Raw genomic sequence first — 70,575 nt, forward strand, 5'->3', positions numbered from 1 at the left:
CACTTTTCTCACATAGTTGATTTTGTGGTATCCATAAAGAGTGTTAGTTAGTGATGGACCTTATTCATAAGCTCCTGAACCTTGTAGCTCCCCCACTCACTTTCTTCTCCCTCTGCCTTTTCTTGCCACCCTATTGGACTTTCAAGCTCATCCTTTTCACCATCAATTCCATCTTCTCTGAAAATGTCGCTGGTAAAGTTGTTCACATCACTGGGGCTTCCTCTGGTATAGGCGAGGTAATTAGTAATAAATTGATTGATTAATGAACTAAAACCAGCTTAAATCAATTATTTAATTAATAGTCCTTGTGAGACTAAACTTGAATTTTAATCATTTTTTTGCAGCATTTGGCGTATGAGTATGCTAAGAGAGGTGCTAAATTAGCACTTTCTGCAAGGAGGGAGACTGAACTAAGGGAAGTTGCTGAAAGAGCGCGTGGTCTTGGATCTCCTGATGTTATTATAATGCGTGCAGATGTTTCTAAAGTTGAAGACTGTAATCGATTAGTGGATGAAACTTTGAACTATTTTGGAAGATGTATGTGTGTGACTTCACAAATTAAACTACCTCAAACCAATTCATTCATTATATAAACATCTTATTAATTGACACATTAAGATGACACTGACTATGTTAATTTCTCTGTGATGCAGTGGACCATCTGGTGAACAATGCAGCAATCAGCACTTCCAACTTGTTTGAAGAATTACCTGACATAACCAATTTGAGACCTATCATGGTACTAATTTGCCATAATAGGATTGGTTTCAATCATGGCTAAGTAGATTAGTAGATAATCAATTTATGAGTTAATTGTAAATTTAAGACCAACCACTTGAGCTTGTTGGTAACTAGGACTAATTTTTGGTTTTCAATCTGTTTTTTATATTCTCTCAGGACACAAACTTTTGGGGACCAGTTTACACAACCCGTTTTGCTTTACCTCATCTCAAAAAATCCAGAGGCAAAATTGTGGTTATGTCATCTGCTGATTCTTGGATGCCTGCACCCAGAAGAAACGTGTATTGTGTAAGTCACTTATGATATATACCATTCTGAAACTCCTAAGCTACTCAAAATTTGCTTGATTATGGCTTCAGAATCAATTCTGAAACTCAGGAACTAGTCAAATTTGTTATGGCTTCAGTACAAGGACAAATCTATCTCTGTTTTCTATTGAAATTCAATTTGATTATATTGAATTTAACACTGCACAGGCAAGCAAAGCAGCATTGGTGACTCTTTTTGAAACATTGAGGGTGGAAGTTGGGTCTGACATAGGTATCACAATCGTGACACCCGGTTACATAGAGTCTGAATTGACCAAAGGCAAGTTCTTAACTGCAGAAGGCAAGATGGAAGTGGACCAAGATTTGAGAGATGTAAGCAAATTTAATCTTCAGAGCTCATCAATCTAAGTTTTTTTTTTTAAATTAAATGATCGCACACATGTTAACAATATGAATCAATCTCCCCATATTAACTATGGTTTTGGCTGTGATGAATGATATGATGATGATTAATTGTGTAGGTTGAAGTGAGTGCAACGCCAGTTGGGTCAGTAAGTGGTTGTGCTAAAGCAATAGTGAATAGCACATTGAGAGGAGATAGGTACCTGACTGTGCCTTCATGGTTCAGAATGAGTTATGTGGTCAAAGTGTTGTGCCCGGAGTTGCTGGAGTGGAGCTTCAGAATGATGTATTTGAGTGGATCAAATGCTCCAGCAAAAGAAGCCCCTAGCAAAAAGATTTTGGATGTCTCTGGAGTCAAGAGGTTTCTCTATCCATCTTCAATTCAATCACCTGAAGTCAAGAATGAATGAATGACTATTGATGATTCACATCAGAACTTTGAAGTTGAACCATGAAAATGTCTGTATACATGATGTGGTGCTTTCTTTTTTGGTTGAAGTGTATATATATATATGTTTGTGTATAAATAATGTATATTGCACTAGCTATTAAAAGGCTTTGTACCCCTGCAGTGCACAGGCGCATGCTTGCAACTTATAAACATAGGTTAATTGTTCGAAAATTAGCTGTGATTTTCTAGTCTCGTAGCTATTTCAAGCAATTTGACAGCAGTGTTAAGTGGTTGAACCTGGACAGTCCCCTTATTAAGAATGCTTTTTAATAAGCCTTAAGAAAGTGTGGAGTGAGTTTCAACTTATACCAGCCAAGCACTCTTCTTAGTTTGTCAAAAATCACAACCATTTATACCATCTTTCACATGAGTCGATAAAGTTGATGATTGTGAATTCTTATCACTTTAATTGAAGAGGGATCAACAGAAAATTTGATGGCATAAGCTGCAGCTAGTGTTCGGGTATAATGTAATGTTTATACAGGACTACCACCCTATCTTTTGCGGCCAATTCACAAGTTTTGAGAGCATATCTGCATATGAATCAGTATATGGTCTTAAATATATCTCTGTTTAACCAGTTGAGCATACAATCCATATACATGTCAACAATCAAATTGTAGAACACCTTACCTTAAATTAATAAAACAGTTTTTTAGATTTTTAATGAGTAAAAATTTCTAGCACATTTATCTTAAATATTAGTTCACCTAGAATTATGATGATTTAACTTACTTTAAAGAGAGTCATTTAGACAACTCTATCATTTAAATATCAGTTTTATTAAGAGTCAGGGGCGTATCTAGGGAGGGGTCATCACCCCCCAAGAATTTTGAAATTTTCACCGACTGTAGGTATTTTTTATATAGAAAATATTATAATATTTTGTGAAACTCATCAAGTTGAAGTTCCTGACATGAAAGCCCCTTATTTTATGGGTAATTGTTGTCATAAGAAACAAGATGGAGATATGAAACATAGTTATAGAATATATGTATTCTATTATGCAATTGATTTGCAGCTAATAGAAGATTTAATGCAGAGGTAGTTGAACTTCTCATACTTAGTTCAGCTTAAGATCCTCATAAGGAAAATTTTAAATCATTTGTCGTTCCAACTGAGATATTATCATTCAGATGTTTCTCGAGATCCTAATTTAGGAAAAAAATTCAGTTTATCCGAGTCGTACTGGAAGTTAGTTGATACATTGATACGTCTTGTTTTGACACTCCCTGTTTCAACAGCATCTACAAAGCGGTCTTTTTCGGGAATGAAAGTTGTTAAGACTTCATATTTGCAACAAAATCGAAGATGATCTTCTCATAAATTTATTGGTTGTATATATCGAGAGAGAAATTGCTGAAAAAATCTTCATTGATACAATAATAGATAAATTTAGTACTACGAAAGAACGAAGAGTTGTATTTAAATGAAAAAGAAAAAGAAAAGCCACCTAAGCTCATTAAATGAAGTGGCAATGCCACATGAGCTTCCCGGAGCTCCGGCGTTGACCCAACCGGCCGGAAGGACCAAAGTCAATCATTTTGTCAAAAACTGGGGACCAATCACCTTTACTCTGGCGAGGGACTAAAGCCATATTTATGACAAAGGTTAGGGACCAAAAACTGGATTAAGCCATTAAATAATTTGTTATTATTTAAGGTTTATATAATATTCAATGAAATTTTTTTTAGTCTTATATTTCGCCCCCCAACAAGAAAATCTTGGATACGCCTCTGTTAAGAGTTGTTTTATTACATAAGGTAGTTGTTTTATTACATAAGGTAAATATTGGGTAAAAACCAAAGGTTCAACATAACATAATTGGTAGAAAGTGACCTTATAGATCACTAGGATAATAACCCGTTTCCGTGCAATGCACGGACGAGCGATTCTACGATTTAACATAATTAATTATGTAATTTATTAAGATGAACAAATTAATTTACATACCAATAATTTGTAATCTTTTCAATTATATGCCGCAGTTGTCTAAATGATTCATGAAAAAATTTGGGTTAAATAACACATGGTCGTCCTAGGTGAACCAATCACATTTAAAATAAGTGGAATTAAATTTTTCATATTTTATTTATTAATAAATAATTTTATTGGTTCATTGGGATGAAGGTTAAGTAACCCTCATGATAAAATCAACAAAATTTATTATCAACTTTACTAATACATAGGTGACAATAAACCAAGTATTTTTACAAAGAGCCCTGCCATAAAACCACATCAAAGTTGAACTGATGAAACTATCTTAATTTGAAATCCATTCCCTTCCTCCAACCCCAGAAACTAATAAAAATGAATAGCCAATAACCTATCAGGTCACTACTTTCATCTGACATAATGTGAAACAATCAACTTGCATCTTGAGCCCGTGCCAAGCTAACACCATTGTGAAATCATACTTCTAGATCTATTAATCCACTTCCGAAGTCTTTCAGACAAAGCATAAACAGTTCACCACCTGAAAATTTCATCTGTGTAAGCAAGGTAGTTGTGACCAAGAAAAACTATAAATGTCTCCCTTTCTCAAACTAAGCATATACAGTGAACTGCATCCAAGAACCAAAATATAACTCATCGAATCAAGATATCTATAAAATCATAAAAGGAAACAAACTAAAGTAAGGGTTTGGACTTTGGGGCATTCATCTTGAGAAGATGGCATAATTCGAGCTAGTCCATGGACCTGAAGGCAGCAAAACTCTAGAAGAGAGGGGTATAGTGTATCAACAATAGAGAAAATTGATATTCTCCTTTGTAGTGTTGTTAATAGATGTCTCCATGTCTTTGGCCAATTAGGAATCTACCTTAGCTATGAAAAACTACATGATAAATAAAAAGATAGAGAACAACTTACAGCCATATTTGAAATCACTTGCATCAAGTGATTTATTCAAATGAAAATCTTTGCAACAAAGAGGACCAAAAAATCTTATTTAAGAAGATGATTATTTCAGAAGGATTATGGGAAAGGAAAGAAAGTAGAAAAATAAGCAAAAGTCTTGATTTACTTCATTTTATGTAGAACTTAAGGCTACAAAACATAAAATGCACTCATAGAAGTAGCTCTTAAGTAGAAAATCTAATGATGGAGGGGAAAACGAATATGTTATTCATTATTAAACTTCATCCTAGCTTTTAGCTTTAGGAAAAACAAAGCTGGCTTAAAAATATGCTAGACTTCCAATCCACAGTAAAAGATGCAGGACTTTGGTTGATGGATTCTCAATTATAGGTTTTCTACAGAATAGGAATATTTAATTCATATAAGCAATTAAAAACAATAAGATTGAAGACATTAGTGGACTATGTTTGTTTATCATTCAACTAATTATGCATTAAATTTTCTTTGCACATGATAAACTGCAAGTTAGTTTATATTTTCTCATTTAGTATTATATATCTAATACTTAGATCATAAACTGACCTCTATAGTTCCATTAACTTAAAAGGATCAAGAACATCATGTAATCATCATGAGCTTTATTGTTGTTCCACCAAAAGTATAGGAATCAACTTTCCAGATTTCTGCTTTTTCTTTATCAATCACAATTTCGATAAGTTAGATCAAGATATGAAATAATTAATTGCATGGATAATGAAACCAATATAATACAAACCTTTCGAGGAATGAGGTATGATCATTGAGTTCTCCAATGAACTATTAAAATCAATGGACTATCACTGGGCAACCAGTTACCAAACACAACTACTGAGTTTATAGAAAGTAAAAAACCATATACATATTGAGATGTTCTTTTCACATACAAATCCAAAAATTCTGGCTTCACGCATATAAATTTCTCTCCTACTCTTTCACTTGTATTTAAGAAAGGCATAATCATTTAATCGATAACAAAATCAGATAGCTACTTGGGTAAAAAATAGTCAAAGTTAGATTCCACAACCTTTGAACCGTCAAAGTCACTCGGAGGGCAAAAGAAAATAGAAATTGCAAGTTGGGGAAATCATCCCTGCAAGCGAGAAACAGCCAGAAAAACACATTAAAGATCACATGACTCTAACTTCTAATCTTGACCATACATGAAATCTGCATTGATGGTGAAATCTGCAATTGAAGGATTGATGGTGAAAACAAAGCTTGAAAGCATTTAAGAAAATGAAAAAAAAAAAACTCTATGAAGAAAACTATAGAAAGAGAGAAATTAAAAAGCTATACATCCGTTCTTCCAGTTGTTTCAATCAGTAAAAGCCAAAATCCTCACTGCAGTGAGCTCAGCCCTTGTTGAAAGGAACAACAGTAAAGTCAGCAAATACAACTCTACTTATTCTACTGAGGCATCCTATTAATTAAACTACTTTTTGTCATACTTATCTCATATTTCAATTGCTTTGGTATAGCCCTTGAAATTGGTAAAATAATTTGGTAGATAATAATAAGTAGAGAAGAAAAATAACACTTAAAGCTGTAAAAATTTACTGATATAGAATACAGGAAAGCACATAAAAAAGCAAAATATATTGCAAATGCACTTGGCAAGAAGTCCTACGCTCAACATTCTAATAGATAATTGTCTATCCCTCATGAGAAGTACTTAATTCATGTCCGTGAAATTAGGATTCTTTTTACTAATAACAGGCTGAAATACTCCAGTTATCATGTTCCTTAATCACAACTTACAAACCTTCTATAACTTTCTTATCACCATGTTCACTCACTCACACTGTTAAATACAACATTTTCCACAAACAATAAGAAGTTGCAAAAACAATTAGTAGAGCAGTTGTAGTTATCTCAAATACCAGTAGTGGAGTAGTAGTAGTTATCTCAAATACCATTAGTGGAGCAGTTGTAGTTGGGGCCTGGATTTCCATTAATGGTATATGCATCTGCTTTAGGAGGAGCTCCTCCACTTGCTAGAGTGGCATGCTCAATTTGTCGCAGATCTTGCAGCCAATACTCCCTGCCTAAATTGAATTCAACCAGCCTTATATGGAGAACATACATCTATGTAACACTGAAATCTAAACCAAAGGAGGGCCACCTTATAAGTTACCTAGAATGATTATGTGCTCTTGTTCAAGACTCTTAAATCGATAAGTTACCATGATCTTTGGATAAACAATCATGGCACCATAAACCGTTCCTCTTAGCCAAGAAACATGAGCATGCCCGAAGAAGGTGTCTTTCTGCTTCACCATTAAAACGTTATAGGTGAAAATTTGGCCAGCTTGAATGTGACACTTTGTAATAAGAGATGGTCCATCATACCAGCATGATAGCCTTTGCTTGACACCATGCCTAAAATTTAAAATTCAAGATTGTTAGCTGTAATAATCATATTTTAGTTAGTAAACTGGATTGAAACCTTATGTAAGATATAGTAATAGGGATTAACAGTGGATTGTAACATTGAAAGGTGTCTTATTGGTGACTTTAACTATGGTTCTATCATCTTCTTGGGCGTAAATAGCTGGCCCTGGTCAGATCAGGTCCATAAAATATGATAGGCATTGCCAACTAATAAATTTGAGTGGATATGATTTTTGTATTCTGTGTAAGCTGATACATAAAGTTTATATTTTTTTAGAATGGAGGTTCATATTTTTACATGAATGTGAGCAACAGGTTCGTAACAAACCTATTTGAAGTTGCCACAAAATAAGATATTAAAACTTATATAAAAAACTAACTCTATCTCTTAACTCTCTAATATAAAACATAATCTGATTAAGACTAACAGAATGAACAAAATCTTATCAAAGACTAACTCTATCTCATAAATCAACCAAAAACACAGAATATCTTATCTCTTTTTTTTAGAAAGAAATTATCAAACACCTCATTTGTGGAAATATAACACAAAATTGGTCACAATTAACAAACTCTACTAACTGCTAACAACTAATCATGACAGTTAACTAACAAATATAATATGTATCTGCAATTTCCTATTGAATGCTTGTTTCTCAGCAAGTTATTTCTCTTCAATAGTTCATTGCAGGAAGAAAATGGTCCTTGCCAACCTCTACCTCGGCCCTCTCCTTCCTCACCTTTTACTTTTCTAACATGCTTTATCACTACAAACATATTCAATGAGAAACAACAATAACAGCACATAAGTTAGATAGAAATAAGGCATAGGAATTTTAGAACCTTGAAGTTATGTTAGATGTGCAAATTGTCCATCTTTAAACTTCATACGTGATAGAGTTCTATGGTGTCACAGGAAAAAAACTTGTTCATCATGGAAAAAAACTTGATAATTTTCTTAATTTAAAAAAGGGAATAAGCCCAACATATCTATTCCCTCCAAAATCAACCTAAGAAACAACCGTTAATAAATAAGAAGCATATTAACCAACAATAACTCAAAGGACATCAACATCTTTGTAAAAACTGAAGAAAAAAGTCTTTATCTTCTCATTCAGCAACTCATTAACCACAATTTTACCCCTGACCCTCACAGCAAAACTGAAAAACAGTTACTAACCTTGTTAGTTAAACACAAAAAACAGAAACCAATCTCTGTCTTTATACATTGCCCTCAACCAATTCACTAACGAATTTACTAATATGGTTTTTCTTGATTGAAGCCTCAATTTTCACACCCTATAACAATAAAATCAATTTGAATTTAAATGAATGTAGGAACTGAAGAACACACAAGTATAGATATAAAACAAAAATAAGACAAAGATATAACCTGTGCATCAATTAGGACGAGATGAATAGCATATGGTCTTGAGGAATCACTTTCCATGTATCTCTAGCAAGGCATACGCTGCTGCGGAGGGGATTCACAGGTCCAGCCATAAAAGACATCAGTATGAGTATCACTATAACTGGAATCAACAACAAAAAGATGGGGAGTATTTATAGAGATTGAGAAGGGAAAATCCCATTACTCTATACCCTATAACCAGTAGGAGGTAATTTAAATCTTAATAGGGTAGCTATTTGAATGATCAATGGAGTATGTCATGTTATTGGAATTTGGAAACGTGAAGAAGAAGCTAACTTGTTGTTACACAATTGGCTCCACCATTTCCTGCAGTACAATGCTCGACTGACATGAACCGGCTCATGGATGACGAAATCTGCCTGCCATGATCTTGGCTTCTCACTCTGGCCCTCACCAAACACGAAAGAACGCACCCTTCCATCTTCATCTGAAATAATCTTTCTAAAACTCACCTAAACACTGACTAAAAATCAAAGAAGATGATGATATTCTCCGTCACCATGGTTGATCGGCGGTGCCAGGGAGATGAAGGTGGCGTGCAGAAGGAAATAAAAACCTAACCCACTTCATGAACAGTTCTCTGGGCTGTGTTGATGATGCGAGATGATGGAGATGGTTGAGAAAGGCTGAGCTGTGTTGCCGTGTTTGATGGGTTGGAAGCGAGATGACGGAATGAAAGAGAAGAAGGTTGATGATGCGAGACGATGGAGAAAGACTGAAAGACAGAGCTGTGTTGTCGTGTTGGATGGGTGTAGGTACTGGACTTGGGCTAGAGCCCATTAAAATAATGCAAGGCAAAAACGAAATCAGGATAAATAAAAAAAGAACCAGAAAAAGATGATCCAACGGTTGAGACTTGAGATTGAAATTGAAATCAATGGTCAAAATTAAAAGTTCTCTTAGGAATAGTGATTTTATGACTCTCTTTTAGATGTACTCCCTCCGTCCCTAATTATAAGCTAAAGTTGAGACTTATGTTTTGTCACTAAATATAAGCTAAAGTTGTAAAAGCTAATATTTCTTTCCATATTTATCCTTGCATTTATTGGTAGTAGAGCACTATTAGTAGTATAATGATTAAAAAGTGCTATCTTAAATAGGGGTAGACATGGAAAGTTGTACCTTTTTTTTGAAAACCAATGCATCAATTAAGACTTTCTTAATGAGCGTGATTTTTACAACTTTAGCTTATAATTAGGGACGGAGGGAGTAGTAGATATGTATGAAGAATAAATTTTCGATAAAAAATTAACCACTTAATGTAAAGTGGATATCATCTATCTCTTATTAAATGTGAGATAAGAACCTATCAATGCCTTTCATCCACCCAAGTCCCAACTACCTTCACTGACGGGCGCCCGTACCTCAAGCACTACCAATCTGTCATCATCAATTAATATATGGAATTTTGCACATTTATAATACTTAGCTTTGCCAAAAACTTCAAATTTTGCTCCATAGCTAGAAAGTGGTGGTGATTTCAGTTTTGTCAGCAAAAATGGTCGCAATTTACAAGATGCTGGACATTGCATTGCCCATATTATCACCGATCTTGATCTCCATCTTCATGCTACTTTTCTTGTCTTCAAGCTCATTATTCATGTAAAAAAAATGGTATGCCCTGAAAACTTAGCAATGAAAGTAGTTCTAATCACTGGAGCAGCCTCAGGGATTGGCGAGGTATATTTTCTATTTTTAACTTTTCTAACAAGTATATAATCTTGCTAATTAATATATAAACCTTATGCTATGTTATTTATTTTTAATTGAAAAGCAACTAGCTTATGAGTATGCTAGGCGAGGAGCAAAGTTATCTCTGGTTGACATTAGAGAGGAAAATCTTGAAGCAGTGGCTAATAAGGCCAAGTCTCTGGGTTCCCCTGATGTTACCATCATTTGTGCAGATGTATCCAAGGATCAAGATTGCAAGCGCTTTGTCGATCAAACGGTGAATCACTTTGGAAGATGTATATACAAGTGCTATATCTATATAATATAATATATACTAACATTTTTTATAATGCTACATTGTTACTTAATTTGTTGTTTCTAATTAAAGAAATGGATGGTACTATTGGTGTTGATATGCAGTGGATCATCTGGTAAATAATGCTGGAGTTGGTGGAACTGCTCCTGCGAGGGTGGAGAATAGCCATGATGTGATTTCTGAATGCATTCCAATTATGGTAAGTCAAGAATTTTGTGTCACATGTTTATTGATTACGGAAAATGTGCAAAACTGTATTAGCCTCGACCATTATTTTTACCTTTTTTGGTATATTACAAGTGTTATCCATCAGAAAGAATTTTGTAATTAGGAACATCAACACTATGGTAGACTAACTTTATGTATTTATTCACAGGACATAAATTTCTGGGGAGCAGTTTATGGCACTTTACATGCGATTCCACATCTCAAAAACAGCAAAGGCAAGATCGTAGTGATTGCTTCAGGTTGTGGCTGGTTCCCACTTCCAAGACTCAGCTACTATAATGTAACCTCACATTCTTTTCAGAATTGCAGAGATGGTGCATCTTAACAAAAGAATTTTTTTAATAAAATAATATTCATTTCTTCAATATAATTTCACTCAAAATTTCATCTTATAGTACTATTTTGATCAAAACCTTTTAAAAAATGTGTCTCTAGTTTTCAAGTAAAAATGGACTGTCTTAGCTGTTTTAAATAATGAATTGTATTTGAATTACCAGGCAAGCAAGGCTGCAGTGATAAATTTCTTTGAGACATTGAGAATTGAACTTGGTTGTTCTGTTGGCATAACAATCGCCACTCCTGGTTTTGTCAAAACAAACCTGGCATTGAGGGCCATGAAATATGAGGTAGGTTCTGCAAATTAACACATAGGAAAGTAAGATTACGGATCGGGATACTCTCATGTATAAATTTCACATGGTCCGGTCATGTTAAAATTATGTGTTTCTTCACGAGTATTAAATGTGGGATTTCTGAAAATATATGAAGAGAGATAGACATAATATTTCACCCGACATTATCATGTGGCATTAGATAATTATAAATTCATAATCCATAAAATTTCACCTCTTTTAAAACCTTAAACAATGCATTTAATTTGCTAACTTGGTTTAATGTTTGTTCAACATTCCTATATGCAGGCAAGTTTGAGAAGGATTCCAATGGGGTCAGCATTTGAATGTGCTGAAGCCATAGTGAAAAGTGCATGCAGGGGAGACATGTATGTGACAAACCCTTCATGGGTCAAAACTATGTTTCTTTGGAAAGTGCTTTATCCTGAGATAGTGGACTGGGCCAGCCACTTGTTATTTGGGCTTTCCTCTAACACATCTAGCAAGAAGGACAATGTGCATTTGCCAAGGGACCCAGAGATTAAGGCTGAATAAAATGTTTAATTTGTTATTTGTGGTGCTTGCTTTGTTCATTTGGATGCATTGGTTGTATACCAAAATAATGTGGTGAATTAGCATATTTGACCATGATTATCTGCAATATTTTACTCTAAAGCAAAATTTTGTATTGTGCCCTAGCCACATATGAAGCAGTGACATTTGATTGGACAGGGCAACAGATGACTTGTTTGGGATTTTTATGTTGTTTTGAGAAAATTAGAGCAGAGCATGTTTTGTAATACAGTGATTATTAGTTAATGCAAATTGTATTAGTTTCCAATAAAACATTTCAAGTTTTCTAACATTATTAGAGTTGAACCTACCAATAAAACCTAGCACAGTTTTTAACATTATTAGTTTCCATGCTCTACATTGATTAAAAAGCAAATCACAAGTGAGTTTAACATCATATTTTCACTCAAAACTTTAAAGTATTGATTGTATGAGTCGTTCCACTTATAAAGCGTTCAACACACTTTTTTTCCAATGTAAGAGTTGAATCTAGTGCTACCATAGTACCATGTGTCCAATTCAGAAGAGTGCTACGTGTTCCTTCCCCTCCATGCAGAATGCCAACGTTGCAGACCTTGACAACCTTGTTGGCTGTTGCCCGCCATTAAAGACATTGACTAACTCCTCTCTTTGTCTTATTATCTTTATCTGTCTCACTTTTCCTTTTTCTCACATAGAAGGCAGAGAGCTCTCACTCAACAACAGAAACCAACCATGGATTTCATTCATGGCATCTTGAACGTTCTAGTTCCCCCTATAGGCCTAACTTTTCTTCTCTGCATTTTACCATCTTATCTGTTATTCAAGATTATCTACTTCATTGTGAAATCAGTGTTTAGTGAGAACGTAGCAGGAAAAGTAATTCTGATCACTGGTGCTTCCTCTGGCATAGGCGAGGTAATTCTTTCTAGCAACAATTTTTAGTTCCAATTAACTCATTAATTTCTTTATTATAACTAATGGAATTGGTTTCTCTTTGTTTTTTCATTTGATTCACAAAGCATCTAGCATATGAGTATGGTAGAAGAGGGGCGTGTTTGGCTCTTGTTGCTAGAAGAGAGAATCGATTAAAGGAGGTTGCTTGCAAAGCCAAGTCTCTCGGATCCCCTGAAGTTATCACCATCCCTGCAGATGTTTCAATAGTACAAGACTGCAAAAGATTCGTTGATTTAACATTCAACCACTTTGGACGATGTGAGTTTATGAGTTATGTTTATGTACTGCTGAACTTTTCACTGTCATTCAATTTTATTTTATTTTTGCCATATCAGATTACATAAGTGTGTAACAGTTTATAAGAATTAAATCATGGCTATTGTTTGTATATGTGATTATGATTTTGAAGTTTAAGGGAATGCATTGTTAATCATGACTTGTTGATTGTGACATTTTCTTTGTAGTGGATCACCTGGTGAACAATGCAGGAATAGTTCCTGTCTGCTTGTTTGAAGACACTACTGATATCACTAATTTTGCTCCTGCAATGGTACTAATCTATCAACTTAAACTGTTCTCTGCTGCAGGTTAGGTACAGAAAAATGAGAGATAAGATAAATAGTGTGATAAAAATAATCTGATGAGAAAAGAAAAGAAAGAGAGAGGTAGATAGAAGTGGAGAGAATAGGGTAGGAAGTCTTATAATTCAAAGCATATGAATATACTAAAAGCATAAGAATATATCGGTAATCATCAAACCAGGAATGAGTGGGTGATTATGAATGTAAGTTTATGGTGGATAACTAATGCAACTGCAAATTATTTTCAAATGACAAATCTTTAATAACAGGACATTAACTTCTGGGGTTCTGCCTACTGCACTTATTTTTCAATCCCATACCTGAGACAATGCAAAGGTAAGATCATAGCTATAGCTTCCTCAGCTGGATGGCTTCCGGCGCCAAGAATGATGTTCTACAATGTAAGACACTAGACCTCATCAACAAGCTAATTAAGCTTCCTTTAAGGTGTCTTAATTTCTTGTATCACCAAGATAATCAGTTTGTGGCTTTGGAAATCTTCAGGCAAGCAAAGCAGCAGTGATCAGCTTATATGAGACTCTGAGAACCGAACTGGGAGGGGACATAGGAATTACTATAGTCACCCCGGGGTTGGTTGAGTCAGAAATGACCCAAGGGAAGTTCCTATCCAAGGAAGGACGAATGGTTCTTGACCAAGAAATGAGAGATGTAAGCTAGCTTATGCACTTGCTTTTCAAGCCATTAGATCAGTTTTTCTTTCATTAGCTACTCACAGAAGCTTCTCTTCCGAAATTTGATTCATTCTGGCTTCAGAATCAATTATAGAAGGTTTTCAAATGTTCACTCACTAATCTGTGTATGACTCTTTTTTTCTTGGAGAACAGGTTCAAGTTAGTTTGATGCCTATAAGATCAGTGACAGAAGCTGCCAGAGGAATTGTGAATAGTGCTTGCCGTGGAGACTCTTTCTTGGCAGAACCAGCATGGATTAAGACAACATTCTATTGGAAGGCATTTTGCCCTGAAGTGTTGGAGATTTTGAACCGATGGCTGCTAATCTCAGGGTCTTCAGAGAGGGATACAATTAGCAAGAAGCTCGTTGATCTATCAGGATTAAAGAAGTACATGTATCCTGAGTCAATCAGAAATCCCAAGCTGAAACCCAACAAACCAACAATAGTGTGTTTGAAAACTAGGTCATACCATGTTGTATAAAGTGTTTTTTTTTAAATAATATCTAATGACAAGCTACTACTGCAACAACAAAAATCTTGTATGAAGTGTTTCTGAATCAGAAACCTGGCCGTCCTAAAAGTGGCAATGTAATTGGTCAGAAAACAGTGTTCAAGATTCCTTAAAAATTTATTTAGTCTATCGTTCTGTTTCTTATTGGTGGCTTAAAATCTGGTCAAAGAAATTATTTTTGTTTTCCACAAGTGCATTTCAGAAATCAATTTACAATGGTATTAACTTGGATTGGGTAGGTATTACAAAAATGTAACATCAAAATCTACAAATCTGAGCAAAGCTAAAATCACCACCAAAATTTACATTTCAAATTAAATCGCCAAATAATTGTTATAGGCATTCTTGAAGTACAAGCAATCCTAGCAGAAGAAACAGATATCTCATCTTATAAATAACCCTCAAATGGTCACACAAATGACCATAAAAAATATGAAAGGCTGATAATTCATGATATACTGAAGTGCACAACCCAGACAACAATTATCACATGCTAATCCTGTAATGGTGGCATTTAAGGTCAATCAATCACGATGTTTCTTCCATTGAACTTGGATTAAAGGGAAGATCATTCCTTGTTTTGATGAACCTGAACACCAAAATGGCTTTCTTGACAGCCAAAGCTCAACTTGGAACCTTCACATCAGGCCATCTCATAGAGCAACATTTCTAAGCTCATCTTAGTTCTGCAAGGATCTTGTGGCAAGAGCTTTTGGTGAAGTGTGGACAATAGTTTTATTCTCAAATTGAATATACAACGGCTGCAATAGATACTGACATTCAATTATGTTTGGTTGGTGTAGCAATTTTGAGCCCAACTCTGTTAAGCCAAATTATGAAATTTTAGCCGTTCAGGTAACTGATAATTACGGGGATAAATAAATTGGATCCAAAGGAGAATGATTTTGAACTTGTGCAGGGTCAAGAGACTTCAGCCTTCTCATGAGTAACCATGCATCAGATTGAGGACAGCCTTGATTCATCTCTAGGGCAAGTGGAATGGGAGATTTCCTATTGAATTCTACTCGAATTATTCCCTAGAGAGAAAAAAAAAAACAAGATGTAAACTAAAAGAATGATGAAACAACTATTAATTTGTTGCCAACCACTCATAGTTAACAACTGCATTTGACTTGCAGTAGAAGAAATATTTTTATTACCTCAAAGTTTGCCAAAAAAGCTTGGAATTTACGCATTGTCTCCTTCATGTTTTGGACTGTTTTCATGTCAGTAGAAGAAAGAGCCGCAGTGACCTCCTGAGGAGAATAACCAATTCCTTTTTGTACAACCTAAAAAATTCTCCCGTTGATCAATATAGAATGGTAAAAAGATAAATCCAACATTATAAAACCTTCAATTCTAGGGAAAACTCACATCATGATCAATGATAATTTCAGAAATAAGGCTACCATCATCTACATATGCCTGAAGCTCATATGTCGTCCTTTTCTTATACTGGAATCCTTTTACACCGGTCAAAAAGCACTGCAAAAGAATTATGCATTTATATTTTATACTCATGAAAAGTATAAGATTGCAAAACTATCAAGATATCAGTAGCAGAATTATGACATGCTCGAAAGTAAGTTTTATTCAAGAACCGATATCCCTATAGACATAGCAATCAATGCCTTATTCTCAAATCTAAAACAATATGAAGCTTAATATGAAGAGGAGTGACAGCAATATGTGGATTCTGCTCCAGGAACTTTATAGTTAGCTATTCCAACCACTCATTTTGACTGAAGAGCCAATAAATGCAATTCGAATACAGATACTAATATATGCGCAAAGAGAGAGAGCAATAGATAGGTTTATCTTTTTACCTTAATTTTACCCTGAACCAGACGAGATTTCTCTTTCATTGCAGCCCATTTGGCTGATAAACTAGCTAAGTATGTAAAAGGAACTTCTCGATCACCAGACATCATGAGTGGATGGTCACTGGCAGCATCAACCATCAGGACATCGTCAGTGTTTGAAACAGCGGAGGATCCTCTTAGAGGAACATTGTCTGAAATTGTAATTACAGGAATTTTATCATGGTTTGTCACAACATTTTCAGCAATGGGGGAGCACTTAGTAGCCACAGAACTTTCCCATGTTACATGAACATTATCTTTGTCTGCGACTGCAACATTTGAATGCACGTGTGAAGATTGGTTGCCAACAGAACTTTCCCTGATGATATTACCAGGTTCTGGGGACAGTATGAGTGGATGGTCACTGGCATCACCCATCAGGATATCATCAGTTGTTGAAACAGTAGAGGAGGATCCTCTCAGAGGAGTACTATCAGTTATTGTGGTTACAGGAATTCTGTTTCTATACTTGTCAGTCTCAACATTTTCAGCAATAGGAGAGCACATAGTAGCCACAGAACTTTCTCTTGTTACATGAATAGTATCTCCATGTGTCGCAGCAACATTTGAGTGTGCATGAGAAGACTGGTTGCCAACAGAATTTTGCCTAGTGATATAAGGAGTATCTACATGCACCTCAGCCCTTGCAAAACTAGAAGGAAACTGGTTACCCATAGAATTATCACTGGACACAGGATAGGTACCCCTATGCACATCCATATTCCTGGCCTCAGCATTTGAAACCGTGTGAGGTATTGAATTGGAAGCAGCATTTTGTTCACCCATGGGCAGAGTATCTTCAGATGTTAAGCGGTGACCAGTGTGAGGCATGCTCAGGCCAGCACCTGTTGCTACATGAAGAACAGATGAGAACAAAATCAAGAAAACTAAGAGATTAGTTATGCCATAGGTATACAGCCCCATGAATGCAAACATGCATGTACTTTTATCTACAACATAAGGATGTACCTTGGTTGTTTGTGTGGACAGAATCGGTACTGTGCAACATCGGGGCAGTGTGCCCAGGATCATCAACTCTACTTGAAGGCCATGCAGCAAGAGTTGCTCTAGTAGACAAAGGAGGAAGCACTCCATTTTTGGTTCTGCGTGAGAAAATAATTAAGGCTATCCAATCAAGGTATATATATAGATACAGTAAACTTACAAATTATAATAGAAGAAGAGAGCAAGAAACATAGAAACAACAGGAAACTATGCACTAATTTAGCTTCCATATTAAGATATAGCTTTCCATTGCACATACAAGTCTGAATGATCCTATTGCAATAACTTGTACCTTGTCCCCCTAGGTGGCTTATTTAATTCCTTAACCAACCGCTGTCGTGCTGCATCCAGCTGCTCAACTAATCCCCCCAAAATTTTAATTTGAACGGTTTCAGGGTCCAGCATCAAAAGTCCACGACGTACCTTTACATTAGAGATAGAAACCTACAGGTATCAAATAGATACCTCAAATTCAAACTTACGAACAGGGAATATAAGCAAAGCAAATAAGTTGTAAATTTCATATAAATAGCATATGGGTGATAAACAAAGAGTAAGGCCACAAGAAAATTGCATAATTAAGAATGGATTTCCACGTAATTGATTGAGCATTTGATGCTAAAAGCATTAAATCCACTTGAAGTATTACATCTAAATCAGTACAGTTTATGAATTATTTAACTGCATCTCTGTTTAAATGAAATATATGCCAAGGCAATCAAGTGAGAGCAAGGTTAGAAGTAAATGTAGAAACTGACTGATTTCATAAGGCCACAATTTTAAGGTGTACTTTGGGAATGGTGTGTGCAATCCAAGGATTAAAAATACCTTTTTTTTTTTGCTAAATCACAGTCATAAACATCGATACTATACAATAACAGCAACACTTTCAAGGGTTATATGAATAAGTGTTCTACTGAAGTGCACCATGTATGTCAGCATGTGTATTCAAATTAATAGAAAGGAAAAGGATGCTCGAGCAACCAAAGAAACCTTTAAACCAGAAGGGGCACAAACGTCAAGAGCTTGAATAGGCCTGTATTCCATTCCAAAGACTCTCTGAACACCATCAGTCATTGACAACTTCAGGCACCTTTTAACTCCAGGATTGGCTTTCTGATATCTGCCTCGTAGAGGACAACTCATATTGAGTATTTCATCAACCTGTCAATGCAACCCCATGAATCCACAGTTATTTGAATATCCTGATGAAAATACATGGGTAGGATATTAACAGGTTCCACAAATGAAATTGATCGCAATAAGCTATCAGCACAGAATACATGCTATGTCAGCAACCATCTAAGCAAAAATGCTTGACCCGCATTCCATCATTCAAGTGCCCATCTGGTTTTAAGTTGAGTATCCTCAAAACCATGTTTTTAGCAGATCCAAGAGCATAATTTAGACCCTAGCAGTCGCAACCTAAGATGCTATATTTTTTTTCATAAGGCAAATGTTAGTTGTTAGTTGTTAGTAATGTTAGTAAGCTAGTCCCTCCTCAGGGTTCGAACCATGGACCCTTCACCCTTCATCCCACCCAACCCTTATGTTCCCTAGCTCTTACCACTTGAGCTAACCATCGGGGACAGCTAAGATGCTATATGCTCTTTCTGAGAAAGCATCAAAGGTAGGCTCAAATTCAATTGAAACTATGTTGTTACTAAAACACATTAACACTAAATTCCAATCCGGTTATCGCAGCAAACGTCGAGCCCAAACTATTGAAAATCCGAGAAGCGCAACAATAGAAATATACTATAAAAACATTCATGTGTAAATTTTTGGGGATAATTGATCAATGACATAGTACTAGAACTTCCAAAACTGAAGCTCAATTAGGCAAAACATCTAACCTGTGCTTAAATTGAACATTTTATCACAATAATGGGGCTACACTACATTTCTAAGATGCAGATAATCTGAACAATATAGCCAATTTACCTGCAATACATAGGGACCAGGGAGAACATCGAGATGCATGGAATCCACATTCGCAGGAAGCACGCCGCCACCACAGAAGTTCATATCAGCAAACAGAAACTGCTCGAAACAAAGCTTGGCATGTGCGGCCACATCGAGCCCTTCGAATCCCCTCACGGAGCCTTGGAGCGCGCGAAGACAATCAGCCAGCCACTCTCGCTTCAGGCCCAATCCAAGGCGGCGGAGAAAATAGCTGACGGGACAGCCGGGAGCGTGAGGTTGGGGAACCGGCGCAGGTGGTGGGGATGGCGGCGATGGGTCATCGGAGACGTCGACGAAGTCCTCATCGGAGATTATAACTGGTTCCGGGGGGGAATTGGTAGGGTTCGGAGCTTGATGAGTGGGTTTGTGTGGCTGAGGCGGAACATCGGCTTGCTCTTCGTCGGAGTCGAAGTCGAGCTGGAGACGGCGGATGTGCATTTTCGAAAATGTGATTGTGTGTGTTTCCCTCCTTCCTTCCCCTAGGGGACTAGCGGGAAGTATTTCATTATTAGGATTTTGATTTTGAACACCAATTTTAAAAAATTAAGTTTAGTGAGGAAACCTAGATAATAAGTAATAACTAAAATTTAGGGTTTAGAATTAAGATTATGATTGGTCTATATTTTGATTTGGATGGAAGGAAAACTATTATTTCCGCTCCTAACTATATCAACTTATTTTTATTTATAATTTATTTATCGCACTACCATCAATGATTACATATTATTTGTTTAATATATTTCCTTATATACTATCAATTATTGACTTTGTTAGAGATATCCATGTAGTAAATTTGTGAGAAGGACATTTCTATACCCATGTTGTAACATTTCTTTCAAGCTTCATGCTTGAACCTTGTTTCCTATTGCATAGAAGCAAGTTCATTCAAGTTTCTTTGTTCCTCAAACTTATAAAGATCAATTTCTTTTTCAACACACCGAGGGGATGAAGCAACTTGAGCATAATTCTGACTTGTCGTGAGGTCTTTCACTTTTGTAGCACCTTAAGTAAAAGTCAAACAATTGTTGTTCACATAAAAACTCAAAGGATAAAGCTTAACCATTCATATGTTTTACTCTGTGAGTACTCTCATAGACGGATCTATGTACAATAACACGAGGGCAATTACCCCCGCTAAATTTTTGAAATAGTATGAATTTTTTTAACAGCGTAATTTTATATGAATTTAGTATAAGTATTGCCCCCACCAAAGTTTTATCTTAATATTTGTTGTGTTGAAATTATTTACTGCTTCCCGTCTCCTTGTCATTTTCATTCATGTTTTTCAACACCACAAATTTATATTATGTATTTTGCCCCACTACTTAATTTTTTTGGATATGTCATTTAGCACCCTTGTATAATTGAGGGTTCCTTAAGTATATTAATATCTCTTGAAAGGGAATTGTAATCCTACTTTATCAGTGAATTTCAGTAGGTTGATTCAAGATAGCATGAAATCACCCGGCTAGCCCTTTTATTTTTTTGAAAGTCACCCAACTAGCCCTTCATTGTAGCTAATGATCATTGAAACATCACTTTGTCCAGCTGACTAGTTATAACATGAATTGTACACAAGCCCACAAGACTTATAGGCGCATTAACGACTTCACTTCATTAGCTATAAGTTATAGCTAATGAAGTGAAGTCGTTAATGTGTATGATGTAAGTGAGTAGGGTCGACTGACCAAACTAATAACCATCCATAATGGTAAAGGAATGGTTTATCCAATTATTACCATAAAGAAGTATTTCTTCTTAGAATCAATAATAAATCATTTTTGAATTTTCTTTATGTTCCTCTTTTTATGAATTGTGCAGATGAGCGATTTGCTTGCTAGCTTCATACCAAAGTCTCATCTTGATTTCATTCCTTGGCTTTATGCTAAGAATGTTAGATGGTGAAATTTGCTACAACCCACAGCAAAAATCAGAAGAAAAGCAAAACAAAAAAACAAAGGGAATGACCCAGCCGATCAAGCACAAGACAGGCCTCTATGGAACTTCAGCTAGAGGCAAAAAACATATGCTGCATAACCAGACCAGCAGCTTCATGACAGGGACAGAGAGGACAAAATAGCTAGATCAGTCACCGATCAGAGTCAAAAACCAACCAGAACAGCAGCAGCACAAAACAGCCAGCGAAACACAGACCAAGACAAGGGCCTTTAATAGGTAGCACAAACTGGTACATTTTGATTAGGTAGTAGCACTGAGTCAAGTCTAATTAATTAAGCTTATTATATAATTGCCGGGTTGAAAACAAGTTAAGAAAAAACATATATATATATATATATCATGAAGTTCAAAAGTCACAACTTACAAAGGGTATCTCTTAATCGTATATCTTTTCACCGATCCTATCACATATATATCTACAATTGATCATTAATATAATCAGTGCTCTCTCTCCATCTCCGCCAGTGTCTCACAGAACAAATCAACATCGCAAGGGAGCCATAGAGGGCCATCGTTTCTGTATCCATATTCATTCTCAGCAGCCTCTAAAAGCGTCCTGAACAAGGGGTGGTTGGCCATCTTTATCTTAATCACGAATCTTTGTCTCTCAGCTCCAACATACACACTAACACAACCATGTGGAACTTTCTTCTTCTTCTTCTTAAGATCGTTTTCCTTGTTTTTATTGTGATCTGATAATTTTTCGTAGCTGCCAGTAGTGTCTTCAGGGTGCAATCTCTCGTTGTTTCCCCGATACCCCCTCTTACACTTCTTCACAAACTCCATATTTACAGGGAGAGTTTATTACTAGGATCTCAAAGATATATGGATATGGATGGGGAAAGCAAAAGAGATTAAAGGGAGTATATTACTATGACCTCGATCAAAAAGCTTCCTTATATAGGCGACTTTCAGTCTCCCTCAGTCGCATCCTTCGCCTACCTCTTTGGTTTTACTATTCTATTCTTTGACTTTCCACACGTGCTGCTGGATTTTGGAAATTTTTAAAACCAAGTAGTATGATATTTATTTGGATTTAATGTGGAATTGGTCCCTATATTTGTCATTATGTCCAACTTTCGTCCATCACTGGGATTTTTTTTATTATTACCCCTATATTTAGGAAAATGCTGAGATTAGTCCTCATCGGAGGGAGGCTTGACCTTCGGTGATGTTGCTTAGTAGCAAAAAGAATTTGGTGTGACACGCTGTGTTTAATGAATTTCATGTGGCTTTTTCGTGTTTTAATTATTTAATTTATAAATGGAATCACTTAACAAATTAACCTAATCACTGTCTAATCGTTTAGTTAAAAACCTAACTCAATGAACACCTTCGAGTGATTTCTTTCGTGGATGTGGAGTGATTTGATTTCTTCTCCCTCTCTTTTTCTCTTCTCAATTATCCAAGGTTAGGGTTTGTTGGTGGTTGTGGGTTTTTAGGGTTTCTTCTTGTTGGGCTTTCAATGTTGAGAATAGAGCATAGTAAGAAGTTTGTTATGGTCAATTTGATTTCTGTTTTTTGTAAAACACATGTCGTCTGTTTTAAAAACGTGGGGCGACGACGACGGGGTGAGCAGGATTAAAAGTTGATGGGCTAGGGTTTGACAAAAAGATCGAGCGAAAGTGGTTAAGGTATGAAAAGTTTATACAAGTGGAACACTAACTGACAAGACGAATAATGGGTCAGATTGATTTCACATTAGCGTCAATTATTACCATCACTAATTTGGTCAACGACCGTACAGAAATTTGGTATATGAAATTACCTTCATCTCAAGCTGACACAAACTTTAAGTGGAGCACAATTGAATTTAACGCTTAGCGTAGGTTTGGCCGACGTGGTTATTTTATTAATTAATTGTATAATAAATTTTATTTTACAATAACTATGTTTTTTTTTTGTTACACTAACGTATTTTCACAACCGGGAGTCATGAGACTAATCTTCTCAAAACACTGAAATCACCTTAAGTGAATAGATATTTTTCAATAAATCATTCTCCATATACAACACTCAATGATCAAAGGAACTCACTTATTTACCAACTATGCTAGATGTTGTTATATCATAATTATTCAATGTTTTTTTTTAATTCAGATTATTCAATGTTAAATAATGATTAAAAACGTCAACAAAATATGATTGAATGAGATAATCCTCTCTTAGATTAAACAAAGACAACGTCCCCTTCGCGCTGTCATTCATGACGGGTAATTGGAAAGCCTACTTTCCGTCTTCAAGAGAAGAAAACACGTTGTTTTTTACTCAAAATTGGCCAATAATATTCATTTTGTCTATGGTTAAGTCAAGGTGGAATTTTCTTTTCTTTATATTCCTTTGTAATATGATGTAACATCACTTGATGAAACGTATACTGAGTCAAATGTTGAAAACATCGATCACTTTCAAACCACTGGAAATGGGTTTTTTTTAATCCGAGTCATCATTCTTTGTTAACTTATGTCACTTGTCACTAAATTAAACAAAAAAAAGCTTTGGCCTCTAATTGAATGATTAAATTAGCGTATGTTCATTAATTCAACTCAACTAAACATGAATATGTAGACCGCTGTTACCATATTCTAATTCATCTTACAATAAACTGTCTACATATAACTGATTTATTATGTGTACTACACTGAGGCAAGTGGCTATATCCTTTTTCTAGAACCTCTTCATCATTCCTATGTAATCCGAATTAGTTGAATCTAATGTTGCTTAATCATTACTTTCATTTTACAATTACCAGTGGAAATGCATTTAGGTTTGCTGGTTTGCACACGTGCCCATTTATTTTGAATAAGAATTAAGAGTTATGAAATGACCATGTGTTTTCTCAATATGAAAAGTTTGGTTGGCTTAGGGACTTTGTTTGTTGGAGGATTGCTAGTTTTTGTTTCTTGTTTTCTTTTCTTTTTTTAAATTCCAAACTACAAAAAAAAAATAAAAAAATTGGTGCAGTTGTTGAGACTTAAGAGTTTTTTTTTTTTTGAAAGTGACTTAAGAGTTAATTTTGCTCTTTAATATTTAATAAAATGTGATCGAATGATAGTAAAAAAAATATCGATCAAATTCAAAGATAATGAATAGAATATTGTCTTTAATGAGTGACTTTTTTTGTTGGAAAGTTACTAAACTACCACTATTGATTAGTATGTTTACTAAATCTTGGGCTTTGCCTTACTAGTGTCAAAAACTAGTTTTGGGCCGATAGCTATAATCAATTTTTCAAAATTAATTTTTGTGATGATATTGCATCGGAAAATGCTAGATTGTACAACCCTTTTTTAGCACTACATAAATTATCAGTTATAATTAATATTCAATCATGTACTTTTATCATTTTCTCCTCCATGATTTATGTAAAAAAAAATCACTGTGTGAAAACTAAGGTTGTGCATCTGTCGTGCTATATGGCGTCGTGTCATATAGCATTGTTGTATTGCACATGCACAAAAGCATAACATTTATCCTGATCCGCTTAAATGACTACTCAACCCCACATTGTCAATTTCTTATGGATGACCAAATGTGAAACTTTTACTCCTCTAACTACTTGGCGCAAAAAAATGCTAAGTCGTTAGATTGTAGTGTCACCTGCGTGATAGAATTGAAAATGGTGATACACCTCCATTACTCATCACTCCAATCACTATATATACAGGTTTGAACACATTGTAAGTTAACCATTACTCACCTCTACTCTCTTTTGGCTCTTTTAAACTTTGAGATTCTCTCTCTGATCTTAAGCTAACTGGAGCATGAAAGTGTCTTTTGTAAATACCACAATGTCGTAAATTCTTGTTGTTCCATTGTGCACCACCACATTACATCATAGTCACGTCCTCCTTGGATTTTGGAAGAACAATAGGTATCATATGTGGGAAACTTTGCAAATCAATTTCCATTACCATGGTGGAAACACTTCACAAATAGCTTCCTCATAAAGGCTCAATTATAATATGACAAGAAGTTGTGCATTTGGTATGTGAGATGATAAGGACAGACATTTCATTTTGTAATTCGTCGGCTAATTCGGGAATCTACCACATATGTAAATATGGAAGATAGCTTAGTTGAAACAATTCATCAAAAGGTCAAGCATTGTACAAGTCATGGATTGAAAAACCATGACCAAAGACACTCTCATAGGGATGGCAACGGAACCCGAACCTGATTTTACGGGCAAAATCCGTTGGGTTTGGGTTTGGTATTGGTGAAATCCGCACCCGAACCCGAACATTATATATAAAATTGCAAAGCTACTCTTACATATCATGTTAACAACCTAATTTGTTAACAATTTGATCATATTTGAACATTAAGGTATTATATTTTTTGGCAAAAAATACATAAAAGATTTTTTCACAATAAAATAATACAAGTTGCATTTTATTTTGCAAAAAAATCTATACATTGAGTTAGGTTATGACATGAATTTAAGGACTACAACCCGATGGGTTTGAGTTTAAGTTTATATGAGAGATTGGGTTCGGGTTTGGGATAGGCAAAACCTGAATCCGACCCGACCCATTGTCATCCCTACACTCTCACAAGGAATCACAATGAGAAAAAGTATGCAGCTTGCTATGAAAATGACCTAAACACTACTCCTTCGAGCTTTTATTATGAGCTAATGAATAACGACTTAGTTAATGTATCTCGCCCACCTCCTATTAAAAAGCAGTTAAAATATTGATTGGTCTTGATCATGTGAATTCCATGAAAGCCATGACCATAACACACACGAGTGCATTTGATTGAAAGGTACAACTTAAAAAATGATTTGAAATGGGAAGTTGAAAACGTTTGTGAAGAAAGGTCATGAAGTTAGAGGAGTTCGTTTCTACAAAAGCTACCAGAGGAGGTCTTGGAGCCTATGAGACGAAGATAATGATCAGAGTAGTAGGGGAAGATACTCTCTAAGGATTTTCAGGCGAGATGTTTCTCCCCGGTGTGAAAAGAAAGATGAAACCAAAAAATAAAGGAGGGATAAAATTTCTTCTACAACAGATAATGACGGGGAAGACTCTACTGAAAGAGCTTATCATGTTCAAGGTGATTCAATTTATACAGGGGTCATTAGAATAGGGAACTCTACGAATGCCCTCGATAAACGTTTGCAGGTCATGATGAAAATTGCTTGCAACTCATAATAAGATGAAAAGCCATATAATCATGTCAATGATTAAATCATCACATTTTGCAGTGAAGATTATGAAGGAATTTTGGTTGATCATGGTGATCCAATGGAGATCTCAGCCACTATAGAAGATCCATAAGTTTGACTTGTGTTTATGGATCGAGCATATCAACTAACATGGTGGTCTATTGTGCTTTAAATCTTTGAAATTCGTTGATGACGACTATGAGTTATGTTTGGTTGGATTCACATGACATAACTCCTATTGTGGGCTATGTTGAAACTATTAATGACTCTACACAAGGAGAATTTGAGCAAAACAATTGAATTTATATGAATATCTGCTATAACACTATTCTTTGTCTGCCAGCTTTGTATGACCTCGGAGCATTAATATAGACTCGTCACCTCATGATGAAATTCACATACAAAAAACAAAAGGTGAAGCTGTGCATCAGGGGCAACCAAGAAGCCGCGACAAGCTGCTACAATATTAGTATTAGGCTGACCAAATAAAGCTCTTTAAGGAGATCAAGGTACGAGCAGATTTTGAGAAAAATGAGTAATTATATAAGAAAATCAATCACAATACATGTTAGATAAATAAAAAATGTTAATAATGCAGTAAATATATATATATGTAAAGCTCACTTGAGCTATAAGTATTAAATGCATTGAATAATAAAGTTAAACAAATTAAATTTATATTCAACTTTTAATATAATGTAACTTTTGAAACATGTCAATCTTTTTGTTTTTTGACTTTACACATGCCAATATGATGTAACCTTTGAATTAAATTATGTAATAATTTTTTTATTAAATACATTAAATATAAAGATTGAAAACTGAAAGAAATTAACTAGAGACTATTTTTCTACTTATATTAAATAATAAAATTATTTCTTTATTTCAGGAAAAAATCATCAAGTATAAAAAAAAATACATTAAATCAAATGGCAGTACTATATATTAAATAGTAAAAATAGAAAATTCCTTAAATAAAAAAAACTCATGTTTTTGTTAATTGTATTAACTATTAATTGTAAATTTTAGTTACTTATAAGAAAATATTTTATTCAATATTAATTAAAAAATGTTAAAATATTAATTATCAATCATAAATTGAAGGGGAGAAAATTAATATAAAACTAAGTAATATTTTGATATACAAAAAAATAAAAATATTGAGAGTTAAAATTAATTATAATAAAATAATATTTATAAAAAATAATTAAGAAAAATTAGTCTTTAAATAAAAAGTGGCACTCTATAGGTATTTACCATTAACTATAATGTGTGTGTATTCATTGAAAAAAATTCTTCAAATATAATTTTTGATCTATTATACATTAGTAAAAATGATTGAGAAAGAATAACAAAGTAAAATAACTATGACCAAAGTTCAATAAATTTAAATTTAATAAATAATTATTTACACTAAAAAATCATTTCTTATTATAATTTTTTAAGTTAAAATTACTTCATTATGGATATAAAGTGTAAGAAAATATGTCACTATAACTTATTTATGATATTAAAAACTTATTACTTGAATATATTTCAAATTCACATAATGAATTTCTATATTTTTAAATAAATAAAATATTAAGACTACTTCAGGGCTAATTATTTAATATCAATTACTATAGAGAAATGCATGCGTGTTTAATAACAAAGTTATTTCTCTTGAACATATATAAGACTATTGCTTGGTTTGTGTGTTTTGGTGGGTTAAGGGGAAGTAGAATGATTGTCCATATGATTTGGAACAGTTTGCTAGAGGCTTTGAGCGTAATGAATGGCCACGAAAACAAAAGATGCCACGTACAATGTATTGGGAGTCACCGCCAGCCACTATTTTGAAGTGTAATGTGGATGGGGCGTCGAAAGGGAACCCAGTGGTGAGTGGTATTGCCAGGGTTTTGAGGGATCAAGAAGGGGAGGTTTCAGGTTACTTTGCAAAAGGAACTGAATAGTTGTGGGCTTTTGATGAAGGTTCAAGTAGTGTTACATGCTTTGTTATTTTTCTAGCAATTTAAATTTTCAAATGTGGTGGTTGAGAGTGATTCCTCCTTAGTGGTTGGGTGAATGTCTAGGGGAGATAAGGGGTCATGAAAATTGGAACATGTATTTAATCATATACATCATCAGATGTCTATAATCCAGTGTGTTGGTGTGGTGCATGTATTGCGTGAGGGAAACACTATGACAAACTTTTTGGCAAATCAAGGGCGTGGTAGGGAGCAACAGATATGGGTATGTTGTGACCCAATGTAATTATCTAAATGAGAAGGTTGTTCTCATTTTTATTGTGTTTCAATAAAGTTTTCTTTTTTTAAAAATCAATTATTAAATTTGAGTAATATTAATTATTTAGATCTAGAGAACTCTAATTCTATTCAATGAAATGTCTCACCTCCATTATTATTTAATTTATTATATTTTATAATTCAAAATATTTTAATATTTATATATTTATTAAAACTATAATAATCATATATAATTTTTTAAAAATTATAAATAAACCCGTGCAACGCACGGGTATAATTTCTAGTTAAATTAGTAGATCAACCTATTATTAAATTAGGAAACTTTAATAAAATAAGGTAACCAAATCACATTTATATTGATTTGGATAATCTCATATTATATAGTGATTTTTGTAATCATTCAAGTAAACACAGATGAGAGAGGAAGCTATTGCTTGAGAACGCGACGTCTCATCAAACTTTTAAATTTTTTTTGGTTACAAAATAAGATCAAACTTTTTAAATTGTGGTTGACAAATAAATATTGTTTATTATTGATTATATAAGCAAGTCAATCACAATAAATGCTAGATAAATAAAGAAATTCCAATAAATGCAAAATATTAAATTAGTAATTCAACTGTATTAGTAAATTAGGAAACTTTAACAAAATAAGGTAAAAAATCATATTTATATTAATTCAAATTATCTCAGATTTTGGGGTGATTCAAATAAATATTTAATTAAACAAATATTGTTAAGGAAGTTATTGCATAAAACCATTTACAATGGATTTAGTGTTGAGTGGGTAATGTAGTGGTGTTTAGGGGTGTGTTGAATTTGAGGAGAGACGAGAGAGGTGTTGAGTAAACTCAACATGTTGAGAGTGGGTCCGGAGCGGAGAGAGAAAGTGAGTGAGTGGGTGGATTGCTGCTGCCACGTGACGATTCCTAATTGGGTCGCTGGATTTTTATCTTCTTAATCTTTTGAACTCAATTATTTCATTGAAAAAACAAATTTCCGGAATTTTTTTTTAACCAAAATTCATGATTTGTTTTCCTCTATAAATAGAGACTTGGTTTGTTGGATTTGGACACAGAAAAAAAATTCAAGTTTTTCACTATCTTATTATCTTTCTCACCATCTTATTATCTTTCTATTAGCCTTTGTTTTGAAATGGATTCCAACAATTACCATAAAAAATATGAAATAGAAAAGTGGTGGGGTAGGGTGAGTGGTGGGGTAGGGTGTTGAATGAAAAATTATTGGAGTGGGTAAAAGTTTTTTTTTTTTGTCAAAAGAGTGGGTAAAAGTTGAATGAGTGTTGAATTGGAGAGAGAAGATGATGTGGAGTGTTGGGAAGAGAAAAAGTAGTGTTGAGTGTTGAAAACCATTGTATATGGTCTACGAACGTAATGACTCACCAACCTTTTCAATTGATTGACCGATTGATTGTTGATTGGTGATTAATTGATTTGAGTTATACTAAAAATTTATTTTTTCACAAAAAATTACTATGAATTTGGTGATTCTCACCTTCAAATTTATGGAATTTTTTATTTTTTTAGTTGATAAAATAAGAAATAGAGTGTAGTAAAGAGTTTGTCATGTTCGATTTGATTATTGTTTTGTAAAACAAATTTCAGTTTTTAAAAACCGAAGAAGAAAAAAACTCGTTTGATATGAACAATTTTAAAAACAATTTATAAAATCTGCTATTATCTTCAGATTTTCGAAAATTCCAAAAGAATTTTTAAGGATGTTTTCTGTTTTTATTTTAGTTTCCAAATCTACACTTTGAAAAACTAGATGATTCTTCACTTGCATGAGAACGCGACGCCTCGTCAAACTTTTTAAATTATTTTGGTTACATAGGAAAAATCAAACTTTTTAAATCGTGGTTGACAACTGTATATTATTGATTTTTTTTTGATAAGCAAAGAATATTATTGAAGTGAAGTACAAGGGGTACTTCAACTCAATACAAAAAAGAAAGAAAGAACTAAGGAAAATGCCTAAGGAAACGAGTACAGAAATTACAATCCACAGTTGAACCTCCAAAATGCTAAATTATCAAAACATCAATCCATAGTCAAAGCACTACTCCCCACCAACATAGAAGACAGCTCCCGCTAGGCCAGAAGCAGCACTTAACAAATACCAAATCCAAAATGAATAGCTACTCCAGAGGACAAAATAGCACTGCTCCCTTAATCCAGTAGCCACGCCCAAAACCTTACAAGACAGCAACCAATCCAAATGCTACCCATCCAAATTTAATAAATACATCAACCTCACCTTCCAATTACACCAACACATGAACACTACAAACAACACTACTAACCTTTGAAAAGGAACAGCCATCACACAACAAAGAAACAGCAGCTCACACCTCAACAGGGTCACCACTACATGCATTGGATACACAGAAGGGGATTTGAATACCATTCAAAAATAGAGTAACCAAAGGTGGTTATTTTTGTTCTAATCCACTGCCATGATCGCAACTTAATCAACTCCAACGCATTGGTTACGATGGCCTCCTCTTGTCGGAACACCTTCGCATTGCGACTAAGCCATAAAGTCCAAATACCCGCCAGCCAAATAGTCATCAACCCCTGATTATGCGAAGTGTAACTGCCAAACCGGAACTGCAGAAGATGAGCACGAGGCTCCATAGGTAGAGCAGATGAAATCCCAAGCCAATTGAGGCAACCATACCACACATCCAATGCGAAGGTACAAGAAAAGAGTAGATGGAAACTAGTCTCAATATCCTTCTGACAGAATAAGCACACAGCAGCATCATATGAGGAAATCACATGCCGTTTCAATAAACTTTCAAAGCAAGGGATGCGATCCAATATGCATCGCCGCGCAAAAGCCACCACACTAGACGGTGCAGCTGCATGCCAAATTAAATTAAAAATAGGATTAGGGGGCGCTAGATCCGCAACCTGCAAAAAAGAGTAAGAGCTGTTAACTGAATAAACACCATCGGGGCTTGGACTCCATGTCCATTTGTCCATAGAATTCTCCACAAGCCTCACACCAGCCAGATCAGATATTAAATTTTGCAGCCACAACACCTCCCTTCCAACAATCGGCCTACGCCATTCAAACTTCCAATTCCAAACACCTTGCACCCAAACACCACAGTCAGAGATAAACGCTCCTTTCAACCTAGACAGATTATATAACCGGAAGTATCTCTCCCTAAGGATGCCCACCCCCGACCAGTCCTCAAGCCAGAATTTAGTGGCATTACCAGCTCGTACATGTTTTAAGATCCCTTCCTGGAACCATCCCTCTCCTTCACCACCGCAGGCTACTTTGACATCTTTCCACCATGCCGACTCCTTAGTACAAGAACCATTACTATATATAGCAGACACCACCCTACACCACAACGAATTAGGTGCAAACCTCATCCTCCAGAGCCACTTCCCTAGCAATGCTTTATTAAAGTTTGATTATTGATTAAATAAGCAAATCAATTACAATAAATGCTAGATAAATAAAGAAATCTCAATGAATGCAAAATATTAAATTAGCAATTCAACTGCATTTGCAAATTAGGAAATTTCAACAAAATAAGGTAAGCAAATCACATTTATATTAATTCAAATTATCTTAAAAAAATATCTCAGATTATGCAGCGATTCAAATAAACAAATATTGTTGAGGAAGTTATTGCATAAGAACGCGATGACTCACCAAACTTTCAAATTATGATATTTATTGATGATTAATGGATTTGAGTTATACTATAAATTTGCTTTTCCACTACAAATTAATGTGAATTTGGTGATTCTCTCACCTTCAAACTTATGGAATTCTTATTTTTTTGAGTTGATAAAATAATAATAGAGTGTAGTAAAGAGTTTGTTATGCTCGATTTGATTATTGTTTAGTAAAACAAATTTCAGTTTTAAAAACCGAAAAAGGAAAAAAAACTAGTTTGATATGAACAATTTGTAAAATCTGTTATTATCTAAAAGCATTTTCAAGAATGTTAAAACTAGATTATTCTTTTCAAAAATAAATTTAAAAATTAAATCTGAAAAAAAATTTCAAAATTTAGAAACTGATAAGGCAATCAAAATCTATAAAAGATTTTGAAAATTATTTTTGTTAAATATATATTTATTATTTTCTATTTGTATAGCTGTACAAATTCCCACGTCCTAAAAATAGCATTAAATTGGTGTCAGGGGGGTAGTGCAATTTCTCGCATTAGAGAGGATCATCTCGCACTCTTCTCTTCTCTTTCAATTTCAAAATCTTCGAAACCAAGCGACACTATTTGCTTCCGTTTTTCTTTTTCTTTTTCTTCTGTTGAATCTAGAATCTTCTTTTCATCATCCTCTGGTTTTCTCGCCATGGATGAACCTCGTGTGAAGGAGGAAGTGTTGGACATTCCAAATGTCGAAGATCGGAGGCAGAGAAACAACAACGGTGGTGGCGTGCCGCTGTTTCCTCCTGACTCGGTCATCGAACTCAGCAGCAGTAGCGGAAGCGATTCCGATTCTGATTCCGACGGCGATTTGGATAGCATCATCGCTAGCGCGGTCGAGCGTGGTGCTTCGGGTGGGGGTCCTGCTAAGAAGCGGAAGGTGAGCGACTCGGGGGTGGTTTTGCCGGTTGGATTCCTCAGCCCTCTCCCTCCTCCTCCTCCTCCTCCGCCGCCGCAGTTGCAGCCTGAGGCGGTTTTGTCGCTTCCGGCGCCGGCGTGGGCTTCTGCTTCGGCAGCGCGTGCCCGTGATGGGAGCCGGAGTGGTAGCACCAAACAGTTCTGGAAAGCTGGGGACTATGACGGTGCTCCTGGGACTAGCAGAGTCGTTGAAACTTCAACAGGTTAGTTTCTAATTTCTTCTCTGTTGTTTTGCCTATGGTTATTCTTAATTCTTAATCTCATTCTATTTCCAAATTTGAAGTATTATCCACTTTATCAACTCTTCTTTTGGAGTTTTTAGGTCTAATTCTCTCATGCATGAACCACATATAATGAAAATTTTCATACCAGGGGTTACCATTGTTAGAGGTAAAGGTGAGAAGAAAACAAAGAGAATAGAGTGCTTTTTTGAGACTAATCACATTCCCCACTAGAACTGCCAACCCTAGAAGGTAGGGGCATTTCCAAAATAAAACTGCCAACCCACTAGAACTGCCTACCCACTATTTGTAACTCCTAAACATGAAACATAACTGACATAAGTAGCAATGCATAACCAACAATACTAAATGCACCATAAAATAATTCCTATCAATTCCCCCCTTAAACTGAATGCTGCATGCAACCAACGGGTGGTTGGTTCATGCTTGATTCCCCTTAAGCAAGGTCTTGAGGATGGAAAAAACCCCCGGTGGGAGAGTTAGCCCCACCATGATGTGGATGTTCTCGGCTCGAACATGATTGCCTCCGAATGAGAACACTTGTCTTACACAAAAAAAAATGCTGCATGCATCAGTTTACATCAGCTTCTTTTTTTGGTTACATTGGAAAATAGTTTACATCAGCTTCTGAACAAATTCCAAGAGATCTTTGCATCTTCAAATAGGCATCCAGCTTCAATGGTTTTGTCATTTATAAAATCAGCTAGTTGTTGTTCAGTCACGCATTGCTCCAATTTAATAGCACCATCCTTGAATCATGTAGAAGTGACAACAAGCAATGGTTGTTGCGAGGAGAATCACGCTGCACAATCCACAAAAGGAGGAGATTATTGGGATTGAATCCATAAAAAACAACCAGTTTCATCTCACATCCCAGTGTTCTTTTGACACGTTTTTTTGACTACCTCTGAGCAGCTTGAGCGTCTTTAGTAGGATTCTAATTCCTATCCTATCTAGTAAGGAAATTGAATTGCTGAATTAAGTCAGTGTAAAAGTCAGAAATCAGAGAGCAAAGCTCCTAGCTAAGGAACTAGGAAGAGATTCCTTTTGCCACAAGCTATAAGCCAAAAGTAGGAAAATACACATGACCCGCTCCCTCACATTCCAATTCCTCTTGTTGTCAGGAGACACTGATTGTTTTTCGCCTTATTAGAATTTAAGTTATTTTTGAGCGAGTGAGTCCTTTCACTTATATACTATTGAACCCTTGTTTTTCTATCTAATGCGTGACTTCTTAGTCACACTTGTACTCCGACACCCCTCTCCCCTCCTTATTCATTTTCTTGGTTCTGTGAGAGTATACTTGTACTCTTGTTGGGCCTTTTTAGTACCTGCTTCAGCCTTAGTGGCAGCTGGGTAAGTTGGGCTCGAGTTCCTTACAATTTTCCGGCAGCTCCAGCCTCAACTCTGATATTCTTTGGTCTTTTCTCTATTGCCTCTGTTTGGCACATCTTGGTTACTCCCTGCTTCTTCTTCCTTTTCATAGATCTCCGTTTTTTTTGATATAAAGTGATAATCTCATGGTCCTTCCCACTGCCTCAGATTGATGGTGATTGTACATCTAGACGATGGCTTTTACTTATTAATGATGAATGCCATTTATTTTTTTGTTGAATTTATTTATGTGTGCAGTATAATATTTGTATTGCATCCATAATCTCTGGTATAGTAGCCATCATGCTATCGTGTTTACAGTTTTGGGGTTGGCCCGCTGAGTTTCTATCAGGGATTGACAGCTATGCTGACTCGATAAATATCTTGGGACTTGGCTGGTCATGGATCATTCTGAAGAGCTAGTTATCTTTTATAGTCATTCATACGTATAAATGATTTGGTTATGATGCTGTTACCAAGGATCAACATTTTATCTTTTCTGAGCATTTTGTTATGCATTGATAAATTCAAGAAGGTCTTGATATATAAATATTTTTCTTTTGTCCTTTTATTTTTAGATGGTGCTTGTATGCATTTTGTCTGTCTGTCAAACCTAAACTTCTTTGTGTTGGGTCGCCTTCTTGACTAAGCAACCATAACTTGATATTTCTTGTGAAATCTGCAGTTGGTATGGATCATGTCAGAGTTCACCCTAAGTTTCTACACTCTAATGCCACAAGTCATAAATGGGCACTTGGAGGTAATCTGGGCATGTTTGTCTCAATGGTTAATCATTTTCATAATATTGAGTGAGTTTATATTCCTCATTAGAGATTCGTTGTTATATACTATGCTTAGATTGACTTTTATTTTGCAGCTTTTGCTGAGCTCTTGGACAATTCATTGGATGAGGTATGCCTCACTTTACATCATTTGGATTAGTCAGTGTCTGATGATATTCACTCCTTCTTGAATTTGACTTCAGGTTTGTAATGGGGCTACATATGTTAATGTAGATATGGTTTTAAGTAAGAAAGATGGCTCCCGGATGTTGCTGATTGAAGGTATTCTAGTTTACCAATCGTTTACTAAATTTATATGTATAGAAAAGAAAAAAGAAAAATATTGATAGTTGTCATGATTGATATTGGTAATAAAAAGGAGGGGAGACCCAAGATTATATACTTTCGCCATGCTTCTTCGTTCAGGACTATCAAGCAGGATTTCTTGGAAATATGTGGCTTTTATTCCTCCATCAAGAAAATACATGTGAACTTATGTTTCTTGTATGTCTAGAAATTTTCGAATAAAACGGTCAGAGTGTGCAGGCACTTAACATTTCTTAAACTAGTGTACGTGACAAATTATGATAGGAATTCAGAACGCATCCTCATAACACTAAATTTTCTTATCCCACCTTTATTTCACCCATAATCTATTTTCTTTCTTTACTTCAAGTCTTCAATATCAAAAGTACAATTTTCCCTGCACCGTATTTTTTAATCATGAAATAGCATTTATGATTTGAAACTATAAAAAACATGTGGAAAAGGTATAAAACATGTGGAAAAGGTTTTCAGAGATTTGATTTGTAAATGTCATTTGACTAGTCTTTACACAAGTGTTAGATGCTCTTCTTTTATTTACCATTCTGCTTTCTTTTTCAACATTCCAAGTCTTAAATGTTTGATTGTTTATTCTTCTCTCAGATAATGGTGGTGGGATGGATCCTGATAAAATGCGCCAATGCATGTCACTTGGGTATTCTGCGAAAAGCAAAATGGCAAATACGATTGGACAATGTAAGCTGACTCCATCTAGTAGGAAAATGCTTTGATTATTGTTGTTTGATTGGACAATGTCAACATTTAGTTTAGGGGATAAAATAAGTCTTGTTGATTTTTCATTCTAGAGAGCATACTGATCTTTTAATGTTATTTTGATAGATGGAAATGGCTTTAAAACAAGTACCATGAGGCTTGGGGCTGATGTAATTGTATTCTCCCGTTGTCACGGGAAAGATGGGAAAAGGTTTGTTTGGCTTTCTTATTGCTTCATTCAATTTCCTTTCCAAGTTCGCAATGTGTTTTGCATAGAGAGAATTAATTTCTGAATTAGTTTCTTTGGTATTTCTTGTACCTTTATTCAAGTAATAACAATAACATAGTTATGTTTTAGTATTTGTTGGATTTAGTATGCATGTTTTCCTGAAGAGAGGTCAAGTATTATTCTTTTTTCTATTTGCAGTGGAATTTAATAGCATCTTGCTATTGCAGTTATGAGAGATTATTTTATTCAGAACTGAAAATATATAAACTGATTCATTTATCACGTTAAAAAGCCGTATGTGATAGAAACTGAGAGAATTTAGGAGCTAAGTTCTGAAAAGTTCAAACTAAACTTTCGTCACTGAGTTGAGTTTCATGTATAAGATTTATACAGTAAGCCCAATCTGTTATTAACAGAACCGTTAATAATTGTTAACAGAATCCTAACTAACACTAGTAGTACTGACAGAGATGGAGGGTTATTAGAATTATAACATACCTGTCGCTACGACTGAGGCAATACAAGATAACAGTTGTAGACTAACAAAATGAACAGTTTGTTATCATTTGTGAATGTTGGTGGTAGCAGTTTCTGTATTTGTGAGGACTGAGGAGTATGCTTAGTGCAACTTAAAATGAGCTCTTCTGATAAGTTCCTTGTTAGCTGGATTCTGATAGTGTTGTTTTTGTTTAGAGAAGTAAGTTTCTGTTAATATTTTTGCCTGGTACATCACTGGTACAATTAGTAATTATAGAATTGTCTTTAGTTACTGTCAGGGTTTGTCATTTTGGCTTGGGGATGAATTCACCTTGCCTGTGTCTACTATATGTTATATTCATATTTTGTATTCATTGTTTTGCATGGCATGCTTCTATATCTAACTGGATAATTTGGACTTTTATATCAGCCCGACACAAAGCATAGGCTTGCTTTCTTACACATTTTTGAGGAGTACAGGGAAGGAAGACATTGTAGTGCCCATGGTAATTTGTTGTTACCTTTTCTTTTGTATTTTTCATATTATTAGGTAAACTCAAATATCTATGTTGAATCTTGTCTTCTTGTTAAAAAAAAAAATTTGTTGAATCTTGTCTTGCATTTTCACTACAAGTCTTTGAGCCAAGCCATGTTAGTCATTGCAAGTCTCCGTGTTCGAGTCAATAAATGACTTCTTTTTTGTAGTATTGTTTAATTATAGTTTATACTGTATGGATGGTCTAGTTGCTCTACTTGAAAATGATTTAATTCCCATGGTCTTGATATATGTTGCATCTTAAACCTAGAGTTCACCTTGGTCAATGTAGAACTTCACTTTCAATAATTAATACCTGATTCTCAGCTGTGAGATTCATGTGGAATAAAAAATGATTCATTGGTTACACTTACAAAGCATGGGATGAGGTGGGGTGTTTGTAGATTGGATGAATTATTGCTGCAAGTGTTTGTAGATTGGATGAATTATTCCTGCAAGAGACATTCAGGGATAGATGTTCTCTATTGAGTTTGATGATTTCAATTAGGGTTATCTATTATGCATCTAACTGTTGTCTGTGCTGAAATGAAAGCTGGACTACGAAAGAGAAGGACGGGAATGGAAGATGATGTTACGAGCTTCTCCGGATGATTGGAATAAAAATGTGGAAACAATAGTTCAATGGTCACCATTTTCTGATGAGACTGATCTTCTTCGTCAGGTAATCACTTGCTATTTGACAGGGTAATTAATCTTATATTTTTTTCTTTACTGACAATTCCTCTTCTGGTGCTTATTGCCTAATGTCAGAAATCATTATGCTATGTTAGTATGTCTATTAAGTGTTGTCTTATTCTTAACCTATTTTTAGTTCAACCTGATGAAAGATCAAGGTACTCGAGTAATTATATACAATCTTTGGGAGGATGACCAAGGTCAGCTGGAACTTGATTTTGATGTAGATCCACATGTATGTCTGATAACTTCCCGGCCTCCCACACAATAAAAAAAATTCAATTCTTTTAAACAAAATTCATACAAAATTTGATATTGCTTTTGTTTTAGGATATTCAAATAAGAGGGGTAAATCGAGATGAGAAGAGTATACAGATGGCTAAGGAGTTTCCCAACTCTAGACACTTCCTAACTTATCGACATTCACTGAGGGTAAGTGAAGATGATTAATATTATTAATTTTTTTTAAGAAAATGATGGTATATTGACTTGTTTTCCCTCATAATTTAGTTTTTGATCGCGCTTAATGGCATAGTGCGACCCATATAGCCGACACCACTTAGTGGGATAAGGCTTTTGTTGTTGTTGTTGGTATATTGATGTTTCCTGCATTCCTTGCATACTGTACATGTTTAGTAACTAAGTTTTCAAAGTTCAAACCATGAAATTAGAGAATTAATTCGACATTAACTCTTTAAACTTATTGAAAGAGTCAACTGCGACAACAACTAAGCCTTTTCCTACTAGGTGGTGTCAGCTACACTGATAACTTGATGTCTTAAATATTATTGATCTGCCATGTGTTCAATTTAAAGATAAACCATTGCCTTTAAATCCATCTTAATGATTTAGCATGTAGTTTTATTTGGTCATCCACTCTTCCTCTGATATTGAGTATTCTCCATCTCCATCAGTGTTATCAAATCGCGATCGCGGACCATCGCGGTGAGACCAAAATCCGCTATTTCATATAGCGGATAGCGTCGCGGGCAAATAGCGGAAACCGCATAGCGGTTAAAATAAGTAAAATATTATAAGAAAACAGTGGCTTATCAGACATCTATTGCAATACTAGAGCAGAAACATTTGAAATGAACAAATAAAAATTGCATAAAAAACAGCAGCTTATCACATAACAATAAAAAACTGCATAAAATCATCATTTTTAACAACCAAATGTTAATTATTAAAGGCTGCCACCAGCTCAAAACAAATGTCAAAAGACATAAAACAACATAAACCAAACACAATTCTTAAAACAGTGAAACCGAAAAAGGAAATGCAATAAAAAAGAATTAATGGGGAGTTAATTGGGCTTGTAGAAGGAGGATGAGAGAAGGAGAATTAGGATTTTGAAAACCTTTTCAATCCTGCCGTGATTCTTCTTCATGATGAAGCATAAATATAGAAAAAAAGAATTAATGGGGAGTTAATTGGGAAGTTGGTGGCCCAATAGTCAAGAATTACCATATTTAAAAACCCTAAAAAATTAAAAAACGTGCAGTATTCCTCAAAATCCGCTATTTCCGCTTCAGCTTCCAGCGCCGCTACAGCTGTCGCGGCCGCAATTGCGTTTCTCGCGGTGGCCGCTATGTCGCGGCGTAGCGATTGCGGTGGCCCTAAAATCCGCTACGCTATAGCGGGTCGCGACCGCTATAGCCGCTATTTGATAACACTGATCTCCATCTCCTCTATCTGGTCAACCTTCCTTGCCCGTGCTTTTACGGGTCTTCTCTACACTTGCCCAAACCACTTAAGATGAGACACTGCCATTTTTTCTTCAAGTTATTTCGTATTACAGTATATTTGACCTTAATGTGTATATTACAATGTTTCTCCCTATTATCATTCTTGTCTATCCAGAGTTCTGCCTCAATTTTATATCTGAGGTAGTGAGGTTTCCTATTGGCATATATATGACCTTAGTGTGTACATTATAATAATGTTTCTCAACTCTCACTATTATTACTTTTGTCTGTCCAGAGTTATGCCTCAATTTTATATCTGAGGTTTCCTCCAGGCTTTCGAATTATTCTTCGGGGGAAAGATGTTCTGCATCACAATATAGTGAATGATATGATGATGTCTCAGGAGGTGACGTATAGGCCTCAAGCGGGAGTTGGTGATGGGATTTCAAAGGATACAAATGTAATTTGTCTGTTAAATTTCAAGTTTGATCTTCCCAAGTTGTGCAGCAATGTGATTTCATCTAGATCTTGTTACAGATGGTTGCTGTTGTTACAATCGGATTTGTCAAAGATGCAGTTCATCACATTGATGTTCAAGGGTTTAATGTATATCATAAGAATCGACTCATTAAGGTAGAGTTTGTTATAATTTAAAAAATGATGATTTGTTTCCTAGCAATGATACATTATTTTGCACTATTTCTAGCAAGAAACTTTAACAAAATCTTTTAATTTCCTGTGTCATTAAAGTTCATTATGCTGTGGCTATTGGTTTTTGGTTTTTGTTCTGGAAATGCTTTTGCCGTGTTCGCTTTCAAACCATCCTTGTTTTGAGTAGTTTCTTTTGGATGAAATTAACATTTATTTGTTTTTCCGAAACATGCTTATCAAATGAAAGACTTTAATATCTTTTTTTAGTTCAAAGGATGGAGGCTTCCTTTGAATTACTCAGAAGCGTTAATTTAGTTCTGGGGATTGACTCCTGAAGTTGTTTTATGATAAAGTAATCAATGTGAAATTCTGCATTTGGGGGGCTCTTGGGCTTTATGGAGATGGTATTATGTTTTTTTTAGATGTCCAAACATTGTCCGTAGAATGTATTCTTACAGGTGATTTTCATGATTGTCAGCCATTCTGGAGGATCTGGAATCCGGCTGGAAGTGGTGGACGAGGGGTCATAGGTGGCACTTTTTTCTATGTTCTTTTGGGGGTCTTCTTATCAAGTTGATCATGCTTCTTTAAGATAAGGTTCATTTCTATTTGCAGGTGTTTTGGAAGCCAACTTTGTTGAACCTGCTCATGATAAGCAAGGCTTTGAGCGCACATTAGTTTTATCAAGACTTGAGTCACGACTGATTCAAATGCAAAAGAATTATTGGTGATTATTGATTCTCCATTGGATTATTCATGATATTTGGTTGCATAAACTATGACTTGTTTTCCTTTGACTAATTACTTATTTTCTACTTATTTAGGAGCTCTCACTCCCATAAAATTGGTTATTGCAATCGAACTAAAAAACAAACCAGCAATTCTGCTGATAAAGGTATGAAGCCTTGATTTGTTCAATTCATATTGCGTTTTCTCTGGGTGATTGAGAACCCATTATGGATGACCTTGTAATTTCCTGCGAATGTTACTTGTTTTTGTAGAGAGATCTTCTGACCATGTTCCTGAATCATCTCAACCAAAAAGGAACTCTTCTGCCACAAATGGCAAGACAACACCATTGGCATCAGACAAAACATATTCACACTCAAATCAGAAACGGATGCGAAAAGAACCAGAAAGATATGCTGAATACACAAACAGTCGCTTGTCACCTGAACAATCATCATCTGCTGATGAAGGCAGTGATCAAATTAATGGTGTCTCGTCAAATAAAGCTAAGGGAGGAAGTCAAAAGACATCTATAGGTGGAAAGTCAGTTGAAAATGCGAGTGGATGTTTTCCAGATACTACATCAATGGGAAAAGGCTTGCGATCTACACGAGGATCTAACCTAAAGGTTGTGCATATCATCATCTCTCTTTATTTCTCTTTGCCAGCTTTGTCATTTTTCTGCTTGCACGCATCCATTCTTTGTAGCTCAAATAAGTTCTGACATTTGAGGGTCGCATTATGTTTGGTCATAGAGACTCTGATACCATGTCATATACCAATAATCCTAAAAGTTGAAGTTGTTGGGTGAAGACACATAAATGATTTTATATTTAATTTCTTAAAAAAGTAACATAAAAATGGGGAGTTTGTTTCAGGTCAAAGCAATGGTCTTCATTCATTTTTAAACATTGAACTTTGAGAATAGAAGGCTACAAGTTTAAATTTTGTTACCCTTAAGATACACAAGCATACTGACTCAGTCTTCCTAGTTTCAGCTCTTACAATATTTTATGACCAGGTTATTACTTTTAACTAATGCCAATTAGAGAGCAGAATTGTTGCCTTCATTGTGGACCCTTAGCCACCTTCATTGTGGCCATCCCCAAATGTCTGTCTTCATTGTGAGCCCTTGGCCTTCTTTTCTTTGCGAGCCTTTGGCCTTTTTTATTCCGGCCAACCTAGGTCACCTTCAATGTGGCCTTCAATCCTATTGACTCCACGCTCTAGATGGTCAATCCTGAGTGTGAAGGGGGTGTTCAGATCCCATATCTACTAGACATATTGCTAAAGTAGAGCTTATAAATGCTTGGGCAATCCTCATGAGCTAGCTTTTGGAGTTAAGTTAGCTCGAGCCCAAATCTTAAGATGGTATCAAAACCTATTCGAGACTTAATATTGCGCTCAAAACTCCACCTCTTGATTGCCGATCCTTAGCCACCTTCATCTTTGCCACCTAGGCTGCGCTTTCATTCTAGTCGTAATGAATCCTAGGTGTGAGGGGGAGTGTTGGGGTTATATATAGACGAGATATTGCCAAAGTAGAGGTTCTAGAGGCTTGGACAATCCTCATGATTGAGTTAGCCTGAGCCCAAATTTTAAGATCATCAAACATAATGTGTAATTCAATGCATTGATGATTTCAATTGATGTGATTTGTTTAAATATGGATATCATGGAATGATTTTGGTGGACCTTATTCAAGAAACTGCTAAAATGATTCTTGCCAAGACGGCTAAAATACCTTTTATCTGGAGATTTTTTCTTGTTTTCTATTTGGAAATGGCTTCTAAAATGTGTTGTTGAACACTAGAACTGCAGGGAAAAGATGTTGAGTATGGTGATGAACCACTATCTGCCTCTGATATACTGACTGTAGAGAAGTTGAAAAAAGATAATCTTGAGTTAAGGAAAAGGTATATTCTAATGTTAGATATTTTATTGTACGTCTATTTTTTATTTATTGCATGTAATTCACGACTCTTATCGTTCTCCGGTTTAATGTTTCTGGGTTATAGATCAGAGAGGAAGGAGGAAGAAATTTTAGGGGAAGTATTGCAGGCTTTGCAGCATGAGAAAGACAAGTGCAAATCTCTCGAAACTCAGGTTTGTGCTGTGGCTTTCTATCTTTTAGGTATCTACTTGAAAAATAAAAGATCTGGGCATTGTTTGGGTTAAATTTAAAAACAAATTAAACCAAACTAAAAGCAATAATATGGTGTCTATGGTTTATCACTTTTGCTAGCTAGACCGAATTTATTGATTTTAGTTTGGTTAAGTTTTGTTTTTAAATTTAAACCAAACAATGCCCATCCCTAATTTATTGCCTTATATTTGGTGCCATAAAGTATTGCTGGCCTTATGACTATTTGGTAAAATTTCCTTTTAACTTGAGAGTCGTATTTAAATCCCATACAATAGGCTACTTCTTAATCCCTTTGTACAGTGGATCCATGATAATTCTGTGATTTGCAATATGGTATGATCTCAATTTTCACCGCATAGTACTTCTGTGCATATTGATGAACTTGCATTTTATTTACTCCATTTTACTAGAAACCATGTAATTCCAAAGTTTCTCTGCACAACTTTTTTACCATTATCTGTCATCTCGTTTTTTTAGCTTAATTGCATTAACCCCCTAGTTTGGACTAAATGATATTGATTTTAGTGCCCTAGTTTTTTCAAGTTAACTTAGATGCAGTTCCATACATGTTGTTTTTACTGTTTACCGTTGTCCAATTTCAACATGACATGTGGGATAGAAACTGGAAAGTGAGGGGAAGTTATCACATAAAAAAAAATGAAGAAAGTAGGAAGTTATGCTTTTTATTGGGCAACAGTAAACATTACCTACAGTACTGTATCTAAGCGGTCCTTTTTATATTACTCCCTCCGTTCCTATATATAAGTCACAAATAACTAATTCTCTTAGATTAAGAAAAGTAGTTACTAGTAATAAATTTGTAAAAAAAATGATTTACTTTCCTAGATTACCCTTATTTACTTTCCTATGATTTTCTCTCTCCATGTTAATACTTATAAAGTTTATCATCTCTTTCATATTAAATATGAGGGTGAACTTGGAAAAAATTATTTAATGCTTCCTAGATATTATAAAGTGACTTATATTTTGTAACAAATTTTTTTCAAAAAATGTGACTTATAATAGGGAACGGAGGGAGTACTAAGATCTGATATTAGGGTTTAAATGGGGAAAATTGAGTTTTGATTTGTGAAAATTTTGTTTAGTAAATGAATTCCTATATTTTAGAGTTATGATCCATTCACACTTCATCTCATTTTTACCCATTTTCTCTTCCTATCTCTCTCCTCTTCTTCTATTACACCATTCATATTTCATCATATCTTTCATTTCTCTTTCTTGTGTTCATATTTCTCTCTTGGTGCAAGTGTAAAAGAAGTGCGGACAAAAATTTTCCGATATTTTAAGCAGAATTTAGTGATGGAGAGACTTAATGGTGAGGGACTAAATTTGTTCAAAAAAATTGTTGGTGATTCAAGTTACATGTAGCTAGTAGATGAGACTGAAAATGCAATTAAACTTTTGTTTGGTCAAATCATGTCCAAATCTATAAATCCGGGTTGAAGGGAATAGAAATGAAGATGTTGTAGTTTTTATTCAAATTGAATGTGAGGACATTGAAGGTGGTAGTTGATGAACTTATCTGACCGCTAAAATTGCTTTTTCCTTGTTTAAACTTTACTTACATGTATCTTGAAAATTTTCTCCTTTTATTTATCAGCTCCAGGATGCGCAGCAAAAGATTGAAGAATTGAACAAGGAACAAGAAACTCTTATTGATGTATTCTCTGAAGAGAGGGATAGACGTGATTCTGAAGAAAAAAATTTGAGAAAGAGACTTCAGGTTCACCCCCTCACCTAATGCTCCTCTTTCCCCCCTGAATGTAAAATAAAAAGGGAAAAAGAAAAGTGCTATCTTTTCTAATTTTTTTTTAATAAATAATACAGTATACTTACTACTTTGGTCTTAAATATGTTTTGGGTGTCTATAATCTAGAAAAAATTGGTTTTGGTCCTGATACTATTTCTTGTTTAGTTTTAGTCCCTAAGTCTTAGAAATTATCATGATTTAGTCATCCCTATTTGTTTGGTCTGGATTCCTTGCCACTAAGAACAAAAAAGACTAAACTATGATGACTTCTAAAAATTAGGAGCCCAAAGTGAAGTAGGGATCAAAACCAAACATTTTCTATTTTAGAGAATAAATGCATATATAAGCCTATAATTGTGCTACATTTGGATAAGCCTTTCATGAAGTTTGTATTCCCTTGTAGGATGCATCAAATACCATCCAAGAGCTGCTTGACAAGGTACGAATGCTCGAGAGGAAGTCTTCAAGCGGCAAAAAATGACGTTTTTTTGAATCTGATAGGAACTTCCTAACATAAGATCTAGATGAGACCTCTGACACGTTGTGTATAGTTTTTTGGCTGGCATTTTATTGAAGTTTAATTTTTGGCCATTGGGTAGGATTGGCTTGTTGACTAATTGGACAATGTTCTTTGACACAGTATTCTAAGCAATTTTATGTACCAATGGAAAACTTCTTTTTTGGAGTTGTCTTGTTCGCCAAAAATCAATTTTATTAAGTGTGTTTGAAAAGAAAATCAATTGATGTGACTGAAAACAAGTTATAGTCAATTATAGAGAAGTTTCTGCGAGTGTCTTTGGGTTCGGAAATTGATTATAAGGGAAGAGAAGTTAATTCAAACATGGTATTAGGTATTTGAAAAACTTATGCTAAATTGATGATGAAGTTTACTTAAAGGAGTTAAGACTTAATCCTTTATCAAGAGCGTATTTGGATCATATTTTCACAATTTAGTTTAGATAAAGTTGATTTTGATAACATTGATATGGTAAAAGTGAGTCATCTATCGTTAGATATATTAATGATTTTTTTTAGGACAATGTTATAAAATAATCAATTGTTGTGAACAAATTTCTCCTAGCTTCCAAACATCTAGTAGTGATTTTACTAAATTAAAATTCATTATGAGGTTTCCGACATATAATCTATCATACACCAAATAAGGGTAATCCTAAAAGGTCCTAACGACATGTCTGCAGTAAGGTTCAAGACGAACGTCTATAAAATACAGTTATTCATTGCATGGGAGCCTAATAGTTTTTTTATTTAAAATTAATTCAAAATGTTAATCCTTTTATCTTACTTTTTGTTGAATTTGAGGCCTTTAAATTCATGGTTTATTTAAACTTAAATAAAATGCCTTGTACGTTACTTCAAAGACCGCACCTTGGAACTTAATAGAAACAATTTCAAGGTTACTATTTTCTGCTTGCGTCCTTAAATTTGATTAAGGCCTATTTTGGCCTTGAGGATTACTACTGTATTTCATATTTAGATGCTAATATATTCCCATCTTTTGGTACTCATGCACGTAGTAATTTCATAAATAGGCACCTTATAGAATATAAGGGGTGCAAATGTAATGATAAATTACACTACTAGCCTGTGCTTTGTTTTGAATTTTGATAGTTTGTTGCAACAACTATTTTCTTGTGGAACAATTGAATCCTAGGTGAAATGACAAATTGTTTAAAATGATTCTGATTATAATACTTAGTGCATCTAAAATTCCAAATTGTTTAAAATGATCCTTGATTATAACACTTAGGGCATCTAAGATTCTGAAATAGCTACGACTCGCAAATGACTCTGAAAATACAATATCCATTACTAAAACTTAACAAAAAGATGGAACGACAATAAACGAGTTGAAGTTGTATCACTAAAACATTTCACTTTAGTTATTAAACGAGATGGATCTTCATTCAATTTAAAATGTTAAACTAGAAAAACTACATTCCTGCTCACATGATGTTAATAATAAAAGATGCTTAATTTAAAGTACAAAATATTATGTTAATTCAAGATTAGCTGAAAATGTGCAAGTTCTGAGATGAGACCCAAAAAAAAGTTACAGAAAACGTGGTAAAGGTCACTATTGAAGAATTAAGAAAAAGCCTTGCTTGTTCAAAAAGCAAATTGCCTCAAGCTCAAATCAAAATCAATTTTTGAGCAAATGCTACAATGGAACCAAAAAATTGACAAACACAAGCAAAAGGACGTTAAATCTCAACCTACGTTCAGTTCAACTCCCAACAAAAAACACTAAGAAACCCAACAGAAACATTAGCATGAAATCACAAAACTAGCACAGCGGGCAAAATCCATTCAATAACCAGATACTCTATGAAGCTCCATACAAAGTTTGATAAAACAGTAAATGAAAGACTAGTCAAGCAAATATAATATATCAGCACAGAATTTTCAGAACAAAATGTTTAAACGGCAACCAATAGAAGACTAAAAACTTAACGTTTCCCGCCTCCACCACCAAGTTTGGGACCTTTCGGTGCAGCACCCTTGGAGACATTGCCTTTTCCTTGAGATTTTTGTGACTTAGCAGTTGTTTCAGCTTTCTTGGCCTTCTTCTCATCCTTGGTTTTCTTGATTCTCTCCTTAATTTCACTGAACACAGCAGATTCAGATAATTAGATTATCAGTACGTTTACATGCCGGACTCAAAAGCTAAGTCTTAAAACAGTCAACATCATATGATTCATATAAAAAAACATGAACATCATAAAAAATAAGGAAGCAAATGCCGAAACAAAAGAATTAAGGAATTAAAATAGCACCCACCGAAGAGCAGCTTCCCTAGCTGCATCTCGAACCTCAGGCTTCTCAGTTCTTTTCTTCTGGATAACTTCCAGAGTAGCACCAACAATGGACCTAGAGTAAGGCTTCTTGGTAGCACGACGCCTCTTCTTCACAGCTTCTTGAGCAATATCCTGCAGATAATAACATCCACACAAACAATCAATTAAAATGCACACACCAAGTTATGAAATATATTGGCAAACTAAAAACTGATACAAGCAGATTAAAATGAATTACAATAAGTAGTTCTCATATGTTATAGTAAACAATTAATAGTCATGAAAAGATATGCCCGTAGGATGATTCATAATATATTTAGTCTTGCAAATAAGGCTACCATATATTATATATAGGGCTACTTCTCTAGTATCTTCTTAAAAACTATGAAGGAGTTAAATTACTATCACATTAAAATTTAATCAATGACTAAATCAACGGAACGAGTTAGTATATAAATTAGTCAAAGTCTTCAGACACTATTGCATCCAAGTTATTTCCTCTACATTTATGGTTCACAGATTTCAATTAACATACTAAACGATTGAATACTCATCACTGTCATCTATTAAAAGTCCAGGGGAAAAATTAAACATCTAACATTGACAGGTCCATGGTTAAAGAAGTGGCTGTAATGTTAATTTAGTTGATAACAAATCAATAAAGATGCACACAACAAGTACAGTCAGAAACTGTCAAATTCATTTCAAGCAGGCGCATAGCAACAACTTCACATTCTAACCAGATTAATTAACAGCAAATCTTACTTGACAAGCTCAATTAAGTTGAAAACAAATCAATTAAAATGCACGCAAAAAGCACAATCAGAAAGTGTCAAATTCAATTCAAGCAGTTGAATGTAAACATCTTCACCTCCTAACCAGATTCATTAACAGCAAATCTAATGTAACAACAAGCTCATAAGTTTTAAGCTAGTTTATCCTACACAAAGCATTACAGTTTAACAATTCTCACCTTCTTGTGCTGCTTCCTGTACATGGCGGTCCAGGTGAGCTTGGAAGGCTTCAAGCGGTTGTGGAAGTAGTGTTTGCATTTCGAGTTGACAAACAGAAACACCTGCAAAATCAACAACCAAAATCGCCTCAAATAATGAGCATTGAGGTAGAAATGGAAGCAAGAAGACGAGATTATTGACCTGAGAATCACTGCGAATGAATCTGATGCCTCTACCAGGGTAGATCTTGGCACCGCTGAATCGGCAAAGCTCTGTCCTGTTAGTGTTACACCAAACAAAATCAAATCGAAATTAGCGATGAAAATGAAGCTTATAGAATCGAATACAACGAAACTGCTTGAAGATGAGATCGTAAATTGAAATCTATGAACAAACGTACTTGAGAACCATGGCTTCTTCTTCTTCTTCTTCTTCTTCTTCTCCTCCTTGTGCTGCTGCGCGCGGTGCCTCCTTTTGTAAACCCTAAAACCTAAAGCGAGAATCACCATGTAAATAGCATTGGCTTCGTCTTCATATGGACTCCATTTGGGCCTAGTGCTGGGTTTGAGGTATAAGCCCATAATTGTAGCCCACGCTAAAATATTTATTATTTTATATTTGACAAAAAATGTGTTTTAAGATTGTATTTGAGCTAAAATACAAATTGTTTTTACAAATTTTAGGTAAAAATACATTTTTTTTATTTCATTACAGACTTACAGTTTTCATTACTTTTTATTTTATAGATGGGTACAACAAAATTGTTTTGTTGGAATTACAAGATTTTCCACAGCTACTCCAAACAATGTCTTAACGAATTTAATCTTTTAAAATTACAGTTCTACTGCTTTTTTTTTCATTTGCTATTTATTTATTTATTTATTTATTTTTCTCAAATATTAACATTATTATGTGCCTAGCAAGAAGATGTGGATTGTTGGTTCTGTGAGAGATTCAGCAATTTCCTAGACGTCGCCTGCTATGGAGGGTGCATTCGGAACATGAATGGAGATTTGGTTGTTGTCTTTCAAGGAACAGGTGGCGAACAAATATCCTTCATATGGAGCTGGTATTTTTCATGGGCCTTGTGTGGCTTGGAGCCTTGAGCATCGGCTTGCGGTGTGCTACTCTGACTCGCTCCATGCAATGACTCTAGCCTAGAGTCCTCCTTCGAGATTCCATACCATTGTGGTGTTGATTAAGGTTCACAAATGGCAGGGCACCCAATTGCTTAATTCTCTAAGGGAGAGGAATGTGTATGCAGATCACTTGACCGAAGTTAAAGTTTAGCGGGCAAGAAATTTCATTCTAGTTTTGGGGAGGCATCTAATATGGGAAAAGATTTCTTTGTGTAAGATTACACAACCAAATAAATTGACCATTTTACCCTTACTCCAAAAATTAATTCCACCTTCATCCTTCCCATCATCCTCCGCCCCAAGCACCGCCGAGCTCAACCGCAGTTCCACCATGATCACACCACTGCAAGCTTCACACCCAGTGAACCAAATCTCTTCCATCTTCTCCTCTTCGACCACTGCACCGCTCTCTTCAACATTAAAGTTTGAATCTTTTTCCCCTTTACATAACCAGCTCTCATTCTTTAAGAGCCACTTTGTCTCAACAAACCCATTTTCGGAACCATCTGTTTCAGAACCTTCAACCAATTTGAAGAAGTCATTTCGATTATAAATCAGAAACCGGTGCCCAGTGAACTTACAAAGCCAACCACCACAACCTATAAATCAAAATGCAAGCTTTACATAAAAGAGGGTGAAAGGAATGAACTTTTAGCACCCCACTACCCACACATGTATAAACCTCCAGAATCCATAATCTGAGATTGAATCGTTGATGCTAATATGAGGAATTTTTAGATCTGCTTCCAATCTTCATCGGAGGGGTCAAAGTTTGGTGGTGGAGGAATTTTCAGATCTGCATGAGCAAGTGGAGGTGTGGTGATCGGTGGGGAGGATGGGAAGGAGAAGAGTGGTTTGCGGTGGGGCTGGGTTGCAGTGAAGGAGAAGGAGAACGGTTACGGTGGGGGTGGCTTGCAGTGAGAGAGATACTGGGTTTTTTGGGTTGAAGATGATGAAGATGATGGGAAGGATGGAGATGGAATTAATTTTTGGAGTAAGGGTAGAAAGGACATTTTGTTGGGTTGTGCAAGGTTGCACAAAGCTATTTTTCTGCATATTAGATTTTCCCTAGTTTTGGAACCCCTATCTTGTTCCTCTCCTTTTAATCGATTCTATAGGAACTAGTTTCACTCAAGCTTGCCTTGGACTTTTTTTTCTTGTTTTGTTTTGTTTCCCTCTTGTACCAAAAATATATGCCTAGCAAGAATAAATGATAGTAATGATTTTGTAGACGGGATCCTTTAGTCAAGGTGTAAAAGATGCATTATATCTCTTTTCTCTATTTTTCCTAAGTTCTGTCTACGTTCAACATGTTAGGGAATTGGGGCTCTTCATCATTAATACATTCATTTTCTTCTATTCTTTCACTTCTTCGCTACCAATCCCATCACAAGTTAAGATCTTCATGTTGGTTATGGCATATAGAGCATGGAGATCTTCAAATTTTCATATTCCCATGCCCAAATGGCATTCCCACATACACGGTTGGGATAATGAACACGTGCGTTAGTGGATGCAACATCTCTAACATTCACGTTTACTGTGGCATGTTCAGTTCTGCAACCCTTATCAATCCTAAAATCTTCAAGCGCCTAATCTACCATGATTGCCTCGTTAATAAATAATAATCGAAGCACTTTGCCTGCTGGTCACGTTATTTCCTTCAAATATGCCATTACCTTCCAATTTTCACTCTCCGTTTCTTATGTAAAATGCAACTAGACCCTCCATTTCATCAATCGATAGGCAATATGGTTGGATTTTATTTTCAAGTAGTTTATACATTTATATAGATACATATCACAGCAAAGGTACATATTATTATATAAAAAATAAAATCGACAAACAACTTTTACTTTTTTTTTTTAAACTTCTTATTTTGAGCTTTATCTTAATTGCTTTTAAGAAAAAAAAAAGTCGGGTCAACTGTATGTGAAATAGCAGATTCTAAATAAAAATGACCTTTACCTGTTTGCTCATTTTGTTTAACTAGCACCATAATTTTCACTGGCCATTAATATTTGTAATACTAATGTGCAGGGTGATCCACTAATCCGGTTAACTAGAAGGTTAAGAGTTCTATTGTAAGGTTTTATTACTACATTTCAATTTATTTTGAAAAAATGTTCAAAATGAAGCATTCAAGGGAATCTTACCATGTTAAAGAGCAAATAGTTTCCATTCATCATAATTACTTATGATTGTAAATATTTCTACAATATATTCTAAAACCTGAATCAATTCCGTAGAAAAGCTTATGTGAGTAGTTTTTAGATTTCAGAATTGATTTTGAAGATAAATTTATTTTATTTTATTTTGAAAGGTAAGGATTTTGAAGATTTTGAAGATAAATTAGTTGAGCTAAAATGTTGTAGTGAATTATCCATGTGCATGATAAAATGACAAAGGATGCACCGATGCAGTGGTTACACACTCAGATGCATATGATATAATCATGCACGTTATTGGAAATGCAAGGAGAAAACGTCCGCATGATGGTAGTAATCAATGGATACATTGTCATCAACCTTTTAGACGTTGTAATAAAAGAATGACACAATCTTCCGAAGCCACCATTAACACAAACTTATGTATAAATATATAATTGCCGTATACGTCTTTACACAGGAACGCTGAAAATAGAAGGGTTTTTTGTTCAAGCAGTTGTTGATTTCTGTAGTTCAAGGGGTGATTGATGAATTGAGGATAAGCATCTCCAACTTACAAACTGTCTTCACAATATGGAACAAGAACAGACGACCTTCTTGGGAGAATCATCAACCTTCTTTTCTGTAATGGAAAAGAGAAATGCAAATATCAAATCATGTAATTTATTAAACCTTCAAATCTAAGGTACAGTAAGACACATGAAAAAGTTAAAAGAAGTTTTCAAAGTCTAAAATATGCTCTTAGAATTGGGGTTAGACCTAACTCTACCTCAAAAGCTAGCTTTGATGGGAGGATTGCTCTACCCATTATAAGGAATACTTAACACATGCTTCGTATGTGATAGAGGACTCCCCACCCCAGTCTAACCAAGGCATCTCCTTCAGCCAGTATTATATTCACAATTTCATGTCAGCGTCCACCAAACAAAAATTAAGCAACACACCCACCTGTGGGTTTGAATCCCAAGTGTGGCGGTGTCCTACTGCCCATACGTGTAACCAAACAACATGCATAAAATGCACTAATACTAAGCTTAGCTATATGGATAATTGGCATGAAAATCGATCTACAAACTGCAATGTCATTAAGACAAATTGTTTGGTGGTTGTGGATGACAAACAATGCAGCTTATGAAGTAAATACAATAGATATTTATGCAGAGCATGGAGGCCTGTGCCATGCATAGAAAAAGAATCTGACACTCAAGGCATTGGATCTCTCCTCTTTAACATGCTGGTTGACATCCATTATAGGGATCTTAAGTTTTGAACCTAGAAAATAAAGCATATCCGCTTTCTTTACCACCTAAACCAAACATGGGCAAGTCTTCTTCTCTTAAAGACAAAAATACAATATTGCCTAACTAGTAAAACACTCTCCATTTCTATCATACAATTTGAGTCTACAAAACTTGGGTAGACTACAAAAATAAATTTCATGCATCATAATTTTATTTTGAATTAGAGAAGTGCTAGTAAACATACTCTGTAACACAATTTTTTCAATGCACTATTATTGTGTGAAATTCAAGTATGTCCCACCATATAAGGAGTGAGACCAGCATGATTTAGTAGATTACACATAAATGTTTACCAAATATGAGAGTGTTAGGAAGTATGGTGGCAGCACTGCTCATTAAACTATTATCAAAATCTCGGTGCCACACATCAATTATATACTTCAAATCATATGGCTTATCTGAAAAAGATAAAAAAACTTAAAAATCATTATGTCAATTACTAATTGGTTTAGTCTACGAAGTCCGCACAAGAATCTCTCTCCATCAAATGGGTGTTGGGCAGAACCTATGCCTACCAAAACCAGTAAGATGAATGTCTTACAAAAAAGTACCAAAAGCCTATCAGTCACAAGCACCATATAGCTTTTAGCTTTCAGTAACACATGAAATGTTTATTCAACTGCTCATATTAACTTGATCCTGCAAGCCAGTTCTACTTCATCTATTTCAATAAGAGTGACTGAAATAGTCAAAGGTTTCTTAAATCACTCTACTTACTATCACATAATAGCAAGCCAAAGTCATCATGCAGATTCAGCTGCTAAGACATGGAAGTTGCTTCGAACATGAGCTCCCGTTAATTTTCATACCAAGTAATAATAAATAGCAAAACCTTAAAAAAGCTGACTATCAAAGTCACATGTATTTGCAATAGAAAGAAGTCCATGGAACTTACCAGCTTTAGATTTTGCTAGAGATGGCTGTACAACAACATGCATGATAACACCCCCTGCAGTCTCACCAAATGGGACTTTACACTGACCAACAGTCTTGTTGTTTTCCAAGATTTTACCAGAACTAATCAATTTCACTTCATTTGCTGACTTTGGTATGACTGTCTTACCTACATTACGGGAAGAAGTACAACTAATAAAATTAAAGAACATAGAAGAGAATATGAACATACCCTGTCCTCAAAGTTGTAAAAAGGAGCCCAAGAAACTACATGAATAATAATCATAACAAGTTGATTGAATCATCAAATGCTGAAATTATGATACAGAGTTAACAATCATCAAAAGACGATTAATATTCAACGTCACCAAGTTACTACTCTGCTTAGTTATCAATCTGCTTTTTAGATAAGAAACGTCACTAAATTTGTTTACTAGAGCCAAAATTTTCCTTTCGGAGAGTTTGACCATAACTTTCTAAAGTAATGCTTCTTTATCTAATGTTAAGATGATTATATTTAAAATAATTTTCATATGTTAAGTGACCTTCAATCATATCAAGACCACATGCGAACAAGATCCTGAATCATTTTATAGATTCACAGTAACAAAGTTGACACAGAAATTAGGGGGAAATCACTTGTACTCCATTTGTTCTGAGAAGGCATCAGAAAAAAGAAGTAACTTGTTATAACATTAGGGTTCTTACGGTTATAGGAATCTTATTATGTCAGGAGTGTTATTGCTTTGGACTTGTACTAGTTGTACTAGTACTTCTTGAATTAGATTATCAACATAAATAGGAGTGTTGTGTTTTGTATCATACATACCTTTCAATACCTGTGAAATATATTAATTTTCTTTTTTCCACTCTTCCTCTACAAATAAAACATGGCATCAATGCGGTATGATCCTCCATGACTACAATCACAATTTCCATTTTTGAGTTCCTAAAAATCCAGAACTCCCTTTCTCTCCCATGTGATATTTTTCTAGTGACGATCTCCTTGTTGGCCATAACCGCCAAAATCTTAGTTTTCCCTTCTACTTATGGCTTCCACACTGCTTTCCAGTCAACATTAGGGGTCGTGTTCACATTCCTAGTATGCTATTCCTCGTCACCATTGCTGCCAGATCTAGTTATTAACATTCCGGGTCTCTACTCAATATACCGGCTACACCATTAAAATCAGATCTTGCTGATCTGTCCGGACTTGCCCACGTATGTGGTAGTGCATTCCAACCCTCCTTTACTCATGACCACAACCAGTCCAGATTTCCTTGCGTTGACTTTTCTGGCCAGCCCCTGGCCTTGGTTGCTGGCCTCAGCCACCCTACCACCAGAGTTACCCTTGCCTGTTTTGAAATTCCCAACCTTATGTGGAATTGGTTACCATGTTCAAGCCGTTTGTTTCTTATTCTTGCATGGAACACTATATTGCCCTTTCTCTGGCTCTGATCCCATAAATTTGGTTTAAATTTGCTCTGTGCAAAGATTAGCTTATTCCTTATGTCAACATAACTCCACTATATAACTCCTAGATATATAGTTGGCTTCAGCGAAGCAAGAGATTTCATGAAAAAAATTCTGGTAATATCAATATTGAGACATGAACTGACATCCAAGTCCTTTACCACTATTAATGAGGACCAGTGTTGTCAAATCGCGATGGCGGACAATCGCGGTGAGCCAAAAATCTGCTATTTCGGCCGCTAGTAGCGGCGAATAGCGCGCTATAGTGGGCAATAGCGGCGTCGCGATTAGCCAAAAATCCGCTACGCTATAGCGACGCTACGCCGCTATAGCCTCTATTTGGTAACACTATGAGGACAATAGAAGGACAGCAGAAGTACGGCAATAATTACACTTATTTAGAAAAGTTTTAAACAAAACCAAGTGAAGCACGCCAGTTCGCCTGTACGAGTGAAAAAATCTACTGGAAATACTCATTCGTCAGTCTTCACACATAAATTAACCCACATTCAAGTCCATCAAACTAACATACAAATCAAAATAAAAAAAAGAAAAGGTCAGAGTTTCTGCCACTTTGATAAAAAATAATTGTTGGCAATGTTCGACTGTGCAGTTATGGAAAAATGCAGCCGAAACCTAAGCTGGACTTCACTTGCCTTCGACGACACAATTCAGATCTTAATTGACATATGAAAACTATAAGTTTTCAGTAAAAAAACTACCGATTCTGAACTTAAAAACTTTTCTAGCATAAAAAAAAAGGATAAAATGTTTCCCAGAACAATTAAAGAAAAGATCAAATAGCACTCCAGAACACAACTCTACAAACTTGGAGAATCACTCACATACAGCCAAACTCAGAAGGAGCTAAAAACTTTGGCCAACCCAAAGATACATACATACATAAATCCAACCCTCCAAACCAAACTAGCAGCTGAATATTCTCAAAGACAAAATTGACCAATCCATAATCAATCAAAACAAAGAGAACAAGTAAACAAGCAAGAAATTGAAATTGAATTGAACAAAATGGTAGAGAGAGAGTAACCTTTGGGCCAATCAGAGACAACCCTTTGCTTAAGCATGTCGACGGTGGCGGCGGAGGAGTACCTGAAAGGCCCGATATCGGAGCCATCGTACAACCTAAACTTGATGTCAACCAAGTCCTCTTCCGGCATTTGAATTCACCTTTGCTTCTCCTTCTTCTCCTCTTCCTTTCTCAACCAAACCCTAACCCTCTTCACTTCACGATTCCTGAAATTCCCAAATCAATTCGATTCCATCACAAAGATCTGCAATCCCAATAGCAATAAAAACAAAGAGAATTTGAACACTTACAAGTTACAACGAGCTTTCAACTTGATCAGAGTGAAACCATTTTCAGGTTTTGACTTGGCTTTTATTCCTCTTTGCTTCTTTTTCTTCTTCTGCTTCTTCTGTTGGTGAACACCCTCAACTCATCAACAACCAAAAGAATAATCAATCAATTAATTAATACTAATACTAATTCATACCAAAACAGAAACAAATTATTTTTAAAGTTAATTCACAGATTCACATTAACTTCACCGCGTGATTGTTTCAAGTGTTACATATTGTATTTTCCTTAAATTATGTATCGGCTTCAAGTCTTGTGTATAGAAAAAAAAAACACGGAAAGAGTTAGTTCCGTAATAATTTATTTGTTTTCGGCTCAAACAAAATTGTTTCACGTAGATGATTCATAAAAGTAAAAAACATTAGGGATCCCAAAACATTACTCATTGAGTCCCTAACTCACTGTGGAGAGCAGAGGCTAAGATGAACCCAGTCAAAACGACAGGGTTCAAAAAGACAAACGGTGCCGTTTCATAAAGATCAGAATGATGTGGATTTGGGTTTATTTTGGCCCAAGAAGAAACCAGGTTCTGTGCTGAGTTGCCCAATTTGGGCTTTACTTTCTCATTGATTTGATTGATAGATATATATAGATAACAAACAACACCGATTGGTGATTATTCTCAGAACTGACAATGATGATTCCTTTTCATTGCTAAAAGTCTAAAATAGAATATTCAGCATGAAAGAACATTTTTTGTTCTTGGTGTGCCTAGACACATCCTTGACTAGAGTTGTTTGGAGTTGGATATTTTTAGTTTTATGCCTCAGGTTTTCAAATTGATTAAATTAGTATGACTCTATGTGATTAGGGCAATTTAATTAAAATGCTGACTCTGTTATGCTATATCATTTGAAGAATTCCTAATAGTCAAAATGGGACTTAACTAGCTAAACCATGCAATTTTGCGATTTAACATGGATTTTGAGAACTTTAATCGATAACTAAATCGCAAATTCATCTAAATTGGCATGGAATCAGACTAAAATTAGGAAATCATATTAAAATCGTGATTAGAGTAAATTTTGTGATTTAGTGTGATTTATTTTCTCACGGGTTCTATCTTGTCTTCTGCTCGACCCAGTTGCTAATAACCAAGCACACTCTACTCAAACCTACATACTCACCACAAATTGTATCGATCTTATTCTAAGCATAGTTGTAAATGCACTAATGGTAGATCACAATTCACAAGATATTTACTATGGAAAATTGCAGCTCTCCATGTAATTAGAGGGGAGGATACTTCAATTTATGAGGCAATGGCATGTCACAGTGAAACTTGCACAAGGGAGTGCTTCATCGTTGTTACTAGCTAATTCCTAACATGCTTGTTTTACTTAGCTTTTATTCTTTTACACGAGAAATTACTCATTAAACTCCTCCTCATAATCAATTGATTTTGCTTTTAAATCAATTCTAAAATGATTTTATAATCTATACCTAACTACCAAACAAGAAGGTTCAATAATTATTCCTTTACTTTTTTCAGTCCTTTGAGTGTTGTGGTTTCTATTTCTGCTTTGGGCAGGGGAAGTGCAAAGAACAGAGGCCAGATGTTTTCTACTTGAAGACGACTGCACGTTTTCTTTAGTGCTCATCATGTATTAACTTTTTTGGTCAAATCACATTTATCACTTGATGACTAAACGTGAATGCTTTGCATTTGCCGACATATATGTTAGGTATGTGGATTGTGGAACATGCAAGGAAAGTAAATCTAGGCATGTTGGAACACACGTCTTAAATCTGGAGTATGGACCATCTTTGAACTTCAGAAATTGGATTTTCATGGGGTTAATGTTTTGCGTGATAATTTCATAGAGCAAATCATCTTGAGAAACAGAAGTTATCAATACAATTGCTAACTATATCAATATAGTTTGTTTCCACTTTCAAGTTATCAATCTTCTAGAAAGTATCTTCCATTCTATGGTCCTCTGTTCTTGGTTTTTTATACCAAGCCACCACAAGTAAAGAACCACTTTCGATGATGAAGTTTGTAAGTTTGAATTCCAAATTGTGTATTAGCTTAGGGTGAAAAAAATCTATGTAGTAGGGATGAAAGTGTTATGTTTGGTAAAAAGAACTTCAGCTCTTAATTTTTTTCACGTCTTTCCTAATAGTATTACAATCCCCAATCATCTAAGTCTTGTATTCCTATTTATGTACATGTTGAAACACAATATAACTAATGTTAAGATATTAATTAAATGATAAAAATAACTTAACAACTTATAAATTGAATTTTGTAAGAATTTTAAACTTAACTTTTATATCACCTTAACTAATTAGTTGATATCAATGATAAACTTCATAAACTGTGAGGGGTTGGTAAAGAAGATTAAAATCAACTTTGGAAGCTTCTTTTTTCAAAAATGGTACAATTAGAGAAACCAGACTATCAAATAAAATGTCAATGACATAATGATGATACTAGCAATGATTCACTCCTAGATAGAAACATTAAGGGATGTAATGAGATCTCCCATAAAATAATTGTCCACCAACTAAGATTTTATTAGATGTAGGGAACTTGAACCTGGATTCAAACCCCTTTAGAAACTTTGAACACTTTAAATATGATTAACTTTGGAAGGAAATCATTTTTTTTGTTATCATCCATAAATTTAGGGAAAGGAATCACTTTTCGGATATTTTAGCTAACAATAATATTTTGTTCACCAATCAATTTCACCTCCACCTTGGTAGGTAGTGAAGAAATGAGAGAGAAATAAGTGATGATATGTGATCAGGGGCGGACCCACATAGGGCCCAGGGGGTTCAGTTGAACCCCCTGGAAAAAAAAAATTCAACCTACCCCCTATAATAGATTTTTTTTGAACCCCCTGAAAATTTAATATTGCACCCTAGACCCCAACTCCTCTCTCTCACACTATAGTCACTAGTCAGATCTCTCTCTCCTCTCACAGTCACCACGCACGCACTCTGCACTCACGCTCTCATTCTCTGATTTCCAAGCACCACCACCGGCCACCACCACGCCGGCCGCCGCCACCGCACCACCACGTGCCACTCTCCAGCCGTGCGCCCCTGCCTTTGGCTGTGCCTCTGCGGTTCTAATTTCTATGGGCATGGCTGATTTTTTCCTAACCCTAATTTATGTTTTCCCCTAATTTCTAAAGGTTATAATCTTCTAATTCTTCTCACTGCATCTGTTAGTATCTTCTAATTCTTCTAATTTCTGTTTTTCCCAACCATAATTTCTGATTCTTCCCTATGTAACATACTTGTTTTTTCCCTGGCAGTGCATATTGTGCTTTTGTTTTATTCTCTCACTGCATAATTTCAAAATCCCAGATTCATAATCATAGGTATAAAACATGATAGATGTAGAGAAATCATAGGCATATATGAGAAAGCAAGAGATGCAATAGATGACATGATAGAAATAGAAGAGAGAAATAGATAGAAAGTAAAACGAAAATAAAGCGGAGGTGTAAATGAATTATAACTCTTCAACTAATTTAGGTTGTATTAGAAAGGTTGCTTTTGTGGGCTTTCTTTTCTCTGGCACATGTTAAACTCTTCAACTATCAAGTGTTTAAATATTTTTTTTATGAGCCAAAATTTTATTGAATATAAGTATAAGACGTATATCATGGACGGATCCACGTTAACACCAGTTTTTTTTAATTATATATTATTAGTGGCAACTCTTAATACATAGTAATAGTCATGAAGTCAGAGATAGAGATGATAAGAATGAGAGTAAATAAAAATTGTTATTTGTGGATACCTTGTATATAATTTTGGACTATGTTAATATATTACATAGTTCATAATTAATTATTAAATTTGTTTGATTTGTATGATTCGATTGATTATAGTGAATCTAAGGACCTAGCATTTTGTTTGTCATGTTTTTTGTTTAAGAATGTCTCTAAATACAGGGGAGATCACTTTGTGACAGAGGGTGTTTGTCATCTAATCACCCTTGGACTGTAAACTCTTCTATTTCCGTGAGAAATTTTCTCTCATGATTTTATCTATAATATTTTTCTTTTTCGAAAAAAAAGTTCAATATATTTTAGTTTATAATTTCTTTTATATTTAGTCACAGTGATATATACGGTCTGGATCCGCACCTGACGTACATCAACCCAATCCATAACAAAATCAATTACAAAGATGTAGAGAACATATATAAAAGTTGAAGAAATAGTGGGAAATATAACTTCCCAACAAACCCATTACATAGCTAGAGTAGTTGACCATAGTTACCACCAAATAAATCCAGCTCTATGAAATACAATAACTCCAGCTCTATGAGATACGAACCCACCTAAGTCTAGCTCTTTGAAATACAATAATTCCAGCTCTATGAGATACAATCAAAAGTTTGGATTTAATATGTCATTAGAAAGCGACTCATTTGTAGAGATGAGATGGGCGTCTAGCAGTGTTAATCGCCCATGGAAATGGCTGCATACACTCTCCGACAAATTGATCTTATTAGGGAGGAAATAAATTGTATTGATATCGTTCATATATTTACAATTGTAAAGGTTTAGCAGATTTTCTAGCTACAAAAAGATTGTAACAGAGTTTCAGAGAAGATTAGTTAGGACTGTTTTGGACAGTTCCTAAACTAAGCTAGTTTAATTTTCCTAATTGGCACGAGAATTGTTTTCAAGATGAAATTTTGTTTTTAATTTTGGTCTTATTAGCTAATATGTCCTCACACTCATAAGTCGTAATCGATATATGTGAAACTAATCTTTCAATTTATAATCGGTACATTAAGTGGTATGAGATTGACAAAAATATTTTCCAAGAAGTGAGAATCTTCATTAACTATTTTGATACAATCTACGATTCCTTTTCAATAGATTTGGTTTTACATATACGAATATTATGAGACAATGGATCATGTAGCAGGCATGTCTACTTGTCAGATTGGTTTCAAACTTTCAATTAAGGTGAGACTGTAAAGTAGGAACATGAAATCTCTAAGCTGTGATGTGGCACAGAATGATAGAGTTGAATGGGACACGTATTGGGATAAATGTCCGGCCACCGTAACTGAACTGATGGATGCGCTCGAAACAGGGAAAAGACAGGGGAAAAGTAGGGAGAGTAAGATATGCATGATTGATTGAATTAAATTAAAGCATGAGCTAAGCAAGGTCCACCAACAAAGTTGATGCATGACAACGTACACTGCAGCATGATAAATCAAATCAACCACAACCAAATCATATGTATCTAGGACAGCAGTATGGGGCAATCATTGGCTAATACTTGATACTGGCCACTAGAAAGTATTAATTTGCATACACAAAATAAAAATAAAAATGTATGCACATCAAAGAGGTCGATTGAATATCTCCACCACCTTTTTTACTACATGTACATCTTGGTTGAATTCACACATCTCTTAGCATTTGGGATATGTTTAACATGTTATCTTAAACAACTAGCTATGGAGTGATGATTGTATTCACAATTTAAAAACATTTTATTAATCATATTTTTAAATAATGGGAAACTTAACACTTTCTCAATTATATAAGATGAAATATATGGAGCGTGAAGATCATCATTAAGACTAAATACATTTACGTTTTAATTGGATTCACATCTCTTATAATTTTAACTAGACCAGATTCTGTTCGGAAAATCTAGCTTAAATGTGAGGATTGTATTTTCACTTATAAACACTTTATTAGTCATATCACTAGACAATAATATGAGACTTAATACTCTCGCCACCCAAGACTAGATATTAGAAACGTGGAGGTCATTATTAGAATGCTCGTACCTCTATCGTGAGATATTTATCAGGCAAGTCAGGTCATGTCAATGCCATTATCTCCATCATGGGATATCTCCAAGGCGGTCAAGTCAATGACTCGCCCGGCCATGTTTTAAGGATAAACTTTGATACAATTTTAAAATTCATGTTAGACTAGCTAGATCTACCTTTAAAGCTAGTTTAGTTGTGATGATTATATTTCCATTTATAAGCACTTTAATTATTAGTATATCTACAACATCAATTAAAGAGGTGGATCAAAAATATATGTACTCCATTTTTTTACCAGATGTACTTTTCAATATATCTACTTTTCAGCGGAAACAATTTTGTTCTAATCAATACCATTCATTTTTTGATAGAATTAGTTTTCCGAGTTTTCTCCATAACCTAAATTTTTCGAACAATAACTTTTTTTTTAAAGTAAAAGTTTTATTAGATGAAATGGTTGGTGATACAATCAGAACTCAACAAAGTGAGCATAATCCCCTTTAATATTACACAGAAAGACCTGAAAATCAAATACCTTAGGTACGGCCAAAAATAAAACTTTAGAAATCCAACACCTAATGAGCACCTACCTTGCACAAATGCAAGAAAAACACAAGCGGCATTGACAAGGCCAAAACCAGATCAAGCACTATACGACCAAAGAGAAGGAGCATCTGTCGGAGATCGAGATATGGAAAAGAAAACGTCATATAACCCAACAAAAACAGAGCTCCTCTTGTTATTGAAGGGGACGCGAAGCAGCACATGAAAACAACCGAAAAGCAAAAGCATAAGAACCTAAGGGGACAACCAGCAGATATCACCAATACAGTTAGATATCACCAAAATAGGATCATATAAAGGTTCATCCCTATTACATCCTTCATTTGCCAAAGCATCGGCCGAAATTTACCTCTCTAAAAATATGACGCACTTTCACATCACGGCTAATAATCAATACAATTCATACACTTTAATTACCAATTTCCATGACTTATAATGTTCACCCATTTCACGGCTAATAAAGAACCGCTCTTCATAAACCAAATTAACTCAATCCCAAACATATATTATTTTAAGAGAATCCAACACGCACTATTTGAATCAAGACCCGTTTAACATTTACTTACACCCATGCATGCCGATGTAATAAATAAAATTAACAGAGTAAGCAAGAGAAGAAGACAGGGTTTTGACAATTGACAAATAATAGTGTAATGAGGTTTTAAGGGTAGTCTTTAAAGGTACCTAGCTAGTAGACAAGAAGTGGTTTATTACATCACCCCTTATCTATGCATGGCCATGGTGGCTTGTAGGATTGAGCAGGAGAACTAGCCAACCAAGTATTGTGCATGACTACTTTTAGAGCAACCCCTTCCCTCACCTCACTTATTTGCGTAAAGCCCTCAAATCCTTATCTTCATAACATTTAGTCATATCCATCCTTTGCTATATGGTGCGAGTGCGTTATCTCTCTCTCTCTCTCTCTCTTTCTCTATGGCCCATTATATTCTTTGTTTCACGTTAATTTAGTGCATTTTAATTCCTACGCCTACCTCCACTCAAACAAAAATAATTTGGAGCATTTGAAACAAATCCTTCGTATTTTCCACAATTGATAAATCTTTCAGAACGCGACACTTGATTTAAAGTTTATATTATACACGAATTAACTACACATACAAAAAAAAGATTCAACCTTGTCTTCTTTTTCTTCCCTCTATATACTTTTATTTTGAGACGTTAATAAGAGCCTACCATGCAACCGAGGCTACCACACGAAACTTGAAGTGGTGGGGCAAATGGCCAATACAATCTTCTTTTTTTAATTTATGGTACAAACATATCATAGTTTCTTTGGAGATTTAAAAAAAAAAAAAAAAGGCCACTATTTTATTTAATAGCATTTTTTCTGAAAGCAAAAATTTAAGTTATAATTGTCCTATTTTCTAATGATATGATATCTATACCCTAATAGGAACAATTTTTTCACTAATAATTGTTCTATTTTATTTAAGCATTATGATTGACCAATTTATTTTTGAATAATATAAAGTGCAACAACACGTGTACATAACCGTCACAGTTTGCTTAACGTTCAAATCACTATCTGGATTCTGGAATAGTTACAATTTCAGTGTGAGAATCGACTAGTGTTGGTGCATGTCCCTGGAGGTAGATGAGACAATGGTGAAGGTGAAAAGTGTTTTTTTATCATTAAAAAATTGCAAAAGGGTGAAGTGAAAGAAAGGAAAGACAAATAGACATGTGGGTTCCCTTGGCCTTGTGCAAATTTCACTTTTACGTAATTATGAGCACTTTACTTCTGTTTTGACTTTTAGCCTAGTTGGTATTTTGAACAAAATGTTTATGAGTTAATTATAAACAAGTCAATCTTTATACCTTTTCTCGTCCTAATCTGAAGATTTTGTAATTATTTTCCAATTATTAGCATTGCTTTATTTTAATACTTTACCCTTTTGTTATAGTACTACCATAATATAATCATAGTATCCGGTATTTTTTGTCTTCAACTTGAAACGATGCCGTCTTGAACATGATTTCACAATTCTTTTTAAACCTTGAGGGCTTATCTGTCCCCTAAAAGCAAAGATAACCCTCCCTCCCTCACCTTCTCTATCTCTTCACTTTTGATAATTAATACTTAATTATAGATGATTCGACATAGTTAAGGATAATGATGATTAAATTTCAAATATAAGTAGCTAAAAGTGTCACTAATTATTAGGAGTATATCTTAGATGGTCAAGAAGGCTTAACATGAATAATAGATAGCTGAACTTCTTAAGTATTAAATTTAATGTTCAATTTTTTATTAATCTCACAATTTTCGCTTGTAAGAATATTTTGAAAATTCAAAAATTTATCGTAGAAAGCGATTGGAACCTTAAAATATAGTAGACATAAAAATTACTAAAACAATTAATTTTCATTAATTACTCAACATTGATTACGTATACAGGGAAAAGTGAAGAGCGAGATGAGTTTAACTGAGGGATACACTTTAGAGAAGTGAATATACCACGTTACACGCAGTAGTAGTACAATATGAGAGCGATATTATGATATGGCCAAGGTAAAGCTTAAGCTTGCAATATAAGAAAATTACAGCTACCACACCTTTACATTAATAATAATAATTAAAAAGCAAACACTTATACCAGATCATATTGCATTGCATTGCATTTTACGAGTAACTCCACTCTGTGAAGTAATTGAAAAGTTTAAGTTAATTTTTTTCATAATAATTTTATTTTTTTTGTCATCAATCGCATGTTTTTCCTTGTTCAGTTTTCTCATTGGTAGAATCAGACTTTGCTAACGGCACCACCCTTCGCAACATCAATGATATGGTCACCACTCATTTCTTGACCCTTCACCTTCTCCTCTATTACCACTGGGGTGGCGTTTCTGTATATCAAATACACCACCATCTGAATTATGCCAAACACAAAGCCAAGTGTGTTTGGAAGCTGCACCATCCAAAATCAAAACATTATTTGATAATTAATCCAACTATTATGTATATACAAAAGAAAAAAGAACCAAATTAATTAAAGATTTTGAAATTAAATAATAATAATAATGTACCTAGGAAAAGGGGGGTGTTTCTTTTTCATGGGAACTCCATGTTAGTGGAGCACGAAAATATTTAATTTTGTTTCTATTATTAACTCGACATTATCAATAATAAAGTAAAATAAAAAAAGAAAAAGGAATCTCTACCAAAAATTAAAACAAATGGGGGGGGGGGGGGAGGGAAGTGAGAAAGGCACTTCAACATTTGTAAGCATAAGATAAGAGCTTAAAGGTAAAAATGAAGTATTGAGCTTACAGCAACGTAATAATCCCTGAGGAGCATGCCATAGAAGAACCACATAACAGCATTGATGGTCAAAGAGAAGGACAAGAAAAAGGGCATGTACTCCACGCTCCTCGTCCTTATGACTTTGCTCTGCATGAATTTAACATAAGAACTTTGATTAATTAAAAATGAACAAATGAGTGAATAGAGTGAATATTGCGAATGATAATGAAGAAATTATAAATTAGGTTGTAGGATTCTCACGATGATGAAGAGAGGCGCAGCAAAGACACTAATATTGAACACAAGGCAAATCCACCCTATAATTTGAAGACGCTTTGCTCCCTTTGAGAGGTAGAGAGTTGCTAGAAGCATGGCTCCGAATCCAAAAACATTCAGCAAGAGGAGGAGTTTTATGGTCGAAAGCTGTGATCATCATAAAAAAAAGGTTAATAACAATTTTAAAGTTTCAATTTTAACATAAAATGTTAAATGAAAATGATAGTTATTCACAAAGACCCGCATAGTGCATGCAAACATCCAACAAACACCCGCAAGTAAAGTGTCTGTTGGAACGTCCGACTATTTGGTGTCTAAATATCAAAAACTTATAAATCTTGAAGTTATAATTAAGATATATACCCTAGACTTCTTTGGGGCATAAAACAAGAAGAATGCAATATATATGCTCTCCACAACAATTCCAAAAGTGTTTATGGTGATGAGAAGGAGGGCAGATTCCCTCTTGACAAAGGCGTAGTAGATCCAAAGCATTGCACTGAAGAGTGCAACAACATATGGAAGTGCCTGAAACCCTTCAGCTGTTTTCTTCTTGTAGATTTGGTAAAAAGTTGGTCTGCAAGGGGAAAAAAAATTCATTTAGTTCAGAAAATCACTAGCTTCAAGGAAATTAATTACAAAAAGGGCGACAAGACAAAAAAAAAATCACTTACAGTGGAGCAAGAAACACCATGAAGGAGATCACATTGCCTGCAAAAACAAACAAAAGAACAAAAATATTATTCAATGATTGGAAATGATGAACTTCAGATGTTGTTACAAGATCTTATGATTAAGACACTATATGACATACAAAAATATATTAATTTATTGAAAAATACAAATATTATTGTATATGGATTGAGGTACCTCTCTTATAGCTCCGTTGATATATTTATTTGTTGATAAAAATAACTATTAATATATATATATATATATATATATATATATATATCTTGATGCGGATTTTAGGTATTAATTTGGAAATGTTTTGTGAACAGCCTAATTTGATGTTTACACTCATAACAATATGAGAGAAAATTTGATGTTTTCCTAGGGTGTATTGGGGGGTTTTTGCTCACGTATTGAGTACTTGTAATATCGACAGCTCTTTAATAAAGATTTCTACTTTCTAAAAAAAATAATATGAGAGAAAAATGTGATCTAAATAATAGATAAAATATATGATGTGGTATAGTATAATAAAAGATGATAGAAACTAAAAAGTGGAGCATGTATGTAAAATGTTTATACTGGCGGGTGTTTAGAAATCGGGATTGACACACGGGGAATTAAGGTTGAAGAAGAAGAGGAGGAAGAAAAATAACATGCAGTGTGATAGAGAAAAAAATTAGAGTTTAAGAATTTTGCTAAAATGAAGGAATGAAAACAAATCAAGTATGGCTAATATACCCATAAGGCCGAAGACAAAAGCCCAAGATTCACGGGTCATGGCCATCTTCTCTTGAATGGTAGTAGAACTATTGGAATATTTGCTCTCTTTGTGAAACTGTGTCACTCTCAAAGTGAAACCTTCAATTCTAAGCTCTCTCTCTATCTCTCACTAAATCCCACGAATCAATATGCAAAGAGTGAGAGGGTATTTATAGCACAAAAGAAAGGGCAAAGGTTCAAGTTGCAAACGTGAATGCGAGACATCAATGTAGCTTTATTAAAAAAAAAAACTTTCCAGTTGTTCCTCCCAAACACCATTCAGTTTAACACTATCCAAAACGCCTTTCTTACCCTCAACAAACCTCATTTTGGTTTTAAACTCTCTCAACAAACACATACGCCCTCCCACAAGGTAACTACTATAAGCTAGCTATTATGACTATGTTTCCAACATTCTTAAATTGATTAATTGATTGAAGTTCATGTTAGTCTCAATAAATTAAGAGTTAGGTACTTATTTTTAATAGACTTCATATGAATTTTATTCGATCAATGATATAGTATTGGGAAAATTTGATTTTAATTTGTTGAAGTTCATGAAAGTCCACTAAATTCGAAGCTGACCATTTTTGTACAAAACCTCACATGAATTATAACCTATGAATGATACAGTGTTGGAAAAATTGATCAGTTGAAGTTCATGTGTATCTCACGAAATTGAAAACGAACCTCACTTTTTCAGTGAATCTCACATAAATTTTGACTGATCAATGAAAGTGTCGGAAAGAAAGTATTAAAGTGAATATTTTTAACCAACATTTCTTACTTCCACATACACACACAAAAATTCCCTTGGCCCCACATGGAGCTTTCTGATGTGTCACCCACCAAGTGGCTTAGAGCCTTACAACTCATACTTAAGGGTATTGCATGGGAATATCTCCTTCATCTTCTTAAGGGTCAGTGTGTGACTCCCCCTTAACCATTGTTACCATAAAAATGTTACCGTGGTAAACTTCAATGCCCATCTTTGGCACTTCTTTAAACCATGATTCCGGGTCCATGTTGTGAACTATGGTTAGCGACAGGCAAATGAATTTGCACTACTACTCTTTAGTCTTTACGTCCCATGATGATAATAATAATAAACGTGTTTCTTTTTTCCTTTTTTTCCTTTTCTAATAATTGGGCAGCGCCAGCCATCATAAAGGTTCAATATTGCGGAGAATGATGTAACTTCCATCTTCCAATTATTCTAATGTTTTTCCGTCCATTT

At 34.8% G+C, this 70,575-nt stretch overlaps 10 protein-coding genes across 11 annotated transcripts in view; 4 read left to right on the forward strand and 6 right to left on the reverse strand.

Annotated features, from left to right (window-relative positions):
• LOC130713691 (11-beta-hydroxysteroid dehydrogenase A-like) overlaps positions 1–2,102 on the forward strand; it is a 2,494-nt gene extending 392 nt beyond the window's left edge. Inside the window, exons 1-6 of the mRNA XM_057563486.1 lie at positions 1–236; positions 345–537; positions 654–739; positions 898–1,029; positions 1,218–1,382; positions 1,532–2,102. The exon at positions 1–236 is cut by the window's left edge and continues 392 nt beyond it. Of these exons, the coding sequence (XP_057419469.1) occupies positions 54–236; positions 345–537; positions 654–739; positions 898–1,029; positions 1,218–1,382; positions 1,532–1,822 (1,050 nt within the window). The 5' untranslated portion in view covers positions 1–53 and the 3' untranslated portion in view covers positions 1,823–2,102. The remainder of the gene's footprint in view (positions 237–344; positions 538–653; positions 740–897; positions 1,030–1,217; positions 1,383–1,531) is intronic.
• A 7,822-nt stretch (positions 2,103–9,924) lies between these two features.
• On the forward strand, positions 9,925–12,051 carry LOC130709871 (11-beta-hydroxysteroid dehydrogenase-like 4A). The gene is given in 7 exon segments (XM_057559003.1): positions 9,925–10,150; positions 10,153–10,265; positions 10,360–10,552; positions 10,677–10,771; positions 10,949–11,080; positions 11,298–11,426; positions 11,721–12,051. Coding segments are annotated over 7 exon segments (975 nt in total). The 5' UTR covers positions 9,925–10,083; the 3' UTR covers positions 11,967–12,051.
• Positions 12,052–12,194: 143 nt separating this feature from the next.
• Positions 12,195–14,809, forward strand: LOC130709870 (11-beta-hydroxysteroid dehydrogenase A-like). Its single transcript, XM_057559002.1, has 6 exons — positions 12,195–12,881; positions 12,986–13,178; positions 13,385–13,470; positions 13,771–13,902; positions 14,006–14,170; positions 14,347–14,809. Exons 1-6 carry the CDS (start codon positions 12,699–12,701, stop codon positions 14,674–14,676), a joined length of 1,089 nt encoding a protein of 362 aa, XP_057414985.1. The 5' UTR covers positions 12,195–12,698; the 3' UTR covers positions 14,677–14,809.
• A 140-nt stretch (positions 14,810–14,949) lies between these two features.
• Positions 14,950–20,036, reverse strand: LOC130715936 (recQ-mediated genome instability protein 1). 2 transcript variants are annotated; one of them, XM_057566094.1, is made up of 8 exons: positions 19,518–20,036; positions 18,567–18,737; positions 17,866–18,017; positions 17,538–17,671; positions 16,533–17,413; positions 16,081–16,191; positions 15,867–15,995; positions 14,950–15,743 (listed from the first exon to the last, which is right to left on the reverse strand). In XM_057566094.1, the coding sequence occupies exons 1-8, from the start codon at positions 19,974–19,976 to the stop codon at positions 15,573–15,575; spliced, it is 2,208 nt and encodes a 735-aa protein (XP_057422077.1). In that variant the 5' UTR covers positions 19,977–20,036; the 3' UTR covers positions 14,950–15,572. The 2 variants fall into 2 exon arrangements, with proteins under 2 accessions (XP_057422077.1, XP_057422076.1); XM_057566093.1 differs by having other exon boundaries at positions 16,533–17,419.
• A 1,899-nt stretch (positions 20,037–21,935) lies between these two features.
• LOC130713427 (auxin-responsive protein SAUR71-like) lies at positions 21,936–22,283 on the reverse strand. Its single transcript, XM_057563195.1, has one exon. The coding sequence runs from the start codon at positions 22,281–22,283 to the stop codon at positions 21,936–21,938; it is 348 nt and encodes a 115-aa protein (XP_057419178.1).
• Positions 22,284–31,303: 9,020 nt separating this feature from the next.
• LOC130713428 (uncharacterized) lies at positions 31,304–32,326 on the reverse strand. The gene has a single exon (XM_057563196.1). The coding sequence runs from the start codon at positions 32,324–32,326 to the stop codon at positions 31,304–31,306; it is 1,023 nt and encodes a 340-aa protein (XP_057419179.1).
• Positions 32,327–33,105: 779 nt separating this feature from the next.
• Positions 33,106–46,594, forward strand: LOC130711523 (protein MICRORCHIDIA 7-like). The gene is made up of 20 exons (XM_057561189.1): positions 33,106–33,752; positions 35,851–35,925; positions 36,043–36,077; positions 36,151–36,229; positions 36,875–36,967; positions 37,112–37,196; positions 38,122–38,197; positions 38,780–38,908; positions 39,059–39,157; positions 39,253–39,354; positions 40,906–41,070; positions 41,148–41,243; positions 41,740–41,791; positions 41,877–41,988; positions 42,086–42,156; positions 42,263–42,618; positions 43,812–43,906; positions 44,009–44,096; positions 45,758–45,880; positions 46,311–46,594. Exons 1-20 carry the CDS (start codon positions 33,278–33,280, stop codon positions 46,386–46,388), a joined length of 2,484 nt encoding a protein of 827 aa, XP_057417172.1. The 5' UTR covers positions 33,106–33,277; the 3' UTR covers positions 46,389–46,594.
• Positions 46,595–48,201: 1,607 nt separating this feature from the next.
• LOC130714374 (60S ribosomal protein L24) lies at positions 48,202–50,233 on the reverse strand. Its single transcript, XM_057564276.1, has 5 exons — positions 50,077–50,233; positions 49,878–49,953; positions 49,697–49,798; positions 48,707–48,855; positions 48,202–48,532 (listed from the first exon to the last, which is right to left on the reverse strand). Exons 1-5 carry the CDS (start codon positions 50,085–50,087, stop codon positions 48,376–48,378), a joined length of 495 nt encoding a protein of 164 aa, XP_057420259.1. The 5' UTR covers positions 50,088–50,233; the 3' UTR covers positions 48,202–48,375.
• A 3,027-nt stretch (positions 50,234–53,260) lies between these two features.
• On the reverse strand, positions 53,261–58,144 carry LOC130712039 (membrane-anchored ubiquitin-fold protein 3). Its single transcript, XM_057561864.1, has 4 exons — positions 57,990–58,144; positions 57,700–57,905; positions 55,180–55,347; positions 53,261–53,605 (listed from the first exon to the last, which is right to left on the reverse strand). Exons 2-4 carry the CDS (start codon positions 57,827–57,829, stop codon positions 53,550–53,552), a joined length of 354 nt encoding a protein of 117 aa, XP_057417847.1. The 5' UTR covers positions 57,830–57,905; positions 57,990–58,144; the 3' UTR covers positions 53,261–53,549.
• Positions 58,145–66,730: 8,586 nt separating this feature from the next.
• On the reverse strand, positions 66,731–69,489 carry LOC130715481 (bidirectional sugar transporter SWEET14-like). The gene is made up of 6 exons (XM_057565586.1): positions 69,318–69,489; positions 68,579–68,615; positions 68,268–68,481; positions 67,890–68,051; positions 67,656–67,775; positions 66,731–67,293 (listed from the first exon to the last, which is right to left on the reverse strand). The coding sequence occupies exons 1-6, from the start codon at positions 69,361–69,363 to the stop codon at positions 67,129–67,131; spliced, it is 744 nt and encodes a 247-aa protein (XP_057421569.1). The 5' UTR covers positions 69,364–69,489; the 3' UTR covers positions 66,731–67,128.
• Positions 69,490–70,575: the final 1,086 nt, after the last annotated feature.

This window comes from Lotus japonicus, chromosome 4 (genome assembly GCF_012489685.1).
Source record: "Lotus japonicus ecotype B-129 chromosome 4, LjGifu_v1.2".
Lineage (NCBI taxonomy): Eukaryota > Viridiplantae > Streptophyta > Magnoliopsida > Fabales > Fabaceae > Lotus > Lotus japonicus.

Coding starts and splice junctions, on each gene's coding strand:
- LOC130709870 (XM_057559002.1), top strand. CDS start 12,699: ATGGATTTCATTCATGGCATCTTGAACGTTCTAGTTCCCCCTATAGGC. Junction 12,882..12,985: donor CTTCCTCTGGCATAGGCGAG/GTAATTCTTTCT, acceptor TGATTCACAAAG/CATCTAGCATATGAGTATGG. Junction 13,471..13,770: donor CTAATTTTGCTCCTGCAATG/GTACTAATCTAT, acceptor CTTTAATAACAG/GACATTAACTTCTGGGGTTC.
- LOC130715936 (XM_057566093.1), bottom strand. CDS start 19,976: ATGCACATCCGCCGTCTCCAGCTCGACTTCGACTCCGACGAAGAGCAA. Junction 15,996..16,080: donor AAATTATCATTGATCATGAT/GTGAGTTTTCCC, acceptor AGAATTTTTTAG/GTTGTACAAAAAGGAATTGG. Junction 15,744..15,866: donor CTTTTTTGGCAAACTTTGAG/GTAATAAAAATA, acceptor TTTTCTCTCTAG/GGAATAATTCGAGTAGAATT.
- LOC130713427 (XM_057563195.1), bottom strand. CDS start 22,283: ATGGAGTTTGTGAAGAAGTGTAAGAGGGGGTATCGGGGAAACAACGAG.
- LOC130713428 (XM_057563196.1), bottom strand. CDS start 32,326: ATGAGGTTTGCACCTAATTCGTTGTGGTGTAGGGTGGTGTCTGCTATA.
- LOC130711523 (XM_057561189.1), top strand. CDS start 33,278: ATGGATGAACCTCGTGTGAAGGAGGAAGTGTTGGACATTCCAAATGTC. Junction 37,197..38,121: donor CACGGGAAAGATGGGAAAAG/GTTTGTTTGGCT, acceptor CTTTTATATCAG/CCCGACACAAAGCATAGGCT. Junction 41,071..41,147: donor GGATTTCAAAGGATACAAAT/GTAATTTGTCTG, acceptor ATCTTGTTACAG/ATGGTTGCTGTTGTTACAAT.
- LOC130714374 (XM_057564276.1), bottom strand. Junction 49,799..49,877: donor TCATTCGCAGTGATTCTCAG/GTCAATAATCTC, acceptor TTGATTTTGCAG/GTGTTTCTGTTTGTCAACTC. Junction 48,856..49,696: donor ACAGGAAGCAGCACAAGAAG/GTGAGAATTGTT, acceptor TATTATCTGCAG/GATATTGCTCAAGAAGCTGT.
- LOC130712039 (XM_057561864.1), bottom strand. CDS start 57,829: ATGCCGGAAGAGGACTTGGTTGACATCAAGTTTAGGTTGTACGATGGC. Junction 55,348..57,699: donor TGTCTCTGATTGGCCCAAAG/GTTACTCTCTCT, acceptor CCCGTAATGTAG/GTAAGACAGTCATACCAAAG. Junction 53,606..55,179: donor TCTAGCAAAATCTAAAGCTG/GTAAGTTCCATG, acceptor TTTCCATTACAG/AAAAGAAGGTTGATGATTCT.
- LOC130715481 (XM_057565586.1), bottom strand. CDS start 69,363: ATGGCCATGACCCGTGAATCTTGGGCTTTTGTCTTCGGCCTTATGG. Junction 68,616..69,317: donor TTTTGTCTTCGGCCTTATGG/GTATATTAGCCA, acceptor TTGTTTTTGCAG/GCAATGTGATCTCCTTCATG. Junction 68,052..68,267: donor ATGCCCCAAAGAAGTCTAGG/GTATATATCTTA, acceptor TGATGATCACAG/CTTTCGACCATAAAACTCCT.